This window comes from Daldinia loculata (assembly GCF_022478755.1).
Source record: "Daldinia loculata strain CBS 113971 unplaced genomic scaffold F4817scaffold_14, whole genome shotgun sequence".
Classification (NCBI taxonomy): domain Eukaryota; kingdom Fungi; phylum Ascomycota; class Sordariomycetes; order Xylariales; family Hypoxylaceae; genus Daldinia; species Daldinia loculata.
This window is the reverse complement of record NW_026054868.1, coordinates 531,047-592,550: the sequence shown is the minus strand read 5'-3', so window position 1 is coordinate 592,550 and position 61,504 is coordinate 531,047. Positions and strand designations below refer to the sequence as shown.

General features: G+C 31.6%; 10 protein-coding genes across 10 annotated transcripts; 5 read left to right on the top strand and 5 right to left on the bottom strand.

The window, feature by feature from the left end:
• The first annotated feature begins 26,891 nt into the window (after nt 1–26,891).
• F4817DRAFT_332763 (Clavaminate synthase-like protein) lies at nt 26,892–28,489 on the top strand. Its single transcript, XM_049302688.1, has 2 exons — nt 26,892–27,230; nt 27,368–28,489. The coding sequence occupies exons 1-2, from the start codon at nt 27,134–27,136 to the stop codon at nt 28,387–28,389; spliced, it is 1,119 nt and encodes a 372-aa protein (XP_049160798.1). The 5' UTR covers nt 26,892–27,133; the 3' UTR covers nt 28,390–28,489.
• F4817DRAFT_332761 (Creatinase/aminopeptidase) lies at nt 28,490–29,374 on the bottom strand. The gene has a single exon (XM_049302687.1). The coding sequence runs from the start codon at nt 29,285–29,287 to the stop codon at nt 28,598–28,600; it is 690 nt and encodes a 229-aa protein (XP_049160797.1). The 5' UTR covers nt 29,288–29,374; the 3' UTR covers nt 28,490–28,597.
• F4817DRAFT_332757 (phosphorylase family protein) lies at nt 29,375–31,233 on the bottom strand. The gene is made up of 3 exons (XM_049302686.1): nt 30,845–31,233; nt 30,252–30,743; nt 29,375–30,197 (listed from the first exon to the last, which is right to left on the bottom strand). Exons 1-3 carry the CDS (start codon nt 30,870–30,872, stop codon nt 29,794–29,796), a joined length of 924 nt encoding a protein of 307 aa, XP_049160796.1. The 5' UTR covers nt 30,873–31,233; the 3' UTR covers nt 29,375–29,793.
• Nucleotides 31,234–31,941: 708 nt separating this feature from the next.
• F4817DRAFT_332755 (FAD-binding domain-containing protein) lies at nt 31,942–35,209 on the top strand. The gene is made up of 8 exons (XM_049302685.1): nt 31,942–32,161; nt 32,245–32,362; nt 32,430–32,731; nt 32,817–33,210; nt 33,275–33,677; nt 33,730–33,810; nt 33,862–34,508; nt 34,664–35,209. Exons 3-8 carry the CDS (start codon nt 32,638–32,640, stop codon nt 35,070–35,072), a joined length of 2,028 nt encoding a protein of 675 aa, XP_049160795.1. The 5' UTR covers nt 31,942–32,161; nt 32,245–32,362; nt 32,430–32,637; the 3' UTR covers nt 35,073–35,209.
• Nucleotides 35,210–35,353: 144 nt separating this feature from the next.
• On the top strand, nt 35,354–38,973 carry F4817DRAFT_52360 (uncharacterized protein). Its single transcript, XM_049307581.1, has 3 exons — nt 35,354–35,810; nt 35,908–36,311; nt 36,365–38,973. Exons 1-3 carry the CDS (start codon nt 35,593–35,595, stop codon nt 38,560–38,562), a joined length of 2,820 nt encoding a protein of 939 aa, XP_049160794.1. The 5' UTR covers nt 35,354–35,592; the 3' UTR covers nt 38,563–38,973.
• Nucleotides 38,942–40,938, bottom strand: F4817DRAFT_332748 (uncharacterized protein). Its single transcript, XM_049302684.1, has one exon. The coding sequence runs from the start codon at nt 40,846–40,848 to the stop codon at nt 39,256–39,258; it is 1,593 nt and encodes a 530-aa protein (XP_049160793.1). The 5' UTR covers nt 40,849–40,938; the 3' UTR covers nt 38,942–39,255.
• A 209-nt stretch (nt 40,939–41,147) lies between these two features.
• Nucleotides 41,148–44,801, top strand: F4817DRAFT_332747 (uncharacterized protein). The gene is made up of 2 exons (XM_049302683.1): nt 41,148–44,340; nt 44,475–44,801. The coding sequence occupies exons 1-2, from the start codon at nt 41,494–41,496 to the stop codon at nt 44,517–44,519; spliced, it is 2,892 nt and encodes a 963-aa protein (XP_049160792.1). The 5' UTR covers nt 41,148–41,493; the 3' UTR covers nt 44,520–44,801.
• Nucleotides 44,733–49,309, bottom strand: F4817DRAFT_52317 (uncharacterized protein). Its single transcript, XM_049307580.1, has 5 exons — nt 49,234–49,309; nt 48,400–49,128; nt 47,042–48,339; nt 46,018–46,985; nt 44,733–45,966 (listed from the first exon to the last, which is right to left on the bottom strand). Exons 2-5 carry the CDS (start codon nt 49,033–49,035, stop codon nt 45,002–45,004), a joined length of 3,867 nt encoding a protein of 1,288 aa, XP_049160791.1. The 5' UTR covers nt 49,036–49,128; nt 49,234–49,309; the 3' UTR covers nt 44,733–45,001.
• Nucleotides 49,310–52,831: 3,522 nt separating this feature from the next.
• Nucleotides 52,832–56,214, top strand: F4817DRAFT_52247 (Pkinase-domain-containing protein). Its single transcript, XM_049307579.1, has 4 exons — nt 52,832–54,184; nt 54,252–55,614; nt 55,680–56,014; nt 56,066–56,214. The coding sequence occupies exons 1-4, from the start codon at nt 53,024–53,026 to the stop codon at nt 56,165–56,167; spliced, it is 2,961 nt and encodes a 986-aa protein (XP_049160790.1). The 5' UTR covers nt 52,832–53,023; the 3' UTR covers nt 56,168–56,214.
• A 1,802-nt stretch (nt 56,215–58,016) lies between these two features.
• On the bottom strand, nt 58,017–59,520 carry F4817DRAFT_52216 (NAD(P)-binding protein). The gene is made up of 2 exons (XM_049307578.1): nt 59,034–59,520; nt 58,017–58,969 (listed from the first exon to the last, which is right to left on the bottom strand). Exons 1-2 carry the CDS (start codon nt 59,405–59,407, stop codon nt 58,240–58,242), a joined length of 1,104 nt encoding a protein of 367 aa, XP_049160789.1. The 5' UTR covers nt 59,408–59,520; the 3' UTR covers nt 58,017–58,239.
• Nucleotides 59,521–61,504: the final 1,984 nt, after the last annotated feature.

Below are 61,504 nucleotides of genomic sequence, written 5' to 3'. Positions count from 1 at the left end.
ACTAAAACAAACACAAAAAACACCAAAAAAAAAAAAAATAAAAAAAAAAAAAAGTTTTTTTTTTTTACAGGGTAACCGCCTCTGGGACTTAGAAGTTTGAGCGGTTCTTTCGGAAAGATTTAACGGACATTTTTTTTTTTTTTTTTTTTTTTTTTTTTGCCCCCCTCCTTTTGGCCCCTAATCCCCTTTTGGCCCTTACCTCCCATAACAAAATTTCGAGACAGATCAGGAGCTTGCGACTGTTTGTCGATGAAATTTTAAGTTTATATAACATTACATTATAATATTATAAACTTTAACGTAATATATTTTTAAAAACGTTATAATTAATGTTATAACCGGTATTATAACCGGTATTACGGTTAATTATTACTTTAAAACGTTTAAAACGTTTAAAACGCGTATATTTATTAATAATAAAATTAATAAATATTTTAAATTAATTAAAATTTATTTTAAACACGTTAATATTATTATTTTTAAATAATATTTTAATATTGTTTTTAATATTAAAAAATTTAATGTAACAAAAATCGTTTAAATTGCTTTAAACCATAAATTCGAAATTGTTTTTAAAGTTATACCGGGGTTATAATTGGTTAAAAAATTATGTGGTTAAAAAAGGTATAACCGTATAAACGATCTCGAATTTATGGTTTAAGTTAATTAAGATAAATTAAAATAACATTACTATTAAAATAACATTATTTAAATACAAATACATGGGCCATGCGTTATATGGCGTAAACGGGCGTAACCCGCGTTTTTACGAAATATGGTTTAAATTTATTAAAATAAATAATATTAATATTTAATCGAGGTAATTATTACGCGTTAAATGAAAAACGAAATAAATATTTAAAATCAATTTATTATTTATTTTAAAATAATGATAATATATTTTGTTATTTACGTTTTTACATTATTAATTAATTATAACATAATAATATTATTAATATAAAATTATTTATTTTATAAATATGTTAATTTAACCTTTAATAAATATTATAAATATATAAAAATGTTATTAATACAAAAAATAATATTAGTTTAAATTGGTTTAAAAAAACGATTTTATACCGTGTAAAATTTGCGTTTAAATTTACGTTTAAACGTTTAATTTTAAAAACGTAATTATATAATAACGCGAAAAAAAAGTTATTAATATTAAAGTACCGGTTATATAATTATGTTATATAATTAAAATTATACTTATATATATTGTTTAAAAATTAATTTATACATATATAAATAAATATTTTTTATTTAATAAATTTTTTACTTTTTATATTTAATTTAATATAATTAATTAAAACATTTTATTTAAATTACTTTATTATTTTTTACTTTTTATATCATGTAATATACGATAACATTATTATTATTTTAATAAAAATTTATTTATTTTATATAAATAAAGTTTTAAAATATAAAATATTAATATATTATATTTAAATAAAATTAAATCTTTATCAAGTAATAAAAATAAATATATTTTATTATAATAATAATTTTTAATAAAACTTTTAATATTTAAAATTTTAGTTATATTTTTAAAATTTTATTATAATAATAAATAAATATAATAATTTTAATAAAAAATTATAAATATTTAATAATTTATATAATATTGTTAAATTACCCATTAAAAATTAAAATATTATTTATTTTATTATATTAAAAAAAGTATTAAAATATTATTTTATAAAATTAATTATAAATAATTAATTGTCGTACAATATATAAAACGTAATTTTATATAATAATTACGGCGTCGTTTTTTATATTTAACAATTATAAACCCGGTTCGTGTAATGGTAACATTTACAATTTTTTACATTTAATAATTACGTTAATTTTAAATTTAACAAGTTTTAAAATTAAATTAAATTTAATAATAAAGCAAAAACGCAGGTTTAAATTAAATTAAAAACATCGTATAATACCGCATTAAATAAGTTAAAAGCTTAAGTTTTAAAATTAAAATTAATTAAAATTACCGCGTTAAAAATAAAAGTACGTTTTATTAATAATTAATAACATATTATAATATTAAATTTTAAAAAGTTAAAAGTTAAAATAAATTAATATTATAAAAAACTTTAAAAACGTTAAAATATTATAATTTTAAATAATTTTATTATATATAATTATTTAAAAAATATATTACATAATATATAAAACGTAATTATTATATAACGATTATAACGTCGTTTTTCGTGTTTAACATTAATAATAATATTTATTTAAAAAACAAATTTTATTATATAAAAATATTTTTTTAAATTATTAAAATATATATATATTAAAATATTTTAATATAAATATTTTTACCGTATAAATTATAAACTTTAATAAACTTTATTTAAAATACTTAAAAATATTTATTTTAAACCGTTAAAATATTTATAACAATTTATTTTATAATTATTATAACAAAATATATTTAATATATAATTTATTAATTGTAAAACTGGTTTTATATTAAAAATCTTTGTTATTTCCCGAAAAGATTACGGGACTTTTATTTATTTATATATTTAGTTTTAAAGCTTTTTTTTTTCCTTTAATGCTTTAATTTATAACTTACGATCGTAACGTAAGTTATTATAATTTTAATATAAACCATTTATTAACACGTTTTTTAATTTATAATATTTTCTTTTCATTTTTTAGCTTTGTTTTTTAACAAATGAAAATCCCCGTAATAAATAATTATATAATTTTATTGCTTTTCTTTTCGTAACCTTTTATAATAAATAATTATATAACTTTATTACTTTTTTATTATTTATCTTTTTATATTTTTATATATTTAATTATTATAATTATTTTATTTATTTTAAACGTTTTATATTTTATATATATATTAACTTAACCGTTTTATTTTATATTTTAATTTTTTTAATTTATTTTAAAATAATTATTTTAACTTTTTTTTTTAATTTTAATATATGTTATTATTGGTTTTTAAAATATAACTTTTAAATTTTATTAACGGTTATAACATATATATTATTATTTTAACTTTCGGTTTTTTAAATATATTAACTTTTAATTTTTTATAATTTTTCGATTCATTATAATTTTTTTTAATAACTTTTTTTACCGCATTATTAACGTTATTTTAATTGTTTAAATCAGTTATTATTATTACTGTTGTTATTACCGTTATTGTTAAACTTTTTATTTTTTTTAATATGCCTTTTATATTTAATAATAAAATCGGTTTTAAAAATTTATATTTTAATATTTAATATTTAAAAAAAAATACGTTTTTAAATTATTTATTTTTTAACTTTACTTTTAACGCCATTTAAAAATAAAGTTTATTATTATATTTTTAATATTATATTATTAACATTTATATTTTAATTAATTAAATATATAAAAAATATAATTTATTTTATAAAATTATTGCTATTATATTTTAACGTTTTTAAATCTTTTTATAATAATATTTTTTATTATTTTTTTACGTTTAATAATTTATACATAATTATTAAATTATATCCGTATTAAATTATAAATTTAAAATTAATTATAATAATTTTTTAAAAATATTATTAATAATTATATTAATTATTTTAAAATTATTTACATTATTAAAATAAATGTTATTAATATGTTTAATAAATTATAACGTTATAAAAAAAATTATATTATATGATAAATTTTTTAAATTTCTTTAAAAGTAATTTTTTTTTAAAACTTTTAATTAAAATTATACCATTATAATTTATTTCAAGTGACTTTAAACCCGATATTTTCAAGTCGGGTTGCGCCCGTTTTACGCCACGTAACGCGTAATCCGTATGTTTATACTTATAAATTATAAATAAAACATTTAAAAATATTTGGTTTAAAGTTATATAATATTAAAAAAATCTTTAACGTTTTTATTAATAATAAAGAAATTATACATTATATTTATAATAATTTAATATATTATAATAATGTATAAAATAACTTTAATTTTAATAACTTAAAATTAATAATATATTTTTTTAAACTTTTTATTTTTTTTATATATTTATACAATATTACGCTTTTATATATTAAACTTTAACGTTTTAAAATAATATATATTTAAATATAATAATTTAAAATTAATAATATTATTTTTTAAACTTTTTAACTTTTTTTATATATTTATACAATTTTATAAACCAAACTTTAACATTTATTACAGCTTTAACATTTATTACAAGTTTAACATTTATTACAATTACCGTTACATCCGGTGTTACGGTTAACGCGTTATAACCGTTATTATGGCCACTTTTAACACTTTAAAAGATTTAAAACGCGTAAATTTAATCGATAAGTTTAATAATAAAGTTAATAACTATTATATAATTAATTATTATTTATTATAAATATACGTTAATATTATTATTTTAATAATATTATTAATATTGTTATTTTAAAACGTTAAACATATGTTTTTAATATGTAAAGTTTTAAAATTGTTTTAAATTAAAAATTTAATATTGTTTTAAAAAGTTATTCCGGGTTTTAATTAATTAAAAAGTGGTATAGTCAAAAAAGGTATAACTTTTTAAACCAATTTAAATTTTTGGTTTAAAACATTAAAATAAATTATAATTTCGTTATTAATAAATTATTTTTATTATTTACGGTTAATTTTTAAATAATGTTTTTTATTTAAAAATATATATTTAAAATATTTTTATATCATTAATTATATAATTTTAAATCTTTATTAACATTTATTATTATATTATAATATATATAATATAATATTATTTTTTACGCATTGTTTTTTAACGCAAAATAAATTTATATGTAATAATTTTAATTTAATTTACAAATAAATATATATAAACATTAAATCAAATAAAACTATTATATAAAATTAATTTTATATTAAAAATCGTTATTATTTCCAAAAAAGATTATAAAACCTTTATTTATTTATATATTTAACTTTAAGGCTTTGTTTTTTTTTAATGTTTTTATCCGTAACTTATAATCGTAACGTAAGCTATTACAATTTTAACGTGGACCATTTACTAACATTAATTATTATATAAAATTATTCCATTTTTATAATAATTATTATTAAATTTAAATATATTTTTAATATTTTATATTTAAACTTATAAAACGTAATAAATGTTTATACGCGTTATTAATTATTTAATAATATATTTTTATAATAAAATAATAACAATTAATATTTAATAAATAAAAAATATAAAAATAATAAACTTTTATATTAATTATATTTTTTTATATCATAAGATATTATAATAAAAAAATATGTTACACATAATAAATAAAAATATTAATTTATTTACCATTTTAAAAAAAAAACGTTATAAAAACGCAATTAATAATTAAATTAATAATATTAACAAAAATTATAATTAATTTTTAATTAATTATAAAAAAAATAATGTTAAAAATATTAACATTAAAAGTAATGTTAAAAATAATATTTATTATAATATTAATTAATTTAATAATAATATTAAAAATATAAATAAAAAATATATATTATAATTTATAACATTTATAATATTATAAACGGTAAAAAATAATTAATATTTTAATTAAATTATTTTTTACATTATAATAAAATTTAATAATTATAATATTAATAAAAAAGATTATATTTTTATTAAATAATTAATATGTTTTTATTTTTTAAAATATAATGTTTAATAAAAGTATTACGGATATTTTTTCCGAAAAAAACCTTAATTAAAAACGTTATAAATAACATAGTTATACGTTAAATTAAATATTATTACGGTAAATTAATATATTATATTTTTAATAATAATTTTCGATTATTTAATTTGAAAATAATATATATATTAACTTTTTTTTAATATTATAAAATTTTATATAATATTTTTAAATATATTTTTTTAATATATATTAAAAATATAAACTATGTTAATATATATTTAATTAATATTAAAAACTTTTTAATAAATTAAAGTAAATAATATTTTATAATATATAAATAAAAATATTTTTAATTTTTATTTAATAATTATAATATAATAATAATTTATAATTATTTAATAAAAATTATATTATATTAAATATATAAATAATTTAATTAATTAATAATAATGCATTTATATAATATTTTAAATGTATTAAATATAATAGTTTTAACAAAAGTTTAATTAAAAAAATAAAAAAATATTATTATTAATGTTAATTATATAATAAAATATTTAATAAATTTAAGTTTATCGTTAAAAATAATATTAATTTTAGTTATTTAATAATAATTAATATAATATATATAAACGTTAAGTTTATATTATATATAATTAATAAAACCATTTTTTTTAAATAATAAAATTTTTAAAAAATATAATTATTAAAAATATTTAATATATTTTAAAAAAAATGTAAATAAATATTTATTTAAAATCTTTTGATAAATTAATTTATAATATTAGTAAAGATTTTACGTTTAATTAATTTAATTAATAAATTAAAATAATATTATATATTATTATAATAAAATTATAAAATTATAATAATAAATTATTTTAATATTAAATTTAAATATATTTCATAAATAATTATAAAAATTAATAATAATTTAATACTTATTTTATTAATATTTAACGTTTATTTATAAATAACAAATAAGTTTTTAAATACATTTTTATTAAAAATATATAAAGTAATTATTATAAAAATAATAACGGAAATATATACGTTAAAAATTATATAATAAATTAATAACCTTTTAATTATATATAAGAGTTTAAATATATTATTAACGTTTAAAATACCATTTTTATTAAAAATCAAAATATAATAAAAAAACAGTTAAAATAAACTTTATAAATTATTTATTAAAAATAATAATATATATATTATTTAAATTAATAATAAATTATAAATTTATAAATTACAACCGTATAATTTTATTATTATAATAAAATAATAATTATATTAAAAAAGGTTTATTATTTAATTAAACTTTAATAATAATAATAAAATAAATGATAAAATTTATAACTTTTTATAATTTATAATATTTATTACAAAATATAATAAGTTTTGTAATAATAAAAATAAACTTAAAATTATTAATTTTAATATTGTTTATATAATATTACATAAGAAAAAATATAAAATATATATTATTAAATTATATTAAAAAAATAAAATTATTATATTAAAATAATTATTTAAAACCTTTTAAAAAGTTAAAATAAAGGTTTTTATAAATAAAAAAGTCTTTTTATTTAAAAAATATAACATAGTTAAATATAGTAATTATTATATTTATAATTTACCTATGATATAAAAAATCACGTTTAATTAATTAAAACTACAGTGACTCGAAAGAATAAACGTCAAATGGCTTTTTTACATTAAAAGTCATTATGTTTACTTATTTATATTTATTTAAAAATGTATATAAATATTTTATATTAAAATTGAATAAATTAAACTAATGTAAAACGGATTTAATGGCCTTTTTATTTTTATATGAAGAAATCGTTTAAATTAATTAAAAAATGTTAAAGTGGAGTATTTTTAAAAAGTGTTAATTTTGTATGGGAAAACCGTTTGATATACATGTTTTAATAAAATATTTAAAATAAAATTAAGTTTAAATTCGAGGATTTAATTTAAAATTATGGAAATTTTATATTTATAACTATTATAAATTAAAACAATTATGGTAATATTTCAAATTTAATTACTTATAAACGTAATTAATTATATTTATTTAAATTATTTTATTTTTAAAACTATTTATTAATTTATATTTTATATTTTATAAGCCTTTTAAATAGTTTAACTTTAAAAAATATGGATAAATTATATCATTGGCTAACGTATTTTATCATATAAAAAGTGTATTTTTACTTATATAATAAAAACAGTTATTTAATTTACAAATCGTTATACACCATGTTACATTACCATTTAACGTTTATTTTTTCGACCCATTATATAATAACTTAAAAAAACATATATTAATTTAATCATTAACAGTTTAACGTATTAATTAATAAATCTTTATTATTATAACGATTATATTATTAAAAAACAAAATAATTATGTAAATATAAAATATTTTACAAATTTATATACAGTTAAAAACAAAACTAACGTGTATAATACTAGTAAAATTATTATAAATAATAATATATTAATATTTTACAAACACAATTATAATAATAATTAAACCTTTTTACAAAATATTAAAAATTAAAATTAATTAATAAATTACTTATATACGTTATTATACGAATAAATTAAAAATAATAATATTTATATATAATTTATACTTATTAATAACAGTAAATAAAAACCCGTTTAATTTTATAATAATATAAATAAATAATATATTAAATTTATTTAATAAAGTTTTTAATAATTATAAAAAAAATTAAATTAATAAAACTTAACTTTATTATAAAATTAAAAAATTATTTAATTATAAATAACTTATTAATTTTTAAAAGTTATATTTTAAAATTACATAATAATAATAACTTTTATTTAAATTAAAAAAATAAAATTAAAAAAAGTTACATTAATTAATTATAATTATAATAATATAACGTAATAATATATTAAATAACACGTTAAAAACGTTTATTTGATTATTATTTATTAATTTAAAATTATTTTTAATTTATTAACAATAAGTTAATAAATTAAATTATTGCTTTTAATAATAATTAAATAACGTAAAAAAAGGTTTATAATATTTATTTTTAAATTTAAAAATTATTACATTATACGTTTTTATTAACATATTATTTATAAATAATTTAAATTCTATATTATAATTAAAACATATAATTACCTTAATAAATAAAAATTTAAATAATAATTCTCTTACAATTATAAATAATATAATTTATCAAAATTTAATAAAATATAAACGCGTTATATATAATATATTACTAAATAAAATATACGTTATAATTAAAAAAATAAATATGTTTATTATTATAATTATCATATTTATAATTATTTTTAAAAAGTTAAACTTATTTAAAATTTTCGTTATAATTTATATAAACTTTTTTTCGTTATATAAATATTTTATTAAGTTAAAAAAAATTATTTAATAACAAATATTATAACATTATAACAATTATATAAACGTTAAAAAATTTGTAAAATTTATTAAATATATAATAAAAATAATTTTATTAACGTAATAATAAAACCTTTTTTAAATAAAAATTTATAAACTTTTATTAACATAAATATTTTAACAATATAATTATAAAAAAAAAAAAAGGAAAATATATGCATATATATATATATATATATATATATAATATAATTAAATTAAAGAAATTAATAATTATTAAAAAAAATTACCAATATTAACATATTATTAATAAATAATATTTAATTAATTATTTAAATATAAAATTATTTTATAACGTTTTACCGTTTTATAAATAAAATAATAAAATTTATTAACTTTAATTAAACATTTACATTTTTATAAAACAATTGGTTACATAAATTTACTTTTATTAAAATAATATATAATAAATAATATATTACTTTTAAAAATACTTTTACTTTTAAATACCGCTTTTTATATGTAAACTTTGTTTTTTTAACATAAACCTTTTTTATTAAATTATTTTAAAATTATTATTATAATAATATAAATGGTAATTATAATAAAAAAGTAATTTAATATATTATTAAAATATTAGTATAAATTTTAAATGATACGTATAAATTTATTTATTATATATTATAATGGTTATTATTTAATTTATTTTTAAAATAAATTGTTATTTATATACGTAATTTTCGGTAAAAACGGTAAATTTAAAAATATAACATATTATTTTTATTTAAAACAAATGTTATATAAAGTAAATAATCATAATTATGGTATAATTATTATAACAGTTATAAAAAGTTATAACGTTAATTATAATTATTATATAATTAGTTAATTATATAAAAATTACGTTATACGTAATTATACTTAAATAATTTAAACTTTTATATATTATTTATAATAATTTATAACTTTTAATAATTTATTAATTAAATATATGTTTTAAATTAAAATTAATTATAACATTAATTATAACATTAATTATAACATTAATTATAGTATTAATTATATCGGTTATAATATATTAATCGAAATATTAATCGTAATATTAATCGTAATGGTAATTGTAATATTAATCGTAATACCGGTTATAATACGCGTTATAACATGTATTAAAATTATTTAAATATATAAAAAAAAGTTTAAATAATAATATTATTAAATTAAAATTATAATAAAAAATAGTTTATATTTATACATAATATTAATTATATTATTAATTAATTTATTAATTATATTTTTAATTATATTACATTTTTACCATTTTTACATTTAATATTTTTTTAACATTAAAGTTTAATATATAATAACGTAATATTATATAAATATAAACAAAAATAAAAAAAAATAAAAAATTAATATTAACATTAAATCATAATAATAAAAATTATTTTATACATTATTATAATTTATTAAATTGTTAAAGATTTTATTATTTATTTTTATTAATAATTTTATGTTAAATGTTTTTTATAAATTTAAAATAACTTTAAACGTAAATTCGTAAAACGTTTTACCCGTGATTTATAAATATAATCACATAAATCATACGTTATATAACGTAAATAAACGTAACATGCTTTTATAAAATTTAAGTTTAAAATCATTTAAATTAATAATTAAAATATTTTTATTTTAATAATTAATTTATATTATACTAATCAATTTAATAGATTTATTATAATAATAATATAATTTAAATTATAATAAATATATATTTATTTAAAAATAATATTTTTATTATTTTCATTTTAAATAATATAATTAAATAAAATACATATAAAATAATTAATAATACCGGAAATAATATAATTAATTTTAATAACATTAAAATTTATTTTATAAATAATAATACCGAAACAAATTTTACAAATAATATTAAAACCGATTTTACAAAAAACATAATTAATTTTATAAATATAATTAATTTAATACACAATTTTATTAAAGTTTAATAAATTTAATACATAACCGATAAAATTATAAAACATTACAAATTATGTTAAAATATATTATAATAATAATAAATATAAAAATAAAAATAAATAATATAATTTAAAATATAATATATTAAATAAAAAGTTTAATAATTTTTACAATTTAAATAAAAATAACCTCGTTTTTATTTAAACAATTTAATTAAATAAAACTTTTATTTTAACCGTTTTAATTTATTTTAATTAATTAAACGAAATATTTTATTAAATAAAAAGTTTAATATAAAATTAAATTAAACGAAAGAATTTAACAAAATTTAATTAAATAAAAGATTTAATTATATATTTAATTGTTTTTTAATTTAATTTAATTTAATTTATTATTATTATAATAAATTAAAATTTATTAATAATTACGTTATAATAAAAAAATTAATATTAACATGTTATTACGTAAAGATAATTACGTAATAATACGTAATTAATTTTTACATAAAAAACAATTTTTTTAAATAACATTTACATATATAATTTATCATTAATATAATAACAATTATTATAATAATTTTATTTTATATTATTTGTTTTTTTTATTACATTATTTTTTATTTATTTAATTTATACGAATATTTTATTATATTAATAAATATTTAATAATTCTATTATATATTTAAAAAAAACAAGGTTAAATAAATAATATATAAAACTTTTATATATTATTAAATATTTTTTTACCATATAAATTCATTATTATACACATGTACTTTTAAAATAATTTTAACTTTTTTAACTTTTTAAAATGTATGTTTTATTACTAGTTAAAATCCTTACCGTTTACCCGGTAATATTTTTATTTTTGTTTTTATTTTTACATTATATTTTTAATGTAATTTTATATTACATTAATTAAATTTAATTAATTTAATAATATTATAAAATTTATACATTTTTATTTAATGTAATATTATATTACGTTTATTTGGTTATATATATCGGTTAAAAATTATACGGTTATATATAATTACTTTAAAGTAAAAAAGTTAAAAACGAAGTTTTTTAAATGATTTTTAATATATATATATATATATAAAGTTAATTAATTAATTAATTAATTAATTATATTATATAAAGTTATTTAATTAAATATAAAATTGGTTAATAAAAAAACGTTTATATTAAAAATTAAATATTTTATTAAATTTAATAAAGTTAATATAAAAAATATAAATAAACATAAATAAATTTATATAAAAATATATGTAATATTTATATAATATTTATTAAACTTATTATTTATGCAATTATAACGTACATATTGTTTATTTAATTTTATTTTTTAAAAAATATAATTATACGTTAATGATTATATATATTAAAATTTCTTCAACAAACAATTGCAAGTTTTTTACTTTTTAAAAAATTTTATGCAAGGTAAAAATAAATTGGAAATAAAGGCAAAAAAAAGGGGTAATTATCTGTTATATTTTTTTAAAAAAATAAAATTTATAAACGTATATTATTTTTTTATTATTTATTATTAAATTTTCTTTAAGGTTTTTAATACGTTTTATTAATTAAACTGTTTGCGTTATTTATAAAAAATAAATTATAAATATATTAAAAAATTAATAATATTATATTTTTTAAAAATTAAATAATTAATAATAACAAAGTAATAAATAATATAAATAAATATTTAAATTAAATAATTAACGTTAATTATAGTTAATTTATTAATATAAAAGTTATAATAATAATATAATTATTAATGTTATAAATAAATTATTGTTAATTTTAAATATATATTTATATCCGGCCAAAATTTTTAAATTTTTTAACTTTATAAACTACTTTATAAAAAAACCGCTTTATTATTATTAATAAAAGCGAAAAAGTTTATAATTAATTTTGGTAAATTGTTAATTTATAATAATAATAATAAATATTAACAAGTAAAATTAATTTATTATATAACGTAAAAATATATTTAATTTTATTTTTTTATTTTTTTATTAATATGTTTTATTATTTTTTTACTAATATGTTTAAATATTAATTAATAAATAAAATAAATTTAGTTTTAATAATAAAAGTTAAAAAAGTAAAAAAGAAATAGTTATTTATATGCGTAAAAACGATTAAAAGTTTAATAATAATGGTATAAACGTTTAACTGTGGCATTATTAACCACGTTTGCTTTTTTTTTGTTATCATTAAAAAAGTGCGTTATATGGTTAATGTTTAATATATGTTATTTCTTTTCGGGTAGTTTTTTTAATGTTATTTTTTAAAACAGATTTTATTAAAAAACGGAGGAATTAAAAGTAAATGTAAAGAAATTAAATTAAATAATAATTTTATAATAATAAATAATATAAAAGATTAAATATAATAATAATAGTAAATAATTTAAAAAAGTTAAAAGAAATTAAAAGAAAATAAAGATTTATATATTAATTAAATAGGTAATATTAAAATATAAAAGTTAATAATATTATTAAAAAAAATGGTAATTTTTTTTTAACATTAATTCGTTATATTAATTATATAAAAAATAATAAACGTAAGTTTTTAATAATAAAAAAAATAATGTAATTAAAAACTTACGTAATTATTTTAATAAATTAAATAATAATTTATATATTTATTATATTATTTTAAACGTAATTTTATTATGTTAAAATTGTTTTTAAAAATATTATAATAAACTTAATAATTATAAAAGTTTAAAAAATAATAATGTTACATTAAATATATTAAAATTATATATTATTTATATAATATATTACAATTTAATATTTAAATAAAGCTATGTTATTATTGTATTTTATGTTAAATATTTTTTAAACTTTATAATAAACGTATTTAATACAGTATTATTATTTTAACTGTTATTATTAAAAATAATAAAAAATAATAAAAAATAATAAAAAAAATATTAAATTTATTATTAAAACTTTAAAATTATCGATGTATTTAACTAATATATTAGTTATTATACGTATTAATAATATTAAATAATGCATTTTTACTTTTATTTTTATTATTTTTATTATTTTCGCTATTTTTTTAATATTTATTATTATTAAGGTTAAGATATATGATTTAATTGCTGGTAAAATAATATTAACAAATATTTTTTTAATTTTCTTTTGTTTTTATTATCTTTTTTACCTTGATTATTATATAAATTAAAATTTATAATTTAATTATTAACGAAATAATAATAATAACGGTTTTTATTAATTTAAAATAAAAAGCGTTTTTAAAAAAATAAGCATAAATTTATTAAATCGCTTTAAAAAAACAAAAATAAAAATATTTAAATTACAAATATATTTTAAATTTAAATTTTAAAATACCTAACATTTTGTATAAATATTAAAGCTTTAAATAACCTTTTTTTTATTATATAAAATATAATAATTTATTTATAAAAAATAAACTAAACAAAATAAACATATAAATATTTTAAATTAATATTATATAATTTTTAACATTTATAATTTTAATATAAATATTTTATTTTTTTATAATTGCCAAAAAAAGTTTTAAATATATAATTAATTAAATAATATATATTTTTACGTTTTTTAAACATTAAAATAATCTTTGTTTTTTTTTATAAATAATAAATATTTTTATAAAATATTATTAAATTTTTTAAAGTATTAACTTTTACACAATTAATATAAAACTTTATAAAATTTTTTTAAAACCATACGTTTTTAAAGTTAAAAATTATATAAATATATTTTAAAAAAATATAAAAATTCGTTAATCGATAAGTTTTATTATAATTTAATGTTCCGTTTTAAATATTATTGTTTTTTAATAAATCAAAAAATATTTAATAACCGAAAATTAACGTAAATAAATAATTTACTATATAATTAATTAATTTACAAAAATAAAAAAATAATATTTTACCGTTATTTTTATTATTATAAAAAAATAAGATTTTTTAATAAAAATATTATTATTAAAGTAAATAATAGTTTAATTTACGTTAAGTTTTTTAAAAAATAATAAATAAATGTTAAAAAGATATTAATTAAATCGATTGTGAAATAAAAGCTTAAATTAATTTAAAAAAATAATTATTTATTATATATATGTGTGGCCTTTTATACGAAGTAAAAAAGTTTATATTAAAACTAATTATTTTAATGGTTAATTAAAAGCTATTTATAATGTTAATTAAAGACTTTATTAATGCGATATATTTTTAAGTCTTTTAAAACCTTTATTTTAAAAGATTTTATATGGTTAATAAAGTTATTTTTTTATTTTTTTATTATTGTTTAGTTTAAATAATGGTTATTTATAATTTTATATATTTATAAAAAAAATGTGTATGTTATTTTTTAACTAAAACGGCGGTTATAAAAAAAATTATATTTAAATGGGTGTTTTTGTTTTTTTATTAATACTTTTTATAAATGTTATAATTTAAAATTTATATAAATAGTTTAGTTTAATTTATACGTTTATAAGTTATAAGTTAATTATTATTAATTTTTTTAATAAATTACAATATTTATAAAAAATAAGTTAACTATTTTTAATTTACCTTTTTTATAAAATAAAATATATATTTTTTAAAAATGGATTAATTATTATTAACTTGTTTTTTTTATAAAATTAAAATAAATATGCGAGGCGTAAGTAATAAATATTAAAAACGGCTTTATTTTACATTTTTACTTTTAATATCTTTAAAATTATATTATTATTAAACCAAAATGATGGTTATTATTTTTATTTAATTATTAATATAATTTAAGCCATTTTATAAATTTAAAGTATATTTTAATAAGTTTGTATTTTTTTCGGTTAAATATATATTAAATTTGTAAACAATTTATATCGTAAATAACATATTTAAGTTTTTTACAATGTTTTATTAATTAATTATATTTATTTTTTGGTTTTTTAAAATATAAATAAATATATTTTAATGTATTTTTTAATATTATAATAAATATCTTTAAATTTATTAATAATAACGTTTTTTGGTATAGTAAAATTATTAGTTATTTCTTGTAATTTTTTAACGTAAATTATATATAACTTAATATTTTATATTATAAAATTTAATTAAATTGTGTTTAAGTTTATTTTAAAATTATTTTAATAATTATAGCTTTTAAAAATTCTCGTATAAATAATTGTTTTTTAATCTCGGCTAAATTGTAAACTTTAACTTTAATATACGTACGTTTTTATTATTTATACCATATTTTAAAACTTTAATTAAATTAAATTGTTAATATGGTTATTTTATATTGTTAATATATATTAATAATAATACTTTATTTAAACAACGTTAATTTTTTAAATTAATAATGGTTTATTTAAGTAATTTATTTTAAATTTTATTATAATAAATTATAAAATTTTAAAATTAACTATATAATTAATTTAGGTTTAAATTTAAATATAATATATAAATTTAATTATTTAAAATAAATATTTTACCAAAAAATCTTTTTTTTTATTATATAAACTATTTATTTCATTTTTTATAAAAAGGTTTTATTTATAATTTATAATTATTACTTTAGCTTTTTTATTATTATAAACATTATTAATTTAATTAATAAATAAATTATAATATAAAATACATTTTATATATTAAAATTAATATATAATTACGTTTTACGTTATTTAATATATATTTATATATAAAATTATATATATTACTCGATAAAGTTTTATCAATTATTAAGTTTAATAATGGTTAAAATAGTTATATTAAAAGCTATTAAAAACAATATATAAAACGTTTTAAAATAAAAATAAAATAAATAAATAAATAAATATATAAAATTATAAAAAAAAGATAATTAATTTTAATATAATAATTTAAATTAATATAATAATTACCTTAAATATAAACTGGGACTTATAATTGTTAAAAAAACATTAATTGGATTAATTATAAAATAAAAGTTTAAATTGATTTAAAAAAACAGTTATTTATCGTATATATATATAACTTTTTATTTAAAATAAAAAAGTTTACATTAAAATTAATTACTTTAACAATTAGTTAAAAACTATTTATAACGTTAATTAAAGACTTTATTAATGTAATTATAAATATAATTAAATTTCTTGTTATTAAATTGTAAATTTTTCCTCGGTTAATCATTTATTTTTAAAAATTAAAAATTATTTATTATAATATAATAAACATATATAATTAAATTATAATTAAAACTTTTACCGTAATTAATAAATTATAATAATAATTTATAAATATTTTCGTAATTTAAATAAAAAATAATAAAAATATATATAAAATTATAATTAAATAAAAAAATAAAAAGAAATAATATGCAATAATTAAAATTAAATATTTATTACAAAATTAATATATTAAAAGTTATTATTACATATAAATACGAAATATAATAAAAAATAATAAAAAACAATAAAAAAAATTAAAAAAAATAATTTAATTATATTTATAAGTATTAATTAAAGTTATATGTTTAAATTAATATGTTAAAATAATAATGTATTAAATATATGATAATTAATTAAAATAAAATATTAATATTAATCGGATTAAAATAAATTATATTATAAAAATTATATATTACCACGTTATTTGTTTTTATATAAAAGCTTTTATAAAATATATATTTATTTACTTTTATAATTATTAATTTTAATTTTTATTAACAATTATATTAATTTATGGTAAATATAATTACGGTTAAACAATATATTAAACATTAAACTTTTAAACGTAAAAACCTGGAATATAATAATATACGATAGTTTAAATATAAATTTACGGCCGGAAATATTACAAAAACTTTTTTTAAACGTTACGTTTTAAAATTTATATATTATAATAATGTAATAAATAATTAAAAGAAATTATTATTTATAATATATATTATTATTTATTATATAATTTTATTGCATTTGTTTAATAAATATGATTAATTTATTGTAATTATTATAAAATTTTTTATTATATAATAATAAGTAAAAAAAACCGGTATAATTATTTTAATTAATTATAATAATTTAAAACGGATTTTAAAAAACGTTGTTATTATTAATTTAAAAAATGTTATAAACGATATTTTAAACGTTATTAATTAATTTTATACCGTTTTAAACGTTACGTATTAATATAATTTTATAATTAACGTATATAAAAAAAGATTTAAAAAAATTATTAATTAATTATAATTTTATTTTTATTATATTAATACTTTCGTAAAAAGTAATAACGTAAATAATTAAATTATTAAAATATAATATATATTTTTAATTATATTTTATAACATAAGTTTTTATAAAGTAAATTTTTACAACATTTGCGAAATTTATAATTTCGGTTTAAAATAATTCAAAAGTATATTTTAATATTAATAATTATTAAAAAATAACCAAAATTTTTACCATATAAAACTTTAATAACGTTTGTTTAAAAAAAAATTCTTTTTTTTTATATTATTATTAAATAATTGTTAAAAAATATTAAATAATCGAAAAAACGGTATATATTATAACCAAATAATTGGTTTTAATTAAATTTGGTTATAATGGTATATAAAAGTTTTTATAAAATAAAAAGTCATTAAAAAAATCCTTTATTAATAAAACATTTATATTACCGAAATATTTATTACAATGTTATAAAAAAATCTTTTATAAATGTTTATCGATTTAATTTATTATATACAAGTTTAATATATTTTTTTTGTTAATTATTATATAATAAATATTATAAAATTACTATTATATAAAACCGAAAATTACAAGATTTTTAAATAAAAATTTATAATTATTATTAATAAAAAAAAATATAACATTTAACCGTTAATTTATTTATTAATAATTTTAATAAATATATATTAAATAATAAAAAATTTTAATTTTAACGTAAAAACTTATAAATATAATAAAAATATTTTAATTATATAAAATATATTAATATTGTTTTTATTATTAATTTATAAATAAAAAGAAAAAGGTATAAAATAATTTAATAATTTTTATTTAAAATGGTTAATAATTTATTTATAATAATTAATAATAATATTATAAATTAAACGTTATTTTTTATTTAATATATTACAATACTTTAATAATATTTTTTTTACGTTATAATTAATTACCGTTTTTTTATAACCTTTTTTAATAATTATTTAATATAATGATTTTGTAACAATATTGTTTAATATAAACAATTTAATTATAATAAATATCGAAATTATAATAGTTAAAAAAATTAATAAATTTATTTTTAAAACATAATTTAAAAATCAATTATATTACTTTATATTAATTTTCCAATATAATATTTTAATTAATATTACTTGTAATTTTAAACTTTTATTTATTTATTTTTAACTTGGTTTTATTAATATTACCATAATAATCGGTTAAATGGAAATAAATATTTAAATAACATAAATAAATCTTTTTAAAATTTTAAAATATATAATTATTTATATGTAATAATGTATTATAATGTTTATAAAAATAATTAAATATAAATTTAATACAGTAAAAATGTTTAAATTAATAATAAAAAAGAATAGTTTTATATTTTAAATAATAATAAAATATGTAAGGTTTAATAAAAGGTTTTTAAATACGTTAACGTAACGGATTATAAGTACAAAAATTCCACATTTTTAAAACATTAAAATAATTAATATATTTTATTTTTTAAAACGTTTTTAAATATTTTTCATATATATTTATAAATTTTTAAATATTTATTAAAAAAAAAGCAATTTATAAAGCGTATTATTTTATTATTATTTTATAAAAAAGGTTTTAATAATACATACCAAATTTTTTTAAAAAAAATAATTCTTTTTATTAATAAGTTTATTTAATAATTTTAAAATAAATAAAAAAAAAAGTTAAAATTAATAATATAAAAAATACCTTTTATTATTTACGTATATAATATAAAAAAAATACCTTTTATTATTTACGTATATATTATTATTAAAATATTATTTTTTATATAATATTTTATAATATAATTAATAATAATTTTTATATTAATATAAAAAAATATATTTATATTAATAAATTAATAAAATAAAATTAAACGGTTATATTAATTTATATAACTGTTATTTTTTTAAAATATAAACAATTATTATATTTTATTTTTTATTTAATTATAATTAAAAAATTTTATTTAAAAAAAAAAAAAACTAATATTTAAATTAAAGTTTAAATAAATGTTATTTTTTAATTATATTTTATTTTTATTTTAATAATTTTAAAATAATATATAAATATATAATAATAACATTAATAACGGTTAAAAATATTATTTAATTAATTTTTTAAAAAAAAAGTAATAAAACAATTAACGGAAAAAATGTTAATAACGTTAAATTAACAGTTATTAAAAATTTTAAAGTTAATAATAAAAATATAATATTTTTTATTTTAAGTGATTTTAAACCCGAAATTTTCGAGTCGGGTTACGCCCGTTTGCGCCACGCAACGCGTGGTTTATATATTTATACTTATAAATCACAAATAAAACATTTAAAAATTTTTGGTTTAAAATTATATAATATTATAAAAATCTTTAACATTTTTATTAATAATGAAAAAATCAAACATTATATTTATAATAATTTAATATATTATAATAATATATAAAATAATTTTAATTTTAATAATTTAAAATTAATAATATATTTAATTTATTTTTTTAACTTTTTTACATATCCGTACGGCATTTATTTTAATAAATTTAAACTACATTTCGTAAAAACGTAAGTTACGTTCGCACCGGCGTTATAAACGCCTCGAAAACGCATGGCCCGTGTGTTTATACTTATAAGTCACGAGCATATTATTTTACAAAACGTAATTTAAAGTTAATTTAAATTTAAACGTTTGTTACGGTGGAAATTTTAATGATAAAATTTAAATATTATATTTACAATAATTTAATATAATATAATAATGTACAAAATAACTTTAACTTAAATGACTTAAAATTAATAATATATTACATTTATTTGTTTAAACTTTTTACATATTTATATAACGTTGCGTTTTTATATCGTGGCTTTAAACGTTAAATTTTTTTTGCGATAAATAATATTAATTACCACCAGTTATTACCACAATTAACACCATAACTAACACCACGTATAAATATAAAATGTTATTTATTTTAATTTAATAATTTAAACTTTTTTACCTTTTAATACCAAGCTTTAACGTTTGTTACGGCTACCGTTATAATTAATATTATTGCCGTTATTACAATTAACGCGTTACAACCGATATTAAAGTTATTTTTAATATTTTAAAAAACATAAAACACGTAAATTTAATTAATAAATTTAATAATAAAGTTAATACAATTATATAATTAATAATTATTTATTATAAAAACGTATTAACGTTATTATTTTTAATAATTTTATTAATTAATAAATTAATTATTACAATTAATATTACAATTAATATTACAACCGTTATAATTATTATAACTTATATTTAACATTTTAAAAAACTTAAAATACGTAAATTTAATTAATAAATTTAATAATAAAGTTAATACAATTATATATAATTATTATTTATTATAAAAATATATTAATGTTATTGTTTTTTTAATAATTTTATTAATTAAATAATATTAATGTTGTTTTTTACAAAACGATTTTTTAAAAAAAACATGTTTAAGGTAACTTTAAACCAAAGTTTCGATTTTTTTTAAAAGGGATTATACAAGTTGTGATTAATTGGGGAGGTGGTGTGGCTAAAAAAATACAATTTCACGAATTAAAAAAAATCGAAATTTTGGTTTAAAGTCATTTAAAATAATACGGCATTACATTTTTATATATTAAACTTTAACGTTTAAAAATCTTTAACGTTTTAAAATATATATATATATATAATTACTTAAATATATTAAACTTTATGTAAAGTATTTAAATATAATAATTTAATATTTTACAATTATATATAAAATCTTTTTTTATAATAATTTAAAGTTATTATTTAAACTTTTTAACTTTTTTTACATATTTATAATTTTATATACTAAGTTTTAACGTTTATTACGATTATTATCACGCGTTACGGTTATTATTACAATTAATATTACAATTAACGCGTTATAATTATTATTATAACCATTTTTAACATTTTAAAAAACTTAAAACGCATAAATTTAATTAATAAACTTAATATTAAAATTAATAACTATTAAATAATCAATTATTATTTATTATAAACGCGCGTTAATATTATTTTTTTAATAATATTATTAATATTGTTTTTTTAAAATATTAAACGTATGTTTTTAATATATAAAGTTTTAAAATTACTTTAAATTATAAATTTAAAATTGTTTTAAAAAGTTGTTTTAAAGTTTAATTGGTTAAAAAAAAATGTGGTTAAAAAAAGTATAACCCCACGAACAATCTCGAATTTATGGTTTAAATTTATTAAAATAAAATATTTTTATAATTTATTAAATTATTTTTTAAATTCCTTGGTTTTTATATTAATAAAAAGATTTTTTTTTAAATTAATAAAATTTATAATTATAAAAATTACTTTAATTTTATTATTTTTACCAAAATTAAAAATTATTTAAATTAAATTTTTATTTTAAAATTATATTATAAAATAATTTAACTTTTAAATAAAAATATTAAATAAAAATATAAAGGTTTTTTCATAATAATTTTTAAAATAAAATTATTTATTTTTAATTATTTAACATTTTTTATTATTTAAATTTTAATATATATTAATATAAATTTTAATAATATAAATTAATTAAACTTAACATAATAAAAATAAATAAAGTATTAAAATAATAAATAAATGTTTTATATTTTTTACGCCGGTAATATTAAAAAAAAACATATACTTTTAATATTAATAATAAATTAAAATATATTATTTAAAAAAACTTACATTTTTAATTTATTAAATTATTTTTTAATAATTAAATTTTGTTTAAATATAAGATTTTTAAAATTATTTTTATTAAATTGTAAAAAAAAGTTTATTAAAGTTATTTATAATAAATAAAAGTTATATAAATCGTTTAATACGGTTACGGTTTTATCAATAAAATAAAAATACATATATATAAAATTTATTATAATTTTTAAAAGTTTATATAAAAAAAAATATATTAAAAAGTTTATTACTTTTAATAAATTACGTAAAAAAAAGTTTATTACATTTATTACATTTATTAAACTTAAAATTTTAAAACGGTTTATTAAAAAGTAAAAATATATGCAATTAATTTAAACTTTTATTTTAAATTATTAAAATAATTATAGTTTTTTTATTTTAATTTTAATTTTCGAAAATATAATCGGTATAAACGTTAAATATTTTATTATTATTATTTAATCCATTTATTATATTTTACTTTATTAATTACATTATATTTAAAATTTAAAAACGGTTTTCGTTATAACGTTAAATTATTTAATATTTTCGTTAAATGGTAAATATTTCGTAATAAATAACAGTTATTTTTAAAATATTTATTTTAACACGTTTATTTTTATAATATATTTTACGGAAAATAATATAAATAAAATTACAATATAATATAAACCGTTATAAAATATAATTAATTAAATTTATTAATATTAAAACTTATTAATTTATTAATATTTTATCATTTATTATTAATTATTATTAATTATTTTATTAATTATTTTATTAATTACTTTTTTTAATTTTTTATATAATTAAAAAAGTTTAAATATAATATTTTTTAAAAAAAAATTATATATATATTTAAAGTTTAAAACATAAATTAACACCCGTAATTTATTTTAAATAATTTTAAATTAAAAATTTAAATTAATTTAAAAAATTATATTTTTTTAATTATACCATTTTTTAATTAATTATAATTTTAAAACAATATTAAATTTAAAATTTAAAATTTTTTTAAAACTTATTTTTTTTTTAAAAATTAAATTTATAACATAAAAAAACATTAAACTAATTATTAAAATAATAATATTAATTATTTTAATAATTTAAACTAAAATTTAAAAAACAAGTTTTACCCGTTAACGCCATAACGTTATATAAACATATGGTTTATATATTTATATTTATAAATCACGATTTAAATGTTTTTTAAATTTTAATTTAAATTAATTTAAACATTAAAATAATTTATATAATATAATTTTTTTAACAATAATAAATTTATAATAATTTAATATTTAATAATAACGTATAAAATGCCTTTTATTTTTATAATTTAAAGTTAATATTTTACTTTTTTTATTTTTTTATTTTTTTTTATATATTTGTATAACATTACGTTATAATATTATAAACTTTAACGTTTAACGTAAAAATAATATTACAACCGGTAATATACCGTAATTAACATTAACAACACCCATAACAACACTTATAATAACGTATAAAATGCTTTAAAGGCTATTATTTAATTACCTTAACCTTTTCGGCTTTTTTTTATACCCGTACGGCCTCGTCGCATATTGCAGCTACCAAGTTACGGCTACCGCGTTACAACCAATATTAAGGCTAATACTAGCCACTTTCATTAACACCACAACAACACCCACAACAACACCCGCAACAACACCCGCAACCACGTATAAAATACTTTACAGGCTATTATTCAATTGCCCCAACATTTTCGTCTTTTTTTTATACCCGTACGGCCTCGTCGCGTATTGCAGCTAACCTCGTCGCGTATTGCGGCTACTATGTTACGACCGGTGTTGCAATCGGTGTTGCAGCTAATATTGGCCACTTTCAACACTTTAAAAGACTCGAAACACATAGATTTAATCAATAAACTTAATAATAAGGTTAAAAAATATTTAATAAATAAATTATTACTTATATTAATATTAATATACTATAAAAAAGGTAAAAAAAACCAAATTAACTTAAATTAAAAATGTAAAATTTTTTTATAAAAATAAATTAAAAATATAATTAATTAAAAAATAATGTAATTAAAAAAATATAATAAAATAAACTTAAATTTTACATTTAATTTAAATTATTAAAATAAAATATTAACGCGTTTTTATAATAAATAATAATTAATTATATAATTATTATTAATTTTTTTATTAAATTTATTAATTAAATACGCGTTTTAAATTAAAATTAAATATAATATTAATCGTAATACCGGTTATATCGGTTATAATATATTAATTATAACACCGATTATAATACCGGTTATAACACGCGTTATAATATACATTAAAATTATATAAATATAAAAAAAAAACTTAAATAATAATAATATTAAATTAAAATTATAATAAAAAATATTTTATATTTATATATAATATTAAATATATTTTTAATTATATTATTAATTATATTATTAATTATATTAATTTTTTATTAATTTTATATTAAATATTTTTTAACGTTAAAATTTAATATATAATAACGTTACGTTATATAAATATAAAAAAAAGTTAAAAAAATAAAAATAAAATTAATATTAACATTAAATCATTATAATAAAAATTATTTTATATATTATTATAATTTATTAAATTATTAAAAATATTATTTTTTATTTTTTATTAATTAATATATATAAAATGTTTTTTATAAATTTAAAATAATTTTAAATTTAAATTTATAAAACGTTTTATTTATAATTTATAAATATAATTATATAAATTATACGTTATGTAACGTTTATAACGTTAAAACGGGTAAAATTTATTTTTATAAAATTTAAATTTAAAATCATTTAAAATAACCCGTGATTTTTTTTATTTATATATAAAAACATTATTAAAACAAATATTTTTTATAATATTATTATAATTATATTATAAAAGTATAAAATTATAAAATCGCGTAAAACGTTTATAATTATAAAAAAATTAAAATTTTTAAATTACATGATTTTATAAATTAATTTAACATTATTTTTATTTTAATAAATTTAAATTAAAATTCGTTAAATTAATAAATTACGCCCGTTAACATTTAACGTTATAAACGTTATATAAACGTTTAATCCGTATTATTATATTTATAAATTATAAATGTAAGTTTTAATAAATTTTAATTTAAAATAATTTAAACGTTTTTAACCACGTTAAAATAAATTTTTTTAAAAATTAAACTTTATATTTATAATAATTTAATATTTAATAATAATATATAAAATAACTTTTATTTTTATAATTTATAATTAATATATTATTTTTTTTACTTTTTTATTTTTTTTATATATTTATATAATATTACATTATAATATTATAAATTTTAACGTTTAAAAATATATAATTATATATTAAAATAACATTTACATTTATATATATATTTATAATAATATATAATATATTTTATTTTTTTTAATTTAAAATTAATATAATAATTTTTTAAACTTTTTATTTTTTTTATATATTTATATAATATTACATTATAATATTATAAATTTTAACGTTTAAATTAATAATATATTTTTAAAAACATTATAATTAATATTATAACCGATATTACGGTTAATTATTACTTTAAAACGTTTAAAACGTATATATTTAAACGTTTAAAAAATTAAATAAACGTATATATTTATTAATAATAAAATTAATAAATATTTTAAATTAATTAAAATTTATTTTAAACGCGTTAATATTATTATTTTTAATATTATTTTTAATGTTAAATAATTTAATGTAACAAAAATCGCCCGAATTACCTTAAACCAAAGATGCGAAATTTGTTGGGGGGGGGGGTAGGTTGGGGATGTGATTGGTTAAAAAAAGGTGTGGCGGAAAGGGTACAACAAAATTCGCGTCACTGGTCTGAATTCACTGAGATAACATTACCTTTTGTTTAACGCTAAAGTATAAATCAAGACTTCCGGTCATATCCTTGCAATTTGTTGGCTGCTTCCGTTAACATATACTTTTTCTTATTTACTTTAAAAGGCCATCATTCCTTTCCTTTATCAACTTCATCAACCATCCAATCTTCTCAAAATTCCATATTCAATTTGCTATTCTTATCAACTCCATAAAAGCCAAAAGCCAACAGAATGACGCATATCACCGTAGAACCACTTCATGTCGCAGACAACCACGGTGTAAACTTTGGTGCTGTTGTTCATAATGCGAACATTGATAATCTCACTGGTAAGGGTTGTGCAATGCCTCTCGTGATAGACGCCCTCTGTGAAATGGGAGAACACCCGTGAAATCGGTAACCTCCTTTGGTAAGTCATCAATCTATATAATTCAAGGTAGTGAGCAGTAGCTAATACCGGGTTTAGATGTGGACTTTGAGATTATTCGCAACGCTCTCTTCATCCACCAGGTTCTGGTTTTCAAAAATAAAAGTGATGTTTCGTCCAAGTCTCAATTCGAATTGACACGACGATTTGATTCCGCTGCAACTTCGTACGGCCACGGGAAAACAATCGATGCCAAGCGCAGCATCTTGCATCCAGATCTCAAAACGATTCCCCATCAACCTCAGGTGCAAGTTATCGGGAATGGGTTCGTGTCCGAATATGAAGGTCTAAGAGACATTCGTCTTAAGCATCCGCATCATAAAACTTTTCACGCAAGTGTCATTTCGGCTGTAGATGATCTCGATTTCACTCGTTTCTACCGGTGGCACATCGATGCTGCTCTATACGGCCTTGCACCGCCCGTGGTGACCACATTACTCGCGGTTAAAGTTCCCGGAGGCCGCCGCCAGGTTTGCCGTTATGACGATGGGACCGGCGACGAGTTGGAAGTTTCTTTAGGCACCACGGCGTTTGTTTCGGGCTATACGATGTACGATCTACTTTCCGATGTTGATAAGGAGCTTGCCCGTACGTCTTGTGTTGAGTATGCGCCACATCCTTATGTTTGGATTAGCAACGCAAAATCTCGTTCTGATGGACTGGGAATGGTTACACAGGGGCTTGAAATACCCCTGGACGATCTACCACCTATCGAACAAGACAAGATCCAAATCCTACCTATGTGCTGGCGTAACCCAGTAACAGGCAAGCTTGCTCTTCAGGTACATCCGTCAGCAGTTCGGAAAATTCACCTAGCAAACGGGACTGTTGTCGACGACCTCGGCAAAGTCCGCGAAATCATACATCGGCTCCAACGTCCTGCCATCGCACCGAAATTCGTTTACGCTCACGATTGGGAAGAGGGTGATTTTGTGTTATTCCATAATCGGGGGCTGCTCCATTCAGTAGTGGGAGCATTTGCAGAGGATGAGGTCAGACTGTTTAGGCAGTGCAATGTTGCAGCTAGTCATTTTCCTGAGGGTCCCATGATTGGGACCTAATATGTGCTTTGGCATATGCTGCCTTCTCCGGCATCCACCTTATGCGAGGCTTCTAGTAGTGGTTAGGTTGATCGGTTTATAAATGATATTCTAAGAAGTAATACGAAAGTCATGTATGCATTTCTCACTACTTTACTCCGCCTAGGCTTGACTGCCAGAACCCTCCGTAATGACCCCCTTTCCCCTTTTACCTCGACCGTTTACTAGCCTAATCAACCGTCAAGAGTTGCTCGTAGAAAGCCGCGACCTTGTTTTCATTGTCGCGAAGGTGGATCTCAAGAATCCAATGCCGCTTATCTCCATCTTTGCCGGGATTGCTCATTCTTTGGTCGTTCCCCTTGGTAATATAAAGAGATATCTTGTCCCGGGGAATACGTTCATGTGGGAAGAGCCCGACTAGGTGCCCAGCAAGTTTGGCGCCGAATTCCCAACCAGCGTTTCGAGCTTCTTCGCAGGCAATGTCATACAATCGCTCGCCCGTCACATCTGGATTCTCCTGGTACCGAGATTTCACTATTTTCCAGACTGGGGCGAGAGAGTCTCGTAGACGTTTCTTGTTGGGGTCATCGCCAAGCACAAAGGTACGTGCAAAGTCGGCCTCCCAGGCCTCAAATACTGGTCCTAGGTCGACGTATAGGATGTCATCTTCTCCAATGATACGATCAGGTGGATTATCCTCAAATGGTAGAAGGGTATTGGGTCCGCTTCTGACAACTCTTTTGTGCCAATGTGTTTTAACACCATGGCGTTCTGTCCCAAGCTTATGGATCTCATCGCTCAACGTCTTCTCGCTGATGCCGGGTCGGATAAGCTTCTCCTCTATCTCCTCAAAAAGTTGGACGGCTTTGTTCTGGGCATCTAGGAGGTAAGCTGCTCGCTCACCTTCTGTCACACTCATGATGTCGACTGTTATACAAAGCCGTGTTATAAGGTTGCAGTACAAAAATAAGATTACCCGGAGTAGAAATGTAAAAATGCTGCAATTGGGTAACTGAGGGGTAAACTACCTACGTTTGAAGTTGCCCAATATCTTTAATTGGCTTTATGCAGGTAAGCATATAGTCAAAGTATAAACCATATTCCCCCTTATCGACGCTCACATAATTTTATCCATTAGTATGTTGATAACGTAATGTACTTCATGTAACACACCTCACATAACGTAAAAACTAAGCCTTGACCTTGTATGCCTCTGTCGAGGAGCTGTGGCGGATTCTTTTTACACCAATCTAGCTCTACATGGTGTTGAGGTATTGACCTCGACGAAACTAGGCAACTTACGATACGACCACAATGAAAGCACCGGCGTCGCTATGTCCGTCTATGTCGAGTAGTCTATGAAAATAATCTATGTCTAAGTGTCTCACCACCCCTCTACGCTCCCCATGGCAGATTGAGGAGCTATCACTCCTCTAAGAAGCCCGGGAATAGGTACTGGACCTTCTTCAATGCCTCGGGGTTCCGGCCCTCGGGTTTGGTGCAAAACATCACAGCACCCTTGCTGGCACCCTCCCAATGCTTGGCGGTAACTAAGTCGCTATTCTCGAGTTTGCACAGCTCGTCTAGTACGGCACCAACCAGCCGCCGCGCATTTTTGCTGTTGGCTTCCATATAGTGCATAACCATGGATACGTCGACATCTTCGGTCGTGTGCCAGCAATCGTAGTCGGTAGCCATGCAGATGACCTGGAGCGCCATCTCTGCCTCTCTCGCCAGCTTAGCTTCCGGCAGCAGCGACATGCTAATCACCGAACCCCCCCAGGAGCGGTACAGATTCGATTCGGCGCGTGTTGAGAACTGTGGGCCCTCTGGTGACCGAGCACCGTTAGTAAAGCATACTAATAGTTAATTTCAGTACCTACCCATACAGATGGCAGTTCCACTGCCGTGCAATACCACACCATCACCCTGCAGAGACTTTGCGCATTGGCGAACGATCTGAGCAATCTTGTCGTCGTAGGGATCGCCGAAGGGGACGTGACCGACGAGCCCACCCTCGAAGAAGGTAGAAGGACGAACGCCCTTAGTGCGATCGATAACCTGGTCCGGCACAACGAAGTCCATAGGCTTGATCTCCTCGCGCAGGGAACCTACAGCAGAGAAGGCAACAATGCTGCGCACGCCAATTCGTCGCAGAGCTGCGATGTTGGCCCGGGCAGGAATCTCATGAGGCGCGTATTGGTGGTGAGCACCATGACGGGCTAGGAACGCGACAGGCACGCCGCTATGTTCGAGAATCAGGATGGGCGCGGATGGATACCCCCAAGGCGTTAATGGGTTAACACGGGCGACGGGCGTGTAACCGTCAATCTTGTAGAGTCCCGTCCCGCCTATGACGGCGATATGGACAGGCCCTGTAAGTATGAGCCATCGTATTAGCTAGCAACTCAAACAAGGCTGTCTGCTAAAAAGAGGATGGTAGAGATGAGGGCGGGGCAACTCGGGATATTCTCACGGTCGAAAGATTCAGGGAGATCAGACATTGTCTCGGTACTGTTTTTAGCGGTGAAGTATTTATTATTATTATTCCCTTTCGAGCCGCTTCGAAACACCCTCAAGTCAATATCGGGTTCTTTTATTTATATACGTCTTGTCGCTACTTGTTGCAGTTGTATTGCGATATAAAATTTACGATAAGAGGATGCCCCTCCCCCTCTTTGTGGGGAATGTTGATACATGCACATGTACCTTATACATACATGTATGTAGCTACCACGTGCTCCGATAGTAAAAGCGAGGGTCCCCCCGTGAAGGCAACCACAAGAGCCCGACTTTTAGCAAAGCTCATGCTTATGTCATCCCTTATATCATCCCCTTATGTCATTCTTCCGAAATTTAGCCGCTTATTCCCCTAAGGTCACGTGCCGCCACGCCGGGCCGCGCGGGGGGGGGCGCTCGGCCCTCGCTTTGCAAGAGCCTCGCACCCCCCCCTCGCGCGGCCCAGCAGCGGCGGCACAATGCTCTAGCTATTCTAAGCTATCCTTCATTAAGGTCTTTCTTTATTTATAAATTTTAAAAAAAAGGATTAAAAAGAAAAACGTATAGGATTCAAACCTAGCTTCCTATAAAAGTTATATGGTATTGTCCCGAAAAGGTTTAATTTTACACTTAAAAACATGTGACCTATATATGGCCTTATATTGGCATATAGCCACCTAATATGATTGGTTAAATTTTTAGCCTAAACCTCATACACAAGCCACCTTTTTCCCCAATCCTCTTATCTCTCTTATCAAAAACCTTATCCTCTTATCGGCTTATCAAAGGTCTTATCAAAAGTCTTATCAAAGATCTTTTCAAAAGTCTTATCAAAAGTCTTATCAAAAGTACGTACCGCCTAAAATATCCACATTAAAATTAGCCCAACGCTAATCATGCAGCTAAAACCTTAGCTCCATATTTCAGCCAATAAAAAGCCTGGGATCCAGACGCTAGTATGGTGCACAGACGAATTGCCTAATTAGGAAATACCCTGGCCAAACACAACATCCCTCCTAAAAGTCGGGCATAGTTGATCCACAAGCAGATGTTACAAACCAAACTACCTGTTCGTACAGTACAGGTCTCATGTTTACATAGGAGGTAGTTTACCTACACCATCTACATTTTTACTATTTCATTATAATACCATCAATTCCATACCTACTATATATATTATAAACCTAATAAATCTCACATGCTTTTAATTTTTTATATTTCTTATTAATTTATCTTAATGATCCTTGAGAAGATTGGATATGGCGTATTGTGAGGGAAAATATCTACCTAATATGTATGTACGTGGTGACGCATCTCGTAACGTTCATGTCAAATCACGACGCTCGAGTTGTAAGGTATACTAACCCGCTTTCCCAGTCAACCGGGCTCAAGGCATTTTAGGGTCTCTACGAGATGATCATTAGGGACGAATTGCCGATGCTAGATAATAATCACTATGCCGGCTAATGAGACCGACTAGGTAATAATATTGCACGTGTGTCCGCTCCCATCCTGTATCAGTTCCATTTGGGGAAATTGTCGGTTAAGTGATGGTATCTTAGTCCTAGGTCTATAATATACCTACTAGTGGTCATGGTGCTATGCTTTATGGCCGGAAGAAGTGACGAGAGGGGTGTTGGGATGGGCACGAGCTATCAGTAGCAATAGCTTCCCATGGTCGCCGTTAACTTTTCACTTCTTTAGCTACTCAGATATTGCTGCTGTCTTTTTTAGGCGTGTGTGAGCTTTGTTAAGCTTACGTTTATCACAATGTATTTCAACACGTTACTAAGAGTGTGCTTTGTATTACTGTTCTCGCAGCTCGGATCTGCTCAGACGATTGTTGTGGGCGGTCAAGTCATCAGTCAGTCAGATTGCGATTCTATCACATCTGAATAACTACGAAGAATGTTTTCTAGTAAACTAACCTGATATATTCATGCTTGAAGATGCCGACGAGTCGACCATTTCTCCCGCTTTCGTGCCCGTCGATGCTTCATCCTCTAATGCGACAGCCGACCTCTTCCTCGGGGAAACCCATCAGCTTACTGACGCCGTCCTTGCAAACCTCACTAACCTCGGATTAACCAACATTGTCCTGTTTGGGTTTGCTGATCCTGCGACCGCCCCTAATCAGTCTATTATCGGACCTTGTAAAACCTTCCCGGGTGAATTTGTCGTTTTCCCTGGTCGTATTACTAACCGAGTATTCGACCTTCTCCTGGGCGGCAGCCTTATTCAGACCAAACCGTTTGCTTCGCCATGCTATAGCGACTACGGGAATCAAGATGCGGCAAAGTGTGCCGAGATTACGTCTCACTGGTCAGACAACTCTTACATTCAGTGAGTTAATTCGCTCATCCCCTTCCCGGCGCTGTACTCTAGGGCTAGAGCTAAAGGGGCCAAGCACGAACGATCCAACTTCTATCAACGCAATCCTATTTGAAGGGACGTCATGTGTACCGCACACAGTGAACCCATTTGCGCTGAACTGTACCATTGGCGCATACCCGACAATGTCGGTTAATGTAACCACTGTCGCCCAAATTCAACTAGCTATCAACTTGGCGCGGAGCCTCAACTTGCGACTCGTTATTAAAAATACAGGGCATGACTATAGCGCAAAGAGTACGGGAGCTGGTGCTCTTTCTCTCTGGACTCATAACATGAAAGACATCCAATACTACGAGAGATACGAAGAAGGGTCATATAGAGGACTAGCTTTTAAGATGGCAGCTGGTGTTCAAGTATTTGAGGCATATGAAGCTGCGCATAAGTATAATCTTACGATTGTTGGCGCAGAGGGGAAGGTGAGGCGTCTATTAATTCCGCTGGGGAGAGAGCTAACGATAACATCCACAGACGGTCGGGCTTACAGGAGGGTATATTCTAGGTGGCGGCCACTCCCCTTTGTCAAGTCTATATGGAATGGCAGCAGACCAGGTTGGTTTATTTTTACGGGCATTGTAACTGCGTGGGCTAAAATGACGATAGGTCCTCTCTATGGAGTTAGTCACAGCCGACGGTCGCTTCGTCACAGCTAGTGAAACCTCAAATCCCGATCTCTTTTGGGCTCTTCGAGGTGGCGGTGGATCGACTTATGGAGTTGTTACATCTATGGTGATTAAGGCGTTTCCTGAGATCCCAGTCTCAACGATGACATTTAGTCTATCTACAGGGGAAAACGTATCTATGGATCAGTTTTGGCAAGCCTTTCGCGCTTACTTTGAGGGTTTTGCCAACTACACCGATGCCGGGAACTACGCTCATTTTGACCTAAACGCCACGAGTGGAAACTACGTCTGGAATATGGCACCTTGGTTCGCTCCAAACATGTCTAAATCAGAATTGGAGGTCCTTTCCGACCCCTTCTTCAAGACTATTGGTAGCATCGGGATCGATCTGAAACCAGTCTATCAAGAATACACAAACTTCTATGACGCATGGAATAATAGCTTCCCTCTCGAACTTTGGGGGTCAAATCTTGCTAGATACGGTAGCCGGCTTTTCCCACGGGAAAATTGGAAGGATTCGACGAAACTGTCATCTACTTTTGAGGCTATTCGTCACGTCGTAGACAATGGTGGTGTGGTATCAGCCTACAACGTTGCTGTTGCCCCGAAGTCCGGGTACCCTGATAAGTATGTAAATCGATATTATTCCTCCTGCCCTCCTTTCACCTTGTCCTGAGAATCACCGTCTCCTTTCCGGGCTGGCTGGGAAGATATTTCTCTCGGGACTTGCTTAAAATTTCTAGATTCTCGATTGAAAAATATAATTATTGACTTTGTTATAGTGCTGTTAATCCGGCCTGGCGTGAGACTGTGCTACACGCTATCGACATCGTGGCATGGACTCAAGATATGTATACAGAACTCATCACAATATGGAGTAACGTTTTGACATCTGACTGGGGATCGCTGTGGCGCTCGGTATCGCCCGGTTCGGGAGCTTACCTTTCCGAATCAGATTATATCGAACCCGACTTTCAGCAGTCATTCTGGGGTAGCAAATATGATCGGTTATACGAGCTCAAGAAGAAGCTGGATCCTTGGGATGTGTTCTATGCCCAGAACGCGGTAGGTTCAGAGGATTGGGAGATGTCCGATTGGATTTTTGGGAATTTGCCGTCCCAGAACAGTCGGCTGTGCCGAAAGGGGACGAATCCCTCGCAGCAAGGGGCAAGGAGGATGGTTCATGGATAGTTCGTGTAAGAGGGGTTTTGTCTCGAAGCCAATATATGTGTTGATTTTTATGAAATAAATGCAACATTAATTTGGTAATATTATGTATACCTTAGGACGTAATAGCCGTCTGGTTTCAAGTGAAGCTTTTAAGAAACATACCGGTGTATCGAATAAGTAGGTCGATACCTGCGAATGGAAGGGAACAATGATCCCTGCTGATTAATGTAGAATTCACTTAGACGAATACATGTGCTTATAGAATCTCGGCCCCACCTGATGCCACCCGCAAACCCGTTCAACCTCAGCATGCCGAACTTTTCATCCCAAATCATTAGGTCCTAGGTTAGGTTATCTTAGTCACATAGCTGTCCCTCTTTTTAGTATTTTTTTTTCTTCAGCTGTCACGATCTCCTACTTCCTAGGTATCTATGGCGGGTCACTATATACGTTGTATTTTTTGACCTGCACCTTCAGGCAGCGCGTCATCGTCTAGGTTCTGAGAGCGCGGTAATTTTACCGGGGCTGTAAACATATTGTCATGGCATCATCTCCCTCTAGACTCATTAACCAGTTAGACCCCGACACTGCTAAGATGTGGAAAGACGACTCCATCGAGGAACGCATCTTCTCGGCAGCTTTAATATGTCTAGAGGGCCATTACAACCAGTCCCCTACAATGGGACCCCAATCCATCGCTAAAGTGACCAGTATTATCTCTAAAACATTGGAGAAAACGCATACCTTCAAGGACGTTAGGTAAGTGTCTCGAGGGGGCAGCTTCGGAAAAGAAAAACCAAAAAGAAACAAAGAAAAAAGAAAAGCTCTAAATATGTTACTAATACTCTAGTCGTAGGGAGGTCCTATCGAGAAACGTGCGGGTATGGATATGGCTACGCCGAGCTGTATCCGCCGCAATATGTGATCTCAATGAGAAGTCTCTTGGTGTACGATCGGAACCTTTTGTTCAAACGAAGTTCCTCGACATCACTACCCCAGAGGTTACCGCTTTGATTATCAAGAACTACGTGCCTCTAAAGGAGGCGTTGCAGATGCTCAACAAGCTCATGCATATTGCTCGAAATCTACTTGTCACTACTGACCCAGAGGTCCCTCAAGATTTGTCTGCAGCTATTCAGTTCGACCATGAAGTATATGAATCCATATGTCTTTGTGTCAACGTGACCAGCAAGGGAATTGATGGGGAAATGCCAGAAGATGAAGCCTCCAGGGCTAAACTGAATGAGATCACCGAACTCTGTACGTGGAGCCCCTTGCTAGTAGGTATAATCTGCATAGTTAACCATTAGTAGGCAAAAAGGTCCTTGTGACATCCCTACAGCAAGCTCACAATTGGATTGCCAAGAATGACCGCAATAAGATGTTATTTTGGTACAAAGTATTAATTGAATCTCCCGACGCTGAGAGCAACCCAGGTCCAGAGGATCGGCATGAGTCAGTGCTGGACTACCCAGCTCCTAGGAGTATTCATCTGCGAGACGAAATTTCGAACTGGCTAAAGAGATCGTCGCGAATGTGCGATGCTGCTATTGGCATTTGCAAGGAATATTTCGATGCCCAGAGCGCCGAAAAGAAGGATCAATGGTTACCCCATGAAGAGAATCTCCTAGCCTGGAATTACACCCCGCCTGAAACTTGGGCCTGGCAACCGGATATGTATGACGAGGCTGCTGAATTGGTTTCAACGTGGAACCCCGAAGAAACCGATAAGTTTGAGCAGGATAGAGCATATGGCCGTGTATCGCACGAACTCGACAAGTGGTGGTACGGTGCACGTGTCCCCAACTCAAACGACTGGAGTCTGACAATGTACTCAACCGTTGACTCTGTTCCTCAGCGCATTAAGGAATGCGAGTCCAATCTCATGCAACGCTACGCAGCTGCCGAGCCTCAGGAGGATCCGAACGATACGATTGAGCATCATGTGGAGGAGGAACACAGTGCTGAATGGCAAGGCCAGACGTCTCAGTCGGGCCAGGCCTTCGCCCCCGAGTACGACGAATATGAGGAAGAAGCTGACGATGACGATTCATATGGTGAAGGGCCAATGACTGGTCTTCTGACCGAGGTGCCAAATATCCTTGACCCTAAACAGATAGAAGCGCTTCACATGATCGTCAAGTCTTGCATATTAGATTCAGCGGGTTCTGGGTTGACTATATTCCGCGAGAACTTGCAACAAACCCGTTGTCGTATCTTTCTTGCCACTGACTGTGGTAGGAACCTCCTGAGGGAAATGCTCGTCTTTATAGCTGTATGGGAAAAGGATGAACAGTCCTTAATATTTCAGATTAGCAGTCAGATAGTGCAGGCGATCCACGAGAACTCGCTCATCCCTTACGCATGGATGGCGCTTCGAAGCCCTAAGGATATCATTTCGCCAGCACAAACAGTCCTACTTCGGCTTATTACCTATCTATTCCGCACAGCTTTGTTCCCCCCTAAGGATTATGATCCCTTCCCGGATACAAAAGCGGAAGATGTCGAAAAGATCCTCGCAAACGAAGATGTTCGTCTCGGAAAGATGCTTAACTATCTATATGGTCTCTTCCGCAGCCGTATCGTCCCAGAATGCGTCGCCTTGATGCAAATTCAGGGTGAGGTCCGTAAGGGCCGACTGGATCCTGCCGACTTCCCAGTTGATAACTGGGATCTGGAGCGGGCCAAAGACGGGTTGGTACAATACCTTGATTTTCTTTACACGGTTGCAGATATCCATCCTCTTCGTCAACATCTCATCGACTACGAGGCCGTCTATGAGCTCCTTAAGTTGCTTGAGGGCCTTGATATCGGGGTGGAGAAAGCACCATTCCCAGGCACTCGACGAAACGAGCCTCCCACCACACCCTCTACTACCACATCAACACCCCAGGCGTCATCATCCAATAATCCGCCACCTCCGCCTCCACCACCACCGATATCCGATCCGCCCCACGAGTTCCCCTGGTCTGGCATCAAAGGCCAAGTTCTATCTATACTTGCCGCTCTCTTACAGCCACCGCCTGGTCAATCCTCGCCTGGCAATCCGACAGTGCAGCTCCAAATTTTACGTCATAACGGAATAGTGGCCTTGCTTAACTGCTGTTTGTACGACGACAACAACCGCTTCTGCCGTGAGCGCACGCAGCTCTGCCTCAAGTGGCTTATGGACGGCTGCCCGGATGCCTCGGCATTCCTCCAGAACCTCGTCAGCGCCAACCAAGGACAGCCAGTGGCGCGTCCACCCGCCGGCAGCAACTTAACACAGAGCGTTAGGATAGACGGTGTCCCCGGCGAGGTTAGGGTTCAGGTGCGCAGCTCGAGCGCGCCCGCCGGAGAAGTCGGCGAGGTAGTAGGGGATGGTGCAAAATTAAGGAGTAGGCTCGAGGAAAATAAGAGTCGTAGCGAGGAGCTTGTTAATGACCTCTTGGCGCTGACTGTTGTTGACGAGACTGGTAAGATGACTATTGCCCCTGATGGTGATGAGACGGAGGATGATGACTTCATGTGACCGGACTGAAAAAGGGTAAAGGTTTTCAAGCGTTAGGGTCATAATGGTGGCATGTAATTATCATGAAAACTGTGGTTATTCTGCGAGTTGCATCGGACGGGGAGTAAAAACTTTGATCGGTATTTGTAGTCGGAAAAGGGATACTGTCGAACAAACCGCTATACCACTAAAAGGTTATTTGGTAACAGATTTTATTCTATTACATTTTATATGTATCGGACAGATAGTAATATCCGACAGATACTAAAAAAGCCCATTGTTGCGGCTATATGACCTAGTCAAGCAGTTGAGCCACTCGAGTAGTGAGGAGAACACTCCGTGTATGTGCGATACTCACTCGGCTCACTAGGCCCGAGGGGAGGTATTTTGTAAGATTTATATTGTATGGCTCGCTTATTACACAGTGCATTTTGGCATGTAATGAAAGAAGCTTGAGTGCTCTTCTTTTTAGCTACCAAGTGACCAAGTGAACTATGTGCATTACCGCCCTTCAAAGCTATAGTTTGCAAAATCGATAGGCTGACAAGTATCTTTTTTCCCCAGTTTCCACCCGGCCGACCGATTTATTCATCCCGGGAGCTCATTTGGCAAGCAAACGTAACCCCCCTCACCTCACTTCCTCTCTCTATAGACGGCTATCTTGAACCTATTATATATCACCTGGTTATATCCTAGCCCTGTGACCTAGAGTACTTACATGATCTTGGCTATCTGCTCCAGCAGCTCGACATCCCGTACAGCTAGACCTAGGAGTAGTTCGTTCGTGAGGGTCTGTAAGACGTTGGTGCCTTCTGACTTGAGCTTTACGTTAATGAATTTATCCATGCCAACTTTATTCTGGGTACATAACAATTCCTCGATTCTTGAAAACTGAATGTCTAGATTCTCACTGCAATATACCCCCTCCTTCTCGTCGTTAGTAGTAGCGATGGTTCCGCAGTGTAGATTGTGTGAGTGGACGTCGTTAGCAAGTTTTCCCGATTCTGTCTGGATCCCACTTGATACGACGACGTTGGAGGATATGCCACATTGAGTAGCTACACTAGTATATTGATTATATGCCGTATTCAAATTCCGATTGTTAACGTCTAATCCTCGGGACGATACGCCAAAAGCTCCAAGGGTGTCGACATTAGTGGAATTACCAGTCGTCTTAAATTTCCTTGCGCTTTGTACATCGCCTAAGGCCCTGACGCTTCGAGAATCTTCAAACAGGCCGGTTTCGTTGATAATCTCGTATGGATTAGGTTTCGGAGCATCTGCTACCTTGGGTTTCGCCAGTTTATTTGATACTAGCCTGGGGTCAGTATCATCTACTGTGGTGGTTATATATTGGGCCGTAGTCATTTTAGCGTTAGATTCTTCGAGGGGTTGGTTGACTTCCTCCGTGGTGGTATTGCTGTTCATGGGATTAGTTTCAGGAGTCTGAGCTGGTTGTGTGTCAAAGGTGTTCGCTAAGGGCACTTTCTTGGACGTCTTAGGGGTGCCGACCGTCTGAGATTGGTTTCGAATCACGTTGAATTTGATCCTCTTTGAGGGATTGGATTTTTCGATAATATGGCTAGTCGTTCTCTTCTGACCTCCTACAAACCCTATTGTTCGTTGCTCAGATAGGACAACAGCTGGGCTTAATTCCCGCCGGCTTCCTTCCGCCGTGCTAGTGCTTAGCGGTGTTAGTTTTCGGGAACCACGGTTGGCAACGGGGCGTGTAGTTCTAAGTGTTCCCTTTGAGAGCTCTGTACCCGCTAGGGTAGTGGCGTGTAAGGAGAGATCATTTTCGGGACTCTGAGCTACCCCATGCTGTGGGAATAGGGTAGTATGAGGGGAGACTGATTTGTCAACGCTATCTAAGTCCAAAGATGTGGCTGGTCTAGGTGGATGAGTGAAGCTACTATCGCTGTCACTACGGGTACGGTGATTTAGGTAGACAGGGACTGAATAAGGCCGGTTTGACGATAGCTGTAATGACGGGATGGGTATTTGATGTGATTCAACCCTATTCATAGTGGCCCTCTGCATTCGCAAGGGTATGGCTCGAGGACCTCCTGGCAGAGGGTGGTATTCCTGAGACCATATTGGTGGAGGAAGGTAACCATAGGCTGCTGGAAGAGGAAGGGGATTTCGAGGATATCCGAAATGGGGCCTGTATGAATTAGAAGATGGGATAGGTAGATCTTGAGTAGGCGTCGAGAGCCTGCGGTGACCTGGTTGCTGCATTGTGACTGAGGTAGAGAATTGATGTAACTTCCATGAATGTTCAATGCTGGTATTAATTAGGAGGTACATACGCTAGTATTAATATGTATGTACATACATGCTTGTATGATATTGACGAGCACATATGTGGGAAGGAGCACTAGTATACATGAGTTTACCTAGGTACGAAGTACATACTACACCTTCCCTGAGGCTATTCACCACAATATGTAGGTACCTAATTGTAGGAACTACAACCAACGAAGGAACGATAAGAGGTACATATTATGTACATATGTACCTACATGGCGGCGTTAGTGCAGTGCACTGACCAACGCGCATTTTTTGGAGCAACACGACTCGGCCCCATCCAAACCATCAATCTTTCATTTTCGCGGTCGCGATTCCTACGTACTGTAATTCCTTAGCTTTGCGACTTCACTTCCTGCGCATCGCTAACCAAAATCCCTACAATCTCAACTTGTTAGTTCGCCGAGCCGCGAACCTACATCCGGACACAGTGCAGGCATTTTTACGCCTAGTTATCTAATTCCTTCTTCACTTTTACCGTTATCCGCTTAACGCGCAATCGCAACACTTCAGCTTGAAATAAGCAAGCAGATAAAGTGTATGATCGATGCTCTAATTACTCTACGTCTATTACGACTCCTTGAAACTCTCCTCATGAGAATTACCACTACCGATTGCGACGGCCGCGACCTGTGTTAGATCAAGATGGCCCCGAACCGTGGCCTTGGGAGCAAGGATATTTACATCCACGAAATCGATCGCACTCCAGAATATGCAGAGTTCATCCAGAAGCTCACGGCGTTCCATGAGAAACGTGGCACCTCGTTCGAACCTGAACCCCGACTCCCTACCATGCACGGTCATGTCAACGTCGACCTATTGAAGCTATATAAGGCCGTCATCTCTAAGGGAGGCTATGACGAACTCAACAAGGTTCAGAAGTCTTGGGGTGGCCTTGCTGCCGAACTGGGCATGCATCATACAGATAGTAAGGGTACCGGTCAGCTCTCTTTTCAACTGAAACAGGACTTCTATCGTTACCTCGCTGCATACTGGATTTATGACCAGCACGGTAGGGAACCCCCGCCCAAGGAGATTTTAGAACAACAGTCGTGTGCTAGCAAGTTTGGTCCTGTCCTAACTCGCACTGTCGAGAATTTCAAGCACTCTTCGAGCCGTTCCGGGATGGAGACTCCCAGTCGCGAAGAGCGCCAGAGCGAAAGCACTCCGGTTTCGGGAAACAGGGCTTCTGGTCGCCTACGTGAAGCTCCTCCTCAGCGAGTTCCTTTTCAACCTGAGACAGGACCGACCCGCCAGTCTAGACAAGCATCCTCACACCACGGCACACCAACAGCCACCAATGCTGGTGCCATTAACACTGGCCATGGTTCCAATCTACCTCATGTCCAGCATCCTAATCACCATCTCCCCCAGCACCATAATCCTAACAACCCTCTTCACGTAATACAGGCTCAGCAGGCCGCCGTTCGTGGTGCCTCGAGTACATTTACCCCTACAAACCCCGAAACTGCCTCACGCCTGGTAGAGTTGTTCGAGCCGCGTCCTCCGATATCTGTTCCTCTTCGTCCCGTGAGCACCCCAGGGAACAATCCAGAGTTTGCCAAGCGACAGCGTCAGCTGCGGGCGGCTGCTGCTGCCCCCGATACTCAACTACCCGTTCGTCCAGCTATCCCAGGTATCGGTTTCGAGGGCCCCAACATCTACATGCGCTGCCTTCAAGCCCTTCGTTCAGGCATCCCTACTGAACAATCATTTGCACTCAACCACCTCGTCAAGATCTCATTTGAACGCGGTGATAAGTACAAATTCGAGTCATTTCTTGGCTTGGCTGAAGGTCTTATCGAGAAGGCCCTCGAAGTCGGTAGTTTATTTTACCATATTGAATGGCAGATTGCCTACTTCAACGACCCAGAGAATTCGGATGTGGCCATTCTTGATGGGCTTAACGGTACAAGTGATATTCTGGAGCGGATTGCGAGACTCTCGCCGAGACCGATTCTCGATTATATGCAGTCCGCCGAGTTTAGCGACCGCCTTCTTCGGATTACCGAAGCTGTTCTTACTATTCGTAATATGGTCATGCTGGTAGAAAATGCAATTTACATGGCGGATGTGTATCCCCTAAAAGATCTGCTCTGTATCCTTCTACATCTTCCAAATCTAGAGATGCTTGTTGAGATTAAGCATTTCGCACTGGACATCGCCGAGCAGCTTACACCCTGGCTCATACTTGATTCCGAAGATCCGTTGTACCGAACACTGTTGGCGCAACTGGACTCAACGGATCGGGGCACGATTTTGACATCTCTCCGCGCCATCAGCCGGATATCGATGAACTTAGAAGCTACGAATAAGATGCAGAATGTCCCCTCCGTGGTTTTGCAGAATATTATGAACTGGCTGCTGCTCAACGACGAGGAACTTATGGACGCATGTCTGGATTTCCTTTATCAGTATACAGCAGTGGTAGCTAATGTTGAGTCCTTACTCAAGGCCGTGAACATGGAGCACGTCGTACCTCATCTGGTCAGGCTCCTAGCTCATGGAGCGAAACGAGTTAAGGAGGACAGAGTTCTCGAACCAGAACGAAAAGCGCCGGCTTCCGAAGAAGTAGCCACGCTACCTCCGGATCTCCAAGAACGGCTCACGAACACAGACGAGCCTCAGAGATGCTATAATTGGCTTCAGAGTCTATTTGAGGAGGACAGCGAATCTCATATCACGCAGATCGCTATATGGCAAGCCTACCAGAACTCTTTTAGGGCGCTTGCGAGCAGCTCGAGGAATATGCTTAGTGCGGCTGATTTTATTAGGAATGTTAGCCATGTGTTTGTCAATGCTCGAGCACAGATTATCAGGCGGCAGCGTGCCGATCAATCGGATCTTTTTATCATTGAAGGTATCCGAGCACGAACGTTGCCCATTAATCCTGAGACAAAGGAGGAATACTGTCCGTGTCGGTGGATGGTAGCCAAGGGCCCGTACCTCAAGAAGTGCAATCAGTTCTTCCTTGGTGGGGAGACGATGTGGCATCATGTCTTGAATACCCATCTAGGCGTTGTTATCGGTGAAGGGAGTAAGATCGAGGATAAAGAGATCAACGCATCTTGCGACTGGGAGGACTGCAAGAAGTATCAGAAACCTACTCAAATTAAACTATCAGGACTTGCACGCCATCTCAAGACTCATTTCCCTTCGGTACAGAAGCGTTCATTCGCCGAGGGTCCAGAGTCAGCCGCGAAACGGCAACGCAAGGCATATATCACCCCGGCGAAGACCATGAGCCTTGCCTGGGAACAGACTATTGTCACCAGGGATGAGCGGAACCCTAAGGTGGAGCAAGCCGCTGGCATCCCGCTTAGTGCCGTGTTAGTACTGCGCAACATCGCCCGTAACGTAGTCAAGACGGAGTCGGAGGAGCAGCTGCTCAAAAAGCACGAGATGGGCGGTGAAGGCGGTGGCTGGAATGAAAAGCTCTTCCGCCCTGTCATGGCTCGCTTGTTCGAGGTCATGACGGAAAATAAGGCTTTGGTAAGTTCTTTACTCATTATTTTGTGCACATCTAAGTCTCGTCCCCATTACTTTGCTGCTACCCCCTTTCCTTCCTTCTCCACTCAACCTATTTACTTTTTTTGTTGTTGCTTACTTTACTAACTCTTCACCAGGCCGATTATATTACATCGCTTTTACAATTGGTACAGGACGACTAGGCGAACCGAAAAAAATTGGGTTTAGGATTGCGATTTAATTTGACGAGCAAGTCAGCCTCCTTACGTGTAGGAATAATACCCAGGCGTTTCAGAGTCGGTCGGTTGGAAGGAAAGGCGTTGTAGAACTCGTTTGCGAGTTCTTGGCGCTTCCGGAAGCACAAGGCAAGGCAAGGATGTATCAACAACTAGTGTACTGAGATATTCCTACGTGGTTATCAAATCACGTCTAGAACATAATGAACATTGCCTTGTCAACTTTACGTTGCTTATACCCGCTAGATACTTTCAAAATATCGTAGTCTCTAATGATCCTCGTCTGTCATGCGAAATAACTTGTACTATTTTTATTTATACCTGCTTGTCCGATTTTGATTACAGTTTCACAGATAATTCAATCAGTCCCACTGAGCCCCTTCGACAGCACAGCTAGCCTGGCCATAGCCAACTCGGAAACCACTGGGTATGCCACTTCGGGGAGACTTCTAATCTCGCCTTCCAGCCTGTCCCTCGCGCACAGCCTGGAGGATAAGTTCCTTGGCCTTCTCACAACCCTCCTTGGAACCCATGATCTCAATGGGCTCGTCCCTGGCTTGGTCACGTGGAACATTGATCTTACATCCACTTTGTTTACGAATTGAGTTGACCTTGGAGCCGCCCTGACCAATGACATGGCGATATGTGGACGGGTCTGGTAGAACAAGGAAGCCGATAGTGTTGTTCTTCTGGGCTTGTTCAAGTGCTGCCGTAATTGCTTTCTTCGCCTTTTCAATATTATCCGGGCTGCCTCTTAATACCCACGGAATATCGCCATCTTCCGAAGAAGCAGTATCTATAACCGTCCAATGGTGCGCATCCGCGGCTGATTCTGCATCGTCTGTGATCAGGGGGAGAGAGCCAACGTTTGCTCGTGTGGACGAGGGCTTAGGCTTCGCTGGCACAGCGTGACCGGCGTGATCCACTGTAACTTTCTGGTCATTTCTAAGCTTACGGAAGAACTGACCATTTTCTGAAATGGCATGATGATACTTCCGCGGGATCTGTATCGTCTCGCCTTGCTGCTCCTTGATGATCGACGATATGTGCTCCTTTGCCTTCTCGACGTTGGCAGGCTGGCCGATCAGCTTCACGCCGGTCAGACCGCTCCCTTGCCGGGGAATATCAATAGAGACATTAAATTGTGACTCGAGCTGGCGTTTGGTTTCACCGCCTCGCCCAATTAATGATCGATGTTTTTCAACGGGTACTTCGACCGTCTCGGTTATCTGACTCTCGCGTTCCGATACCAGAGCCTGAATGCTAGCAATGATCTTGTCGACAACGTCTTGTCGCCCTTCGATCTTGATGGCATTTCCATCCGCATCTTGCTTGGGAAACTGGATAGTTCGAGCCTGAAGTCGCCTATCTTCGGGGCCGCCAGCTTTAATTACAATGTCACGGAGAGTAGAACCTATGTCAAGTTAGTATTTTGACTAAGAGCATGTTTGATAAGTATACGTACCACCAGGACCAATCAAGTTCTTGTGCCACTTCCTGTCAATTTCAACTGTCCTCGTGACCGTCTCGTCGAACACGGCCCTCTTCTCCTCGATAATCTTTTTGGCTGCTGCGACTTGTGCCTTCGTACCCTTGATTTGGATCTCCACAATTGCATCTTCAACCTCGTTACGTTCGTTAGGAATGTCGATCTTTGCGCCTGTGATTTGGCGCAACTCATCCATACCGGCCCCGCCAGAGCCAATCAGTGACGGAAGCTGCTTTTGCTGGACTGTCACGGTAGTAGTGAACGAATTCTCTTTGAGGTATTGGTACAGGGAAAAAATTTCGTCCCGTGCCTCATCAGCACCTTTTCTTGGGCCCCTGATCGTAACCTCGTCAGGGCCTTGTTGCCGCCGAGCCTTTCCAGCTTCACTTGCGACATCCGCAACAGATTCGTCGTCCTTGCCTGGTTTTGCAGTCTTGGGAAAGTTGATATGAACGGAATACCGATTCTGTAGACGATGGATTTGACTGCCCTGAGCACCAATCAACTCCCGGTGGTACTTGGGCTCAATTTTCAACGTGTGAACCGTTTCATCTGCCCATTGACGAGCAAGAGTCGTGATATGAGATCTGGCTCGTTCTGACTTGGCTTTAGGACCCTTTAGCTCAACTTCTCCATTCTGAACCTGGATATCTACGTCAAATTTCTCCCGTAGCTCGTTGATATGACTACCGCCTTTGCCGATGAGGTGATTGGCGAATTTCTGTGGGAAGTCGAATTTCAGCGTAAACCCACGTTCTTTCTCGTCTTCCTTCTCCTGCTCAACGAAGTCTGCCGCCTTCTTGAAAAGAGACTCTACACTAGAAGCCGGTCCTCGCATAGTAACAGTTGTGCCCTTTACACTGACTCTAACAGGGATATCACCAGCGGCACGGGTTGTCGCATCTTGCTCCTTCTTAATAAACTTACGAAGCTTGTCCTGAAATCTGAGTTTATAGTTAGTAAATTAGAGACACTGGGAGAATTTAGGGGAAGTACATACTTGATTGGGACTTCGAGAGTTGCTGTGCTGATTTGCTCCTGCTTGCCAAGAAGTTCGAGGATGTGTTTCCGAGCTTCCGATAACCCTTGCTGAAATTCTTTGAGTTCAGAGGGGGAAGGGGCCTTTTGGGGAACTTGGTACTGTTCTCTGGGTGTAGTTGACCCTTCATAGACTAGAAGCACTGGAAGATCGCCTTCGGTTGCGTCCGGCACGACCAGGTTGACGCCGAACTCGTTCTGAACTTTGGGAGTGATGTCGCTTCGGAGATAAGCGTGGAAGAATGGGTCAACCGGAATCGTTGCCAATCGAGAAGGAGGGTGGCTGTTTATGATTGAACTCATTTCTTTTTGAGCCTTAAGTGCGTTCTTGCCTTCTCTTGCATATAGCTCCCAAGGACTGACTATACCCTCAGAAAAAGGGGTATTAATGTGAATGTGGTAGAGTTTCTCCAGTCGCTCAATCTCATTCCTTTGACGAAGGTAACGAGATATATCTCTCGAATATATCGGAGCACCACCTGAAGCGTGACTGTGGTGTTTCGCAACATCGAAAACAGATGTGTGCACTTGTGTTGCTAGATCCATGGCCTTTTCTAGTCCTGCATTCACATCCTCAGCTCGACCAATGACTGTAACAGTATCAATACCAGGTGAACTAGGTAAGACCACAATGCAATTGGTATCAGCGAAGAAATCCTCTGTTGGGACACCCCGTTCGCCAATAATAAATTGGTGAGTACCCTGCCGAATTTCCACTTGGTCTAGGTGCAGTTGGTTCTGAAGCTCCTGGACCTGACGTTCTATCGCGGCCCTCGCGGTTTGAACAGCGGCACGGTCACCGGCAAGCTGGATATAATTGTCATTGGTAGGGGGCGTAAAAGTCGGTTTTTGTCCTGCAGCGGGTGCCTGCGGAACAGAAGGAGCCCATGGTTGGTGAGGTGGTACGCGAATTTGTATTCCGTGTTCCGCTTCCAAGGCCGTAGCGAGTCTATTATTAGGACCAGCAATGAAGGGATAGAACTCGGCAGGGATAGACTTTAGCTTTGTGCTCACGTTCGCAGATCGTTCCCCAGCGATTTTATTAATGGCCTCACGAGCCAATGCGGCCGATAGTGCGTTGCCTTCGACGATTACATCAATAGTGGCATCCTCGTCGTCTTCCAAGCTTCCCACGTTATCATCAACTTTTGGCAATTGGATTCTGGCACCGGATTTCTCCTGGATCGATTTGATGGTGGATCCTTGTTTACCAATTATATGCGCCCTGGCTGACAGCGGGATCGGGACTTTGATGGAAGTCTACGTAGGAAAAGAACTTAGCCATGCTATAGAAAACTAGATAGATTAATACAAACTTACCTTAATTCCGATTTGTTGGACTAGATCCCGAAGAGCCTGCTGCGCCTTATCCTGTGGTCCGGTTGCTTCAAACTTCAGGTGCCCACTGGGGCCCGGAACCGACGAGATTACAGCACGAGACTTGCGGTTGATATCCTTTATAATATCCTGGAGGGGGCGCTTGAGCTGGTTGCGAGGCATGACATACTGTGACTCTAAGAGAAGAGTTTCGACATTGCGACCAGGTATTGACACAGGCGGCGGAACTCCAGTGGGAGTAGAGACTCCCGAAGCTGGGGTGGAGGTTCGAGGGGTGCCATTGGCCGACCACGATGTCCCATTGGCCTTACCGTTCGCACCACCCCAGATTGGGGAAATATTAGCTTTCGACGCAGCCGTCTTAGGAACACCAAGTTCAGGGAAAGCCTCGTGCGACTGAGTATCGAGACGACCTGATTCTTGCGCAGGCTGCTTCCCAGCTGCTTTGGTAGATGGAGTCTGACCCCATGAAGATTTTTCGGGAGCATCGGCGGCCGAGGGAGACTTCAGTTCTTCATCGGGAACATCCTCAACAGTAACGTGATGGGAGTTCTCAGCATGCTGTTGAAGGAGCCTTGCTGCTGCGGAGCCTTCGATATTGCTAGTTTCGGATGCCATTTTATACGCTTACGGAGGCGAACGAAGTCTAACGAATAAGAGAGGATGGTCGACGGAAGGCGATAATTGTTACAGATATATAGATTTAGATAGCTAATGGTTTCATGTTAATATTCAAATACAGGTGAGCAAAGTACACAATATGATTTATTGGAAGCAATGTAGACTAGAAAGCAAGATAGACAGATAGATACTCACTAATCTATATATATCAATGGGGTGACACCGGTGAAAGCTAAGATTCGAGAACCAGGATAAATGGTTCTAGAAGCAGGGAACAATTGAGCCAATTGGGAGAGTAACACGTAGTAGTAGTACCAGGACTGTAGACGACGAGGAGACGGTAGAGATAGTTAAAATATAAGAGAGCTAGAACATGATGCAGAAGTCGGCGTATTCACGTTCTATATCTCAACGGAGTTATCTGATAGAGGAACAGTAGCTTAGACGGTTGAAGAAAATCCGCCGAAGGGTTTCGAATCAAGAGAGATTCGTCGAGAGGTGAGATGGATAGGTTTTGTATAGGTGATGCTATAACTAGACAAGAGTAGAGGGTGAGGTGGAAGTTTACTGGCCCAGGCTCTTGGCCAACAATTCAACTTTTTGATTTTTATTGATGCCAGGTGGAAGGCAAGTGCAATCCATGCGCAGGGTTGCACGTATGGAAGTACTGTAACGCTTACAATTGTATTAAGAAGTACATTGGTAAGATGCTTGAAGAAAAAAAAAAGAAGCCAGCGAACTCAATGCACAGTCCCCTCTCCCCCACAGCCCCACATGCCCATACCCCCATTCATAGAGGTAGCTTCCCCAATAGATGGCACCTTCTTAAGATCATTTGTGCCATCTGGCCATCTAGATTCAAGCCACAATCTATAAGCATCTTGTGTTTATGTACTGCCACTTTTACCAATTGGATCCCAGTTCATCATCATCATGAAGGAATACGGCTAACAAAGTAGGCACAGCTGTTCAGCTTCCTCAACAATATCTACTCTTAGTCTCCGAGTGTCAACTTTTACATGACAAGTCACATTTAAATCGAAAAGTGTTTCTTCATAGGGACTATGTACAGTGAACCTAGACTGGCAAAATTCAACGCCACCAAATATATGATTGATAGCCCACAGGCACGTGAGACCCTCGGGACTAACTACCTAGACATACTAGGTACAATTTCTCGAGCTGGTAAGTAGGTGGCACCACCATGACATGATTCCGGACGAACTCCGTAATTTAGGTCGGTGATGGCTACAGCTACGATCAATGACTCGCGTAGGAGAGAGAAAGTGTGAACTGGCAAGTATTGAAACTACTGGGCGTTAAAGGTAGGCAACGAGTAGTAGCTTCTATGATAAACTATTCGTGATCCCAAATATCTTCAACTGGGATGAAACCGATGCCCATCCCAGCCGAGCCCAATTTTTCAAGTATCAAGAGTGCAAATTTTCGAATGAGCAATGTTTAGCATATATTGAGCTGCCATGTATATGAGCCACGTGTCGATGTAGGCACCCTTAGGTCTATTAACAATGGTTATGAACGACCCAGTATGCAACTCGCCGAGGCGTGCATATTGGCTGATATACTCATTGATACCACAATGGCATTATATCAGTACCTGGCTCAGTTGACTATTCGACTGATCGGACCAAATCAACAGACGCCCAATAGCAATTTGTCAAATACTAACTTCAACGTTTAGATTTTAGTGAATAATCTGTCCTAAGGTACCCAGTTCCAATATAAAGATTTAGGGTCTATCATTCATCATAGGAAGATCTTACGGTAAAGATAGTTTCAGCATTAGTTTGCAAGGGAAGATCGAAGCTGTAGAGACCCTATGCTACAAAAGAGAATCCCTGCGCAAATCAATCATATTATACTTAACTCAGGTACCCAACAATGGTTCTAATTTTGCAGCGATATTCGATCTTGAGATCCCCTAACAAATATACCAACACTAGGTTTTCGAAAGTAGGCCAGACCCAATGAAGACTCCCAGTTTAGTGTAACGCGTCTATTCAAAGATAATGACAGGCGGCTAAGAGATTCTGAATTGGAGTGGAGTTAGCACTCGGGCGTCAAATTGCGGCTGATAATCGTCCATCGGGATGAACATATCATCTAGTAATCAACGCCTGTTTCTACGGGCTGTATATATAATGCATCTTAAAACCTATGAGCAGTTGCATTCCGTTGAGTTGGTAGGAAAATATGGGTGAAACAGCATAGCCCAGTACGTCCTTTGAAACCTCGGTTGTTCTTATGACGAGCACCGAGGTTGTCTTAGTATTTACATTTGGAACATGATGGCAATCCAAACTTTAGCGGACCGGACATCTACATATTAAGGAGAGGTTTCCGTGACGAGTTCTGGAGAGCTTTAGTTATAATAATTGCGAGACGGCGGCTACGAATATGGCGGCCAGTAACCTTGGGTGGTTAGCCGACAGGTTTCGGATCTTCCCCCACAGGGAATACGTAATGTCGCCAAGTTAGGACCATGGCAATACGATGTCGATACTTTACGGAGTTGGAAGAGTTGGAAGAAATAAATAAAAACAAGGACAAAGATAAAACAGAATAATAGAGGCTAGCGACCTTGAAGGGGTTGTCGTCAGATCCCATACACTCGGACACTCAAGACACTACGAGCCAAGCCAGTCCGGCTCTTTCTTCAACGGGTCGGATACTTAGCTGCAGAAGAGCCCGCATACGACAACTGAACCTCAGGTGGCAGGTTTCACTTGAAGTAAAATAAGCTAGGCGATTATTAGTATCGATCAACAGCCTAAGGCTACTAAAGCGTGTAACTAGTCAAGTAGCCGCAAATCAAGCAGTAGACAGATATGTTCTTTTTTAGACATTTTACCGGGCTAGAGCCTCTTATGTAAATTTAGGGTATTATGTATTGATCCTCGTAGGTACTTATTATTGCGAAAAGGACCATTCCCAATATATGTACCTGATGTAGATACCTCCTCTCGAAGGTTTGACGTGGAAGTTGACATTATGAGCTTACCTATATGTTGACATATAAATGTACATGTTAGGTACCTAAGGTATTTGCATAGATCGCACTGTCCCGCAAGTTGAAATACTACCCCACCAACTACATGTACATACCATCCATTGAAGGTACACACGGTATGTACATACGGTATGTACATATGTGATGCCCCTAAAGATGTATCGCAAATACTTGACCCTCCAATTAATTCGTTCGTTGTGTCCTTGACCTACAGAGTACTTTTCGTATTAATTGAGGTACCTATAAAGCGAGTAAATGATTTGGGGTCCGGCAGCCACTTAGAAGGAAGTTCCCGTGTATAACCTTAGGTACCCACAGATATTAGTAGCGGAATACTAGAGTAAGTGCTATAGGAGATACATACAAGTAATGGTAATTCTATCCTGTTTCCTTCTATTTTTCCTCATGCCCATCTTCAACCTACATTACTTCAATGGAATATTCTCATGCCTACATATGTATAGCTACTATACACACACACCTGCTAGTTCCGACCTTATTTATCCATTCGTTAAAGGAATAATAGATCTGCTGTTTCATAGCAGCGCAGAAGTGAGAGAAGAAGAATAACGGATTGGATCGATTACAGATTTTAAAATATACACAGGTAAGGAACCTAAATAAAGATAGTAACTAAAAAAGGGAATTAAAAGGGGAAAGAGAGAGAGAGAGAGAGAGTGAGAGGATAAGCCCTCGAATTACAAGCGAGGCCAAAGAATAGAGAACCAAAAGAAACAAACACATATCCCTATCACCTTACGTACCCCTCCCTCATCAATCATGTCGGGTGTTTTCTAGTCTCGTCAGCCATGGTTTCATCGCTCGACCCATTTACTATCAATTTTTAATTGTCACTAAAAAAAAATCACTACTACTACCCCCAAAAAATAAGCAAAAATTGAAAACTCTGTTTTCCCTTCCCCCCTTAAACCCGTAACTACCTTTGAGGTAGAGATGGAAAGCCACAGTACTAACGCCAACATCCACAGCAATCTGCAACAGCAGCAAGAGCAACAGCAACAACAGCAACAACAGCAACGTCGTAACAGACTAACTAAGAAACCTCCCTCCTCCATCCATAACCATCACCATCACAGTCACAGCTATTCTCTCACCGCTGATGGTCGCTTTGACGCCCAATCCCTCAAGAGCAAACGGAGCTCCACGAGCCTGAGGCGAGCTCCAAGTGCTCCCCACAGAACTCCCGCTACTACAACTGTTAGCGTTGCTAATAACGTTGCTAACATTGCTAACGTTGGCATTAACAACGCGTCAAACTCCGCAGCATCGCCCCGTCTCCCACCACCACCCACTACTACCGCTACCGCTACCGCCGCCACCACCACCACTACCGTAAATAACAATACCAACAATAACACAACTTATTTCTCCTCACCTTTACTGTCTCCTGCTCAATTTTCCCCCTCTGCCATTTCCTCACCTCACCATTTAGTCTCGTCTTTACAGTCGCCGTCGCCTTCTCGTAACGCATTTCCTCTCGCCGCCGACGGAGCCGCAATTGGGTCTAGAACCGGCATTGGCACTGGCACTGGCACTGGCACTGGAACAGGCACAGGTACAGGCACAGGTACAGGCGTAGGAATAGGCATCGGTATCAGGTATCCGACGTCAGGTCAACGCCTGTCTGACCCCTATTTTCTCCAACCACTTTCCTCCCAGACTCCCGAGGAATTTATCGGCGCACCCTTTGACGGCAATTCTATCCTTAGTCATTTCGACACTGCCAAGTCGCCCACGTACCAGTTTTCTTCCCAAACCCGACCGCCACCGCCCCCGCTATCGAATTCAACTCCCGACCCGCGTGTAATGAGCCCTCCTCCCTTGCGACAGTCGGCTAGCTTCTCCGCCTTAGACGCCAACATGTCAGAGAAGTCCCATGGCGCACGTGTCAATGAGAACCCCGTTGTCCCCCCGAAACGGTATTCCGATGAATCCAAAGATCTCAAGGGTCCCGGTGTCTTGAGAAAAAAGTCGGGCTTTTCCGGCCTCATGAGCACATTGGTGGGGTCGCCCAAGAAACCCGTCATATCGGCTCCAGAGAACCCCGTTCACGTCACCCATGTCGGTTACGATAGTTCCACCGGCCAATTCACGGTAAGTCTCGTTATAACTTCTTCATCGCCTTGAACCCGGCTTCACGACGTTGCTGACTTTTTTATAGGGCCTACCCAAAGAATGGCAACGCCTAATCAACGAGAGTGGTATTCCAGAGAATGCTCGAAGGGAAAATCCACAGATGATTGCGGATATCGTCACATTCTATAAGGAAACCACAGAGAAGCCGCACGAAGATCAGGTTCTGGAGAAGTTCCACGATGTGAGAGCTACTGAGCTGCGCACCCAATCTGGTGGAATGGCAACATCCCCCGGCATGTATGCGTCAAACTATGCGGGTATGTCACCTATGATCAGTCCACCAGCAAGTCCGAGATTTCCAATCGTGAATAATGAAGGCACCTTCGAGAATCCCCGCGCCCCCCCTCCGGTACCCATACCTGGGAAGAGCCCGGTGCTGCACTCCATCAAGGATCACCCCAACTTGCAGCCCAGCCGACCCGCGCCGAAACCCCCCGTCTCTTTGCAGACCCGAGCTACACAACAACTGCCCTATGCCACTACCAAAGATTCGGGCATTGGTATGGCACAGGCCAGCGAAGATGGTCACTCGACAGGGTCCCATGTTTCGCCACCGAAGGACAGCGTCCCCATGCTCCCCGAAGAGCACCGATCGAGATCGAGATCGAACTCGCGAGTCAACGGGTCTCAACCCCACACACCTGTCGGCCAGTCATCGCCAGCCGTTCAAGCGGCTTATCAGCACCAACTAATGCAGCAGCAGCAAGAACAGGCTATGGCACAGGCCCAGGCTGCTATGAAAGGTCAGCTTAGTAGGTCTGCGAGTACTAAGCAGTCTCCCGCACAGCCAATGGCCCCGAGCTCACAGCACCAAATGGGTCGCGTCCCTGAGGCTAACGGTGCCGGCAATGCGGCCTATGCAGCACGAGGGCCTCCGGCGCAGCAGTCACGCCCGCGCAACCGGCCGCGGCAAAGTACCAGTATAGATGTAGCAGCAGCGCTGAAACGTATCTGCTCCGAAGGCGACCCTCGCGAGTTATACCGTGGCTTTACTAAGATTGGACAAGGTGCATCTGGTGGTGTCTATACCGGCCACGAGAGGGGATCGAATCGACTAGTAGCCATTAAGCAGATGAATTTAGAGCAGCAGCCAAAGAAGGACTTGATCATCAATGAAATCTTGGTTATGAAAGAGAGCTCACACCCGAATATCGTTAACTTCATAGATAGCTACCTATGCGGTGGTGAGCTTTGGGTCATCATGGAGTATATGGAAGGAGGTAGTTTGACTGATGTTGTCACTTTTAATATAATGACGGAAGGGCAGATCGCTTCAGTCTGTAGGGAAACCTTGAAAGGCCTCCAGCATTTGCACTCGAAAGGAGTTATACATAGAGACATCAAGTCTGATAATATTTTGTTGTCGTTGGATGGTAATATTAAGCTCAGTAAGTCAAACACCTCCTCATTCTAAAGTTGATCGACTAAAACCTAATTTTCCCCCCTTTCGTAGCCGATTTCGGATTTTGCGCACAGATCAACGAGGCGCATAATAAGCGGACTACGATGGTTGGTACGCCGTACTGGATGGCACCGGAAGTGGTCACTAGAAAGGAGTACGGAAGGAAAGTCGACATCTGGTCCCTAGGTATCATGGCTATTGAGATGATAGAAGGGGAGCCGCCGTATCTTACCGAGTCGCCGCTTCGCGCTCTGTGGTTAATCGCTACTAACGGCACACCGCAAATCAAAGAAGAGCATAATTTATCTCCAGTATTCCGGGATTTCTTATATTTCGCCCTAAAGGTGGACCCGGAGAAGAGAGCGAGCGCACACGACTTGCTTCGGGTATGTCTTACAATTTTCAGCGTGGGGTTCCAGAAAGCTAACCTAATATAGCACGAATTTATGAAGACTTGTGTCGACCTGTCGTCTTTATCACCACTCGTCAGGGCCGCAAGGGAAGCCCGGCTAGAGGAGAAGGCCAATAAGGGTCAATAAATGTCTGTCAGTCATGTTGCAACGTTTTGAAGATGTTGGAATAATTTGAGGTCGGTTGCCCTCGAGGTTTGAATAAGTGTTACTATCCTACAATTCAAGGATACATCGAGCTGGTGACGGCCAAAACATCTTGCTGCATCTCTACCTGGGTGACTATGCTACGGCTTAGGCTTGTGGGGAGATTTGGAGAGATTAAAAAGAAATAAAAACAGCAACTGACGAAGGGGTCCGGAATCCTATGGAGGGGCTGATCCTCTACTTGTACATAGCGAGACGATACCACCCTTGAGACGGCCTTCATTGGTTACTAGAGCAGAACTAGACGAAACGGACGTCCTCGAAGCAGATGATTTGAAATACCTCAATACCCCCAGTTCAAGACCCTCGTCACCTAAGAGTTCGCGACTCGCACCGGGCAGGTCGGATTATGGGGCTTAGCTCCGAAGTGAGGCTGAGATTTAGATATTTGAGTCCAACAACGGAATTAATTGGATACTGGAAGGTTAAAATTTATAAATCAAGATCTGCAGCAGATGTTCATGTCTTGTATTGGGAAAATATACCAGTTAACTAGTTAAAGTCTGGCTTATTACTATTGTCTTTTGTCTTTAACCCTGCATATCGGGGGTTCAAAGACAGATAGTTGTCTATTGCAACGTAGAACCAAACATATGTAGGGCACTGAATAGGTCAGCTTATCGAACCATATGTGTCACATTGTACAGAGTAGACAAGCACCTCTTCAGGAACTTAACATGACAAGAGTTAGCGCCATTGTTTCGAGCTTATCGAGGACGGCCAAGACATCAATTCGAATCGCCTAGCTGAAAGAAATAGAGACGGTAACTGATTTCCCCTATAACAGGGTTTTCAGATAACTAAGAAGACGATTTTCGATAGCAATTCCTTTTTAACCGCATCGGTAGGTATATATAAACGAGTTACATCTGTAGTCTCAGGTACATGGGAGGTAGATGAAGTTTGGATTTCACAGAATGACTCAAGCTTGGTCTCCAAACCGAGAGCAATGCATGAGTAACTTGTCCACATACAAGATGAGTGCCATTAGGAGCAAATAATGCTATCAAACTTAAGACAAGACCCCGAGTATATGAAATCCTCTTCACACTATCCTAGTCATGGTCGAGGAGTTCGCTTATGGATAGTGACTCCCAGTCTGTATGTACAATCCAAATATGTCTGTTTAAGTGATATAGTTTCGTTAGATGAAAAAACCTCAGTGTTCAAACAAAGACACAAACGCAATAGTTCAAGACATTGGTCACAAAACGGAAGCAAACTCTGCTTCTATTCTATTTCATGTGTACCGCTTGAAGCGGGTGCTAAAGAGATCAGTTCTGTTGTGCACCGTCCCATATCCGGCAACCCCTGTAAAGTCGGTCCGGGGAGTCCACCCGAGGGTAGTCTATCTCTAAAAGCTATTCTGATGTTTTTTTTCGTCAGAAAAAGGCAAAAAGTTCTTTTTTCCCTCCATGATAGTATTTGGTATCAGTCCCCTTTTCCTACTTTTCTCCATGGCGTGTATAATAAAACTGACTCCAGATTTCCCCATGACGATTATGTAAAAAGTCAAGTCTATGCCGCGCATCATTCCATAAAACAATAAACCGTAAAAGAAAAGACCACCAGCATGCTAGGAACCATACCCATAGGTAAGACCCCCCCTAGAGCCCGGCCGAAGCCCTTCTGGCATATACATACGAAGGGTTTACGGCTAGGTACGTAGGTGCAAGTGGATGGTGTGCGATGCGACCATTAGGACCGAACGAGCAAGTTGGTTGGCGAAAACGTGACTTGGCAAAGTCTGTCCAACACACGTGCCTGAATGCGGTTGTTCAAGATGCATAGGAGGGACTCATAACGCCGCGACGCAACGTAACCCCCGCACCAAACGAGACAGAATTCGTCTAGCCAACTCCAAGCTTCTGACCCATTAGGGCATAACAAGCGGGCTCCGGCCAAACAGGACCAGAGCCGCAATGTCCGCGTATACGCCACGCCGTATAACTTGTCCCAACATACCAGGTCGAGACTATTTAGTTAATGCTGGCTTATAGGACAGTGTAACCACCGTCGATAGCGACGTTGGCGCCCGTCATGAAGCTGCTGGCATCGCTGGCAAGGAAGACGCAAAGGCCGTTAAGCTCGTCAACATTACCGAGGCGGGCCTGGGGTGTCAGAGAGCGCCAGATCTTCTTCTGGGCCTCAAGGGCGGGTACGCGGTTCAGCGCAGTGTCCATGTAACCGGGAGAGATGCAGTTAACACGGATGTTGTACTTGGCCCATTCGGCAGCCAGAGACTTGCCGAATTGGATAACACCGGCCTTGGATGCGTTGTAACAAGACTGCTCCTGCGGGTAGTTGACGATGCTACCGCTCATACTAGCAACAAGAACAATAGATCCAGGCTTGCCAGCAGCCATCATCGCGCGTCCGACCGACTGGCTCATCAAGAACGAACCAGTTAGGTTGATGTCGATCAGGCGTCGGAACATGGCCGGGTCGTAGGTCTCGGCCTTGATGTTGGAATCAGCGATACCGGCACTGTTGATCAGGACGTCAGGGGCGCCGTAGGTCTCGACAACAGAATCGACAGCAGCATTGATGGCGGCACCGTCACGAACGTCGACCTTGAAGAAGGAAACGGGGAGCTGGGTCTTCTGGTGTAGCTCGGCGGCAGCTTCGTCACCCAGCTCTTGGTTCGCATCGAAGATGACAAGAGCCTTAGCACCAGCCTCAGCACAAGCGCGGGCCATGTGGTTTCCGAGACCCCGAGCACCTCTGTAACGATGCCTCGTCAGCAAAATCTGTTTCAAAATAGCTTCATGTAGCAAACTCGGCTTACCCAGTGATAATAACAACCTTGTCCATTATACTCATCTTCTGCAGGGTGGGGGGCATTTGGCGGTAGACAGTCTTGGACAATGGGATGACCTCGGTGTCCTCCGGGGGAGGGAATGGCTTCGGTGTGGCATCGTCGCGGTTCACGGGGATACTGAAGTGGTCGCTGGTCGAACCGGCAGCGCCCGTCGAGTCTGGGGAGTAGACGGAAACAGGAACTTCGGTCTCGCGTACTACATCACTCCGCGATCGAACGGTTGACTGGCTGAAAGCTCGGTGAGCTGCGGGGAGAGATCTAGAGATGTGGGCAGATGCACGGGCGGTGCTAAAGAGGGGGGCTGCAGCCCTGGTGAGACGGAATGCTGAGCGACCAGACATTGTTGCAACTGTGTGTTTGTGTGGTTGTGTGTATGATGTATGTGCGTAAGTATATAGATGGGATATATCCAAGTTCAAGGTATGTTAGGAATACTCGGAATAGGGATGTGGCGAGATGTGGGAAGTCTTTTAAGGTTGCTAGAAACTCTGGAGACGAGTGACAAAGCAGCAATTGACTTTTTTTCCCTCGTAAGTTGGAGGGGGCCTTAGGCAAACCGGTCAATTTATGGGAACCCCAGGGGGATTTTTCAATGGCAGAAAAATCCGAAATCGGGGGAAGCTCCGCGAAGAGAAGAAAAAAAAAAAAAGGACCAAAGTCCCAGTAAATTCTCAAGTAAAAGCCCCAAGTTCCAGGGTTTTGCGGCTTGTGTGTAAGATTCGAGGTCACAAGACGAGCTCTGTTAAATTGGAAGCTGGATGGGTTTCGTGAACTAATCCCGTAGTCGTGGTCACGAGCTGAAGCAAATATTTGTTTTTATGTTCCGTGCTCGAACTGGAGCTCCTACGGGCTCGGCTGACCGTCGGTCTAAGCCAGGGGGGGCTGGAGTTATGTAGGTAGTAAAGTAATAAGTAGTGATAGTACCTAGTAGCAAGGTCTAGGTATGAGTGGGGAGAAAATAGAGGAGATATCAATAAATGTCTCGTAGTTGTCTCGAGAACTCAACAAGGGGGCACGGTAAGAAAGGACTAAGACCGTAGCAGTATAGATCAAGAAGAGCTTCTACACAATAGAGATCAATGAGAAAGAAGAGAAACAGATAGCAAGCCGGAGGCAATAAACTGCAAGAAGGGTGCCCTATTTCTACTTGCTCGCTATCGCATATTCTTCCCTTCCCTCGTGAAAATGTGGACTTACTTTTCCTAACAGTTGTCAAGATTTACGCATCGCTTTCCCCTTTCCACACTACATGACAGGTTGAACGAAAGGGTCCCGTCGAGTCTGGGTCAGCAGCTAGACGATAGACCGCCTCGCCCGTTCGCTCTGGACCGTTGATCTGAGTATCTAGCTTCGCTAACTCCGAGCGACGTAACGTGATGGGTTTGTACCTACGAAAACCAAGGTACATGAGCTACTACCTTTGTATATAAAAAGAAGGGGGTAAAAATTCCCCGTTTCCGTTACGGAGCAGTATTGCGATTGTACTTCTTAAGAAAAGTACATGCATATTACGCCATCCATCTCGGATGTACATGTATACATATGCACGTATTATATTTAACTGAATCAAACACAGCGGAGGAGGGCAAGAAAAAAAAAGACTTGTGGCGGATAGCTGTGCGGGAACAGATAGACTAGAACAGAAAATCTTTCTTGGTTGCCATCGATCAAGGGTAACTTTTTGTTAGCTTGTAGTCTCTGCCTGTAGTATTGCAGTAGCTCTGGACCTAGCAAACTGCCAAGCAGCCAAGCAGCCCCAAGCAGCACCAAGCAAATGCCCAGTCCCCGCCAAGACTGTCCATAAAACCGACCCGACGGGGCCTTAAGTAGAAATAATGGGGGCTATGGGGTCCGGCATGCAGCCCGGGTGGGGCTCATGTCTCCATCTAAGTCTCCATCTACGCAGTAGCGCGACCTGTTTTCTATTTAGCTCCTTTTCGTGGAGTCTTCCACCCTTCTAAAGAAATTCCAAACTAACCATATTCAATATTGTCAGCTATCAATACCTAACACATATACAGTAACATGAATGATGGAGAAGCCGTACAGAGATTTTACATCCGTACCATAGGTAGGTTACCTTTCTAGTAGTATTTTGAAACCGCCAGCAACGCCTCTGAGGGAACTCGGCGTGGGGGTACTGCGGCTATCTCGTAGTAATGCTTACAGCTCAAGATAGCTTAAGATACACATGCTTCCTAATTCCGTTAAAGCTTACATATAATTACTGTCTCTGTCCATATTTAGATATTTAGCTACATATGTCAAGTTATATCAGTTAGCTAGGCTACTATGTACAGACTGCTTTCCTAGTCCGGGAGTTTTAAACGCTGATAGCTAGACTGAACTTGGAAGGCTGAAGCAGGATTTTCTTCCAGGCAAGCGGGTACGTGATTAAACCACGCAACTCGCCAACGAGAGGTGTTGTAATGTAATTG

Excerpts from the sequence above, each read along its gene's own strand:
- F4817DRAFT_332763 (XM_049302688.1), top strand. The coding sequence starts at position 27,134 with ATGACGCATATCACCGTAGAACCACTTCATGTCGCAGACAACCACGGT. Across the intron at positions 27,231-27,367 it reads GAACATTGATAATCTCACTG|ATGTGGACTTTGAGATTATT; the intron begins GTAAGGGTTGTG and ends TACCGGGTTTAG.
- F4817DRAFT_332761 (XM_049302687.1), bottom strand. The coding sequence starts at position 29,287 with ATGAGTGTGACAGAAGGTGAGCGAGCAGCTTACCTCCTAGATGCCCAG.
- F4817DRAFT_332757 (XM_049302686.1), bottom strand. The coding sequence starts at position 30,872 with ATGTCTGATCTCCCTGAATCTTTCGACC. Across the intron at positions 30,744-30,844 it reads TCTCCCTGAATCTTTCGACC|GGCCTGTCCATATCGCCGTC; the intron begins GTGAGAATATCC and ends TCATACTTACAG. Across the intron at positions 30,198-30,251 it reads TGGAACTGCCATCTGTATGG|AGGGCCCACAGTTCTCAACA; the intron begins GTAGGTACTGAA and ends CTCGGTCACCAG.
- F4817DRAFT_332755 (XM_049302685.1), top strand. The coding sequence starts at position 32,638 with ATGTATTTCAACACGTTACTAAGAGTGTGCTTTGTATTACTGTTCTCG. Across the intron at positions 33,811-33,861 it reads ATGGAATGGCAGCAGACCAG|GTCCTCTCTATGGAGTTAGT; the intron begins GTTGGTTTATTT and ends AAATGACGATAG. Across the intron at positions 34,509-34,663 it reads AAGTCCGGGTACCCTGATAA|TGCTGTTAATCCGGCCTGGC; the intron begins GTATGTAAATCG and ends ACTTTGTTATAG.
- F4817DRAFT_52360 (XM_049307581.1), top strand. The coding sequence starts at position 35,593 with ATGGCATCATCTCCCTCTAGACTCATTAACCAGTTAGACCCCGACACT. Across the intron at positions 35,811-35,907 it reads CATACCTTCAAGGACGTTAG|GGAGGTCCTATCGAGAAACG; the intron begins GTAAGTGTCTCG and ends CTCTAGTCGTAG. Across the intron at positions 36,312-36,364 it reads GAATGAGATCACCGAACTCT|GCAAAAAGGTCCTTGTGACA; the intron begins GTACGTGGAGCC and ends AACCATTAGTAG.
- F4817DRAFT_332748 (XM_049302684.1), bottom strand. The coding sequence starts at position 40,848 with ATGTACCTCCTAATTAATACCAGCATTGAACATTCATGGAAGTTACAT.
- F4817DRAFT_332747 (XM_049302683.1), top strand. The coding sequence starts at position 41,494 with ATGGCCCCGAACCGTGGCCTTGGGAGCAAGGATATTTACATCCACGAA. Across the intron at positions 44,341-44,474 it reads TGACGGAAAATAAGGCTTTG|GCCGATTATATTACATCGCT; the intron begins GTAAGTTCTTTA and ends ACTCTTCACCAG.
- F4817DRAFT_52317 (XM_049307580.1), bottom strand. The coding sequence starts at position 49,035 with ATGGCATCCGAAACTAGCAATATCGAAGGCTCCGCAGCAGCAAGGCTC. Across the intron at positions 48,340-48,399 it reads TCCAACAAATCGGAATTAAG|ACTTCCATCAAAGTCCCGAT; the intron begins GTAAGTTTGTAT and ends TTTCCTACGTAG. Across the intron at positions 45,967-46,017 it reads GAACTTGATTGGTCCTGGTG|GTTCTACTCTCCGTGACATT; the intron begins GTACGTATACTT and ends AACTTGACATAG.
- F4817DRAFT_52247 (XM_049307579.1), top strand. The coding sequence starts at position 53,024 with ATGGAAAGCCACAGTACTAACGCCAACATCCACAGCAATCTGCAACAG. Across the intron at positions 54,185-54,251 it reads GTTCCACCGGCCAATTCACG|GGCCTACCCAAAGAATGGCA; the intron begins GTAAGTCTCGTT and ends ACTTTTTTATAG. Across the intron at positions 55,615-55,679 it reads GGATGGTAATATTAAGCTCA|CCGATTTCGGATTTTGCGCA; the intron begins GTAAGTCAAACA and ends CCCCTTTCGTAG.
- F4817DRAFT_52216 (XM_049307578.1), bottom strand. The coding sequence starts at position 59,407 with ATGTCTGGTCGCTCAGCATTCCGTCTCACCAGGGCTGCAGCCCCCCTC. Across the intron at positions 58,970-59,033 it reads AAGGTTGTTATTATCACTGG|AGGTGCTCGGGGTCTCGGAA; the intron begins GTAAGCCGAGTT and ends GCATCGTTACAG.